Below are 60,948 nucleotides of genomic sequence, written 5' to 3'. Positions count from 1 at the left end.
TGCAATAGTTATGTATAGTTAAACCTTAAACAGATAGACTTGTGTTATGGCTCATGTTTATATAGATAACAAGTTTATTTTTAATTATGCTTTTCCGCTATGTGCAATGGTATCATGATTTATTCTGCTGTAGATGTAACTATGTATATCAGGTACATGTTATGGGGCATGTGTCTATGTTGGTTGAGCGAAACGTAGTCGTGCCACTGCGATGACTCGTTTCATGTTTTGTATAAAAAAAAAAAAAAAGGGGGTCGTCATACTACTTCCACGACATAGCTTTTCAACATATTTTTCATTGTTTATGTGAACTGCATTTCCACTGACATTAACAATTTCTTTCAGAAGGGACTGAGCTGGTTTCAGTATATATAATTACACTTGCAAGAGTTCTACGGCTACAAATTATGATATCAAAAAAACCAAACAATTGTAAACTACGGAAACAAAGTAAAGAGCTCAAAATACAAACTAGAAATTACAAATTCAAGTACATCATCTACATTCCATTATCTTCCAGAGATTTCATTATATTTGTATTTTCAATTCAATTTCATAAGGCATTTTATCTTGACCTCCATAATTCTTGGCTGCTGCATCATGTTCTTCTGCATCACACTCAACAACAAAAAACCACTAAGTAGTCTTCCAAAAGCATAACCTGTATTCCAAAGCACAGGCAGGTTTCATTAGGAAAAAAAAAACAGATTAAAAATTTGACTGCAGCAAATCAAATTCTTTTGTATGGATTTGTTCAAACTTCAAAAGGGGATGTACATGACATTCAAAATCCAGAAAAACTCGGAGCGGAGACTCGGATAATGGAACTCACCGACTCAAGGGAAGAACTCAGAGACAACCCAAAGCCGAAGCCCGTGGGGCTCAGAATCAATCTCAATGAGATCCCCTCGCCGCTGCTCGTGGAAACCATGCCGGATTTGATGGATGTGGTCCAGACCTATCTCCTGGACGGCGCAACCCAGGGGTCCTAGGAGAGGAAGATGCTAGGGGCTCGTGCCCATGCGGAGCGAGCAAGCTGCCCGAGGTCAGCTTCCACCTGGGTGTGGTGTGGGCTGATGTGGTTCGGTGACTGATTCTCCAGCGGGGAAAGCCCAAGTGTTGGTTAAAGTCTCTGTGCTCCCCACGCTCAGGCGTTGGTTCAGTCGGAGAAACATTTTTTTCCCCAAATGAGAAAACTTTCTCTTATCTTCTTTTGAATCTTTTGTTTTGGATCAGAGGTATGTTTGATATGTTTAGAGGGATGAGTTTAAAATTTGAATTTCAAAACTGTGGCAGATTTTCATCCTTTGGATATAATGGAGGGCCAGGAATAGAATATTTGATAATCTCAAATTCTTTTGGGATCCAAATCCCCCAAGAGAAGGGTGAAGAACAGCATAGGGAACAAGTCCAGAGGTACGTGAGTATTGTTGGGGGATGATATTGAACCTGTTTGGTAACCAAACCCCATTTAAACTCATTGCCTTTTTGCCCATCAACAACAGTAGACATGCGTGACATTTCTGAACCAAACCCTGCCTCTACTGCCACAATCAGTCTTTTTGTTTGAATTTTCTTTCCGTTGAATGCTTGGTCCTCTCGCCCAGCTAAGTTCCCCCCGCCCAGCTAATGTGCGCCTCATGCCCTCAACCCATCTTCTCACGACTTTCCTTTCTTTTTCACTTGTCTCGCGCCATCAATTTTTCCTCTATCCTTCCTCACCTCTCTCCATTATTACCCCAACCACCAACTTAATTGATGGGGAAACGGTCACAAATCTCTGCCTGTTGTCTAAATTACAGGGCATGGCGCTGAGATGACGTTTGGCTCGAAAATGGGAATCTCACAGGCTTTTCCTTTATTCGATTGTGACTGAGGGGATATGGAGAGAGGAGATCAATTTTCAGAAGCGATTATGAGAGAGAGGAGCTGGAGATGGGAAGGGGACTGAGCGTGTGATGGCGTGATGGTGGTGTCGGTGGGTTGATGGCGCGAGTCAAGCGAGAAAGAAAGGAAAGTTGTGAGAAGAGGGGATGAGGGCATGAGGCGCACATTAGCTAGGCGGGAGGAACTTAACTGGGCGAGAGGACCAAGCATTCAACGGAAATAAAATTCAAACAAAAAGACTGACTTTGGCAACAGAGGCAGGGTTTGGTTCAAAAATGTCACGCATGTCTACTGTTGATGATGGGCAAAAAGGCAATGAGTTTAAATGGGGTTTGGTTACCAAACATGTTCATTGTACTTCGTGGGTTCACCTGTTCCTTTGCAGCCACGTGAATAACATTATTGGGCTGATTTGGGCCTGGGCTTGTTAGCCCCGTTCAACAGGCTAACCAGCCCAAGCCCTCATAGGTGGATTTTTGGTGTATCAATCTACATATTCATTCCTAATTTTTATCAAATCCACAAATGTTAGTATTCTAATTTATTGAATGGATCATGTCATGTGGACCGATAAATGTGTAATTAGAATGTCCGGTTAAACTGCCAAACTAAATATTACCATCGTTACAAAATTTAGCGACCATTATCATAGATAATAGTGAAGATTTCAAATTCTGGGATTCTAAATTTATTTGATGGCTTCATTTGTGTAATTGCCATGAAAATAGAGCTGTTGGTACTTGATACAATATTGCTAATACCATATCGAAGCAGTTTTGCTTGTAATCAAACAGACGCACAATACCATGGACAACATAAGTGTAAAATGTTTTGTCTTTCCAGCTCGATCCTCAATTTTGATTGGTATTCCATGTATGGTATGCAGATTTTTCTTGTCGTCAAATTTTCATCTTGGTATGCAGAGAGCGCCATTCAAATCCTATGCATACAATTATTCTTGTCGTCTTCCTTTTTGCAGCCTCCAAATTGCAGCATTCTCGGCGCCCACAATTCAAACAGCACATTAGACTGCTGACCGCTCGAACACAATCAGCCAATCAGGATAAAGAAGAAGTCGGCGTGAAAGCTCCGGAGTGGCCATTGGCCCGGCCAGGCCATTCCCTTTGGCCGACACTTTTTTCCTTGTCTGAAAATATCCTTATAGGCATCATAGGATAAGATTGGCGCTATCTCATGTTAATTTGGTCTGCTTAATAGTATAAGCTGCTTCCTTCGGTACAGCAATTTGTGGGAGTTGCTTTATGGGTATGGTAAGCTAGAGTCTAGAGTTATGGGAACTTATCTATCTACATGCAAATAAACAAACAACATTACTCTCGGCTTGGGGATTATCTTCATCAATTGGGGAGATGGAAATGCTTCCTATATCTGTAAAAAGCAGCCACAAACTTGAGTTCCTCTCTTTCCAATTCCAAAAATACAAGCAAAATTGCATAAAATATGGCGCTGTGAGCTTTTGATTCCTGAATCTTGTTAGTATATTATAAGAAAGGTTTGGAGCCCAAAAATCCAGCTTATTAGTCAAATATTCCATCCAGCTAGCGTTCCATGCAGCATTAATGAGACTTTTAAGGAACAACAGCTGAACTCTATCAATGTGTTCATGCTGCAATTTCATAAAATGAACATGAATATGATGCAAACCACTGACCAAAGCCTGTCCTTTTCCATTAAATCAATTGCAAAGGTCATAAATTGTGGACCAAATCTAAAGAGATTTGGTAATTGCCTTTCATATAAATTTCTCATCTTTATAAGAGCACTAACCAACATACTTTCCGAATCTCATTCCCTTCCCTTTCATAAATGTAGGAAAACTCTCAAAAACTCCCTCCAATAGACTCTCTTGGTGTTCCCCAAACCAAGAAAAACCCAAAGGAACCAATAGCGCAACCCTAAATCTAAGGTAGCATTTTCGCTCCACTTACCATCATTTTATTAAAAAATATATATATTTCCTCGCTTTTTTCCTAGAAAAATGATAAGAAGCTATTGTGGAGTTTATTTGAATAGAGAAGTAAAAAGTAACTTAGTTCCTTGATCTAAAGAAAATCTAAAGGAAGGTTATGTGACCCTTCAATCTCTCCCCCCTTTGTACCAAAACCCAAAAGCAGTTCATGATGCCTGAACTTTTTCATGCCTCAAAGTCTTAAGGCTATCAAACTGTCCCTTCAAAGCCAGAAGCAGCAGTACAATGCACCAGCAACCAGTGAAAAGGCATTTGCCCTAATTACATCCAAGATGATAGCATGAAACAGATCCAAGACACCCAACAAAAAGGAAACAAGTAAAATGCACTACTTGTAACTAGTATATGATACTGATGGTCACGATCAAAATTGAAGGTAATAAGAATTGCTGTGATTTCTTCCAAAAATCAATATAATTTCAAGTGATTAGGATAATACAATACTTAGAATAACATACAACATTAACATTGACTCGTATCGATAACTTACCAAAATGTGAAACAGAGAAAGAGTAACGTGGAGTTGCAAACAGGACTCAAGAAACCGTCGAAGATATCTTGACAGCCTTGAAAGCTGGGTGGAGCAACCCGAGCTCGTCCTTCACATCGAGCGGATTGCTTGTTTCGTTCCTGACCCGCTTCACTCTCCGGCTGGCCAGCGACTTGTGCGTGAACCCATAGATCTGCAGGATCTGATTGTCCCCGAAGTTGTACGCCCGGTCCATCTGCCTCAGGCACCGCTCCACCGGGTAGTCCCCGAACTTCCCACACGGCTTGCACCCGACGAAGTGAGTCACGAGCGGCCAGCGGTGGTCGCCCAGACCCGGATGGTAATTCTCCATCATCTCCTCGTACCTGTCCACCAAAATCCCCCAATAACCGTGAAGATAATACGCGCTTTCTAGATACACTTTATTTCCCCATTGGTCTCTTCCCTTCATTAACAAATACACCATAGCCGACTGGTCGTCCGCCTCGAAGACCGGCCTGCCCTTGAGCTCTCGCGTGAGGATCTTCCCGGCATCGTCTCGGATCTTTCCCTTGGGACCCATCGGAGCCCACGCGTCGAGAATGTCCAGCGACCACTGGCAATTCCGTAATAGAAAGCTACCGGTGTTCAACCCGATCCAGTTCTTGTCGTCGTAGACCATCTCGTTCCAACCGTGCATCACGAAGTTGTGGTCCTTGTAGCGCTCCCAGGGGACCTCGAACGCCATGTCGGTGAACATCGCATCGCTGTCCATCCACCAGAGGAACTCGATTTCGGGGTGCGAGAGGAGGAGTTTCCGAATTAGTGGGAGTTTCGCCCAGAAACCGGCCATCTCGGCGTCCAGGAGCGCCATGTTGTAGAAGATCTCGATCCCGTGGAGCCTACAGTAGTCGATCTTGTTCTTGATGGACTTCAACAGGTAGTGATCGCCGACAGGGTTTTCGCAGGGTTTCGGGGACGAACCGGTCACCAGAAGGACCCGGGGCTTATTCGGTCTGATAAAGTTCGGGAATTCCGGGTTGTTCTTCAGCCACTCAGCTCGCTGCTGGTCCCAGTCCGAGATTTTCGGGCCGAGACTGTATGGTTTGTTCGGGTCAGGTTTTTCCTCCGGTTCGTCGTCCACGAGGATCTTCGAAATATCGAAGTTGGCGTAGTTGTTGGATTGGTCGGAGTCTGATTCGGGCTCGGGCTGGACCTCCTCGAGGACGCGGCGGGGTTCCACGCGCCTGCCGCGCGAGTGAATGAGGTGCTCGCGGATCTCGTTGAAGTCCTGCTCGGGGGTCCCGAACTTCCCGGCGCCAATGGTTCCTCGTAGCACGACGAACGTTAGGAGGAGGGATAGGAACCACAATGTGCCGCGGCAAGCCGTCCGCTGGACTTGGCGGACTCGGCGGGCTCCCAGGCACCACTCAAGCATTTTCCTTATCCCACTCGCCGAGTGGACCCGGAGGATTCAGACAAACAAAGAGAACAGAGACAAAAAGGTGAGGAATTGAAGAGAAGAAGGGTTCAGGAAGTTCTCATTGAAAACAAGCCCTAATTTGATGGGTTAGGGTCGTAAATATGGAGAAAAGTGGGGTTCTTTCGGGAAATGAGAAGTCGGTGGAGCTGCAGAAGGAAGGGAAGATTGAAGATTCACAGAGACGAGGCAAGAGTGTTCAGACATAATTTCCTCTGTTGTTATTAGTGTAATTATTACAATTATTAATTATTTTTTTAGTATAAAAATTGCGTTATTCCTGCACGTAACCACGGTGACAGGCATAACGAGCTGTCTATACTCTACAGTGCGTCCTTTGATGGGTCCCAGATGTGCCCCTGGGGCCTGGGCCCTCGGGACGCGATTACTTGAATTTTTTATATTTTATTTTTTTTTATCAATAATTGTGTGAAATAATTTTTATAGCTAATATTTTCGTGTGACGAGGTAGTGTTAGAATTATTTTTTTATTCTAGTAAAATTTATATTATTTTTAAGATTATTATTGCATATGTAATTCATAACTATTAAATTTTAATTCAATAATAATTTTAAAAATTAAATCAATTTTAAAAAAATAAAAATATAATTTCTAATATTACTTTTTGATAATCAACTACTTTAGTGCTATGACTTATTGTTAATTTGCCAAATTTTCACTTTGATACAATGATTGATAAAAATTAAGGGCCGATGACACTGAATTCTGAAGAAAAGAAAAATTATATCTCAGATGGATTAAGAATAAATAAAGAAATCATATAAAATTGTAGAAATGGACAATTGGTATTAAATGGGAAGATAATGAGTTGCTGCAAGAAAGAGTGACATTGGGATCCAGAGCATGTGTTGCTTGGCGCCGGCTGAGGGTTGTTTTAATACACGGCATTTATTCAAATCACATGGCTTGGGACCTTGGGTTGGTAGGAGGCGTCTTTTGCGAATCTGCGATGTCAACAACTAATAATATTCTCTCTTTTTTTTCTTTTTCTTTTTTTTTTTATTCTTTTTTTGCAATTAGGACTAATAATATCCTTTTCGACGTTTCCGTGGGAACGGATGGCCAACATTACATTGCGATTGGCGATTGGCGATTGGCGATTGGCGATTGCGATGATGCCAACATTAGTGTGTTGACCCTGTAAATTACAGTCACGCGTTGCACACCGTGCACGGCAAGCTGGCATTCATCATCGGTCGAGAAAGTTCATTTTGTCACATTTGATTTACAAATCTTCACATTAATTATATATATGTATATGTGTGTATTTTTTACGTCATTATTTAAATGTGATAATATATGCACTAATAAATCTATAAAATATTTTTTACTTGAAATGAAAAATATTCCGATTGACCAACAAATCAACAAAATCAAGTAGGGGATAAAATTAAAAAAATAATAATACTTATGGGGGTAAAAAATGTATTTCAAAAAGAATTATAGGGGTATTTTAATAAAATTATGGGGAACATTTTGAGGTTTGGTGGGACTGAAGCCCCCCAAGCTTGTTACTAGTTCTGTCCCTATACTCTCTATTATCAAATTGCGTTCAAATTTTGATAGATTTCATTAGTATGTCACGCTATATTTAATTATATAACTACGTGTGTCTAATTTAATTACTAACTTAAAAAAAAAACATCAGTTTGTGGCTCCTTGATGAAATAAAAACGGTCGTCTTTGTGGTCCACCAAAAAAAATCTACTTTCAACCATTTGCTCTGCATGTATGACCTCATTGTTCTAGCCACCAAAACTTGGAGTCTTTATATCATTAACTGTAATTTTGATTCTCCCACTGTCGAGCATATTAACAGTAGTTATGATTCTATTTTTTCCCTCTCTCTTGGTGGTGCTTTTACCCCTGAAAATTGGATTAAGCTTTGAAGTATTAAAGGCTTTGTTGGGTATTGGGTTGACATAAGATAATGCCCAAGAAGCCCGATATGAAAAAACAATTAAAAATAAAATAAAAAAGCTTATGCTGCGTAGGAGTTATTTTTCCAAGAGGGAGCGAGGAGGAAAAAAGCTTTTTTTTTTGTTAAGGATGCTTCCCTCCTCCCAAGGTGTTTTGGGTTTTTGTTTTTAGTAGTTGGTAGGGTGTTTTCTCTCTTTAGGGTGATGTTGTCACAAGGAAAGGAGAAGGTAGTTTTTGTAACGACCCAAGGAAAAGTGTTGGCCACATCTGTACTATCACCCCAAAAGGATTAGTAATTTAGAGCTTTCTTAGAATCTCTTATAAAGCTCAGTTTCACCTAGTAACTAGGCAATGTGGGACTTAGCACTCATGAGTATCTTTATAAACCACTTACTCTATGTGAGTTATTCATCTCTTCTCGATATAAGATCGGGGTGTTACAAACTCCCCCCTTAAACCTCTGACATCTTCGTCAAAGCCACGTCATGCAGTGCTCCAGTACCACATGACTTAGCGTTACTAAGTGGCTCTGATACCATTTGTAATGACCCAAAAAAAAAAACACTAGCCACATCTGCACTATCACCCCAAAAGGACTAGTAATTTAGAGCTTTCTTAGAATTCCTTATAAAGCTCAGTTTCACCTAGTAACTAGGTAATGTGGAACTTAGCACTCATGAGTATCTTTATAAACCACTTACTCTATGTGAGCTATTCATCTCTTCCCAATATGAGATCGGGGTGTTACAAACTCCCCCCTTAAACCTCTGACATCTTCGTCAAGGCCACGTCATGCAGTGCTCCAGTACCACATGACTTGGCGTTATTAAGTGGCTCTGATACCATTTGTAATGACCCAAAAAAAAGCACTAGCCACATCTGCACTATCACCCCAAAAGGACTAGTAATTTAGAGCTTTCTTATAATTCCTTATAAAGCTCAGTTTCACCTAGTAACTAGGCAATGTGGGACTTAGCACTCATGAGTATCTTTATAAACCACTTAGGCCTCGTTTGGTTTGCGGATTAGACCCATAGAAAGGAATAACTATTCCTTCTGAATAGCTATTCCTTTGTTTGGTTGTATATTATTTAAGGGAATAGTTATTCCCATGGAATAGCTATTCCCTTACGAAGAGGAATAGGTATTCCACTCAAAAGGAGTGGAATACCTATTCCTTTCCTGTGGGAATAAATAAAATTCGTCTTTTGCCCAAAAACCCCAACCCTCTCAACATCCAAGTCTCTTATCCCTCTCTCTCTCTCTGTTTCTCAACTCATGGTGTATTTGGATACAAAATTTTGAAAATAAAATATAATTCTGATTCTACTTTTTTCAAAAATAAATCATATTTATTCAACTTTTTCAAAAACAAATCATATTTTATTCAACTTTTTATAAACAAATCATATTTTATTCAATTTTTTTTTTTCTTCTAAAAAGTCAAATCTCAAAATTCGCAAACAGAATAAGAATTTAATTCTGATTTCAAAAATTCATTACTCAAATGCACCATCAGTATCTCTCTCCATCTCTGCAATTATATTCTCATCCCCCTTTCTCTGTTTCTCAACCCAACTTAATTTGTTGCGGGTTAGTCTTTTTTTTTTTTTTTTCTCCTATGATTTAGCCTACAGAATGCACTTAGACGTAGCAAAACGAGTACCTCTTAATATCGGGAGGACTCCAATTGCCTGGCGGAGGTTTGAGAAAAACTTTGTAAGCAAAGAGCGAATGTTTGTTGCTGAAAAACAAATAAAAAATAATAAAATAAAAAGGGCTTTGCAGATGATTTATTTTTTATGATGATTATGTTTTTTTTTTTTCTTATAAATCATTTTACTTTATAAGCAAAGAATGAATGTTTGTTGCTGGAAAACAAATAAAAAAGAATAAAATAAAAAGGGCTTTGCAGATGATCTATTTTTTTTCTTTTTATTTTTTTATGATGGTGATATGATGATTATATGTGTGTGTGTGTGTGTGTGTGTTTTTTTTTTCCTTACAAATCATTTTGTAGCGTAATTGTATATGGAAAAAAAAAAAAAAAAAGCCATGAACTCTATGAAATTAAAAAAAAAAAAAAAAAAAAAAAAAAAAAAAAGTCATAGTATGATTGTTTATGTTTCTAAAATAAAGAAAAAAAAATGTCCTTAAGAATATAAATTATATTTTTATTATAAGGGTGTTTTAGGAAATTTGATTATAATATGATTCCATTCACCAATGTATTGCACTATACCAAACAAAGGAATACATATGCAATGTTCTATTCCACTGTTACAACCAAACAAAAGAATAGGAATAGTTATTTCATTCCACCTTCATCTATTCTCAGGAATAGTTATTCCTTTTCCTAATGAAATAGACATTCCACAAACCAAACGAGGCCTTACTCTATGTGAGCTATTCATCTCTTCCCAATATGAGATCGGGGTGTTACAAACTCCCCCCTTAAACCTCTGACATCCTCGTCAAGGCCACGTCATGCAGTGCTCCAGTACCACATGACATTGCGTTACTAAGTGGCTCTGATACCATTTGTAATGACCCAAGAAAAAGCGCTAGCCACATCTGCGCTATCACTCTAAAAGGACTAGTCAATTTGGAGCTTTCCTAGAATCCCTTATAAAGCCCAGTTTCACCTAATAACTAGGCAATGTGGGACTTAGCACCCATGAGTATCTTTATAAACCACCCACTCTATGTGAGCTATTTATTTCTTCTCAATATGGGACCGAAGTGTTACAGTTTTTGTCTCACCCTTTTTGGGATTGAGATGTAGTTTTATGCATTTGTTGTGGTTTTTTTCGCTCTTTGAAGTTTTACTCTTTCGTTGCTTTGGAACCCATTCTGGGATGATTGTTTTTCACGGTCTTGGGTGAAAATCCTTTTGTTCCAGTGTCGTGATCATCATGGGAAGGGTTTGTAGCAATCGATGCAAAAATCTTATTCTGGGAGCTTTTGAGGGGGTTGTCTACTACAACTGTTGTTGCGGGTCCTGTATTTGTTGAACTTCACGATGGGAGCGCTGCTAATGGCGGTATGGAGTGAGGTGGCGTGGGGAGTTTCTTTATTTTCGAAGTATCTCTCTCTCACCGAAACTAGAGACCCGAGCACTCCTTCATTCTACTGAGTTTCGTGTTGTGGGTGAGGGAGTGTTGCAGTTAGGTAGGCCACCAATCTGTCGGCGGTTCCTGCCAAAAGCAGTTTTGCCACGGTGGTTCGTGATGTTGCAGTTGCACTTGCGGGATTTTTGGCTGAGCGGTTGGGCATTATGTATTGTATGTGCAGTTATTCCCGCTTATAGGGGATAAAACTGACTATTTTTTTTATTCATGGGGATCCTCTGGCTGCAACATGGACGTCCACGTGGGATGGTGGATGGTTTTAGTGGGGCATTTTTTTATGGCAACGAAGCAGTTTGTTTTTTCTGTGTATTTGTTTTCTTTTTAAGTTTTCAGTTTGTCTTCTCTTGCAGTCTGGTCTGTAAAAACTATTTTATAGCTCAAAATGTGTGTCCTCTCCTAGATCAAGCAAAGGCTCATGTCACGTAGACACTCCATTCTGTTGTCTAGGTAGAATTTGTAGCAACTGTGGTTTGTAATGGTCTAAGTCTAACTTTGCCTTGGTGGAAGAAACTCTTCTCCTATGCCTCTGACTTGGTTTATTAGGGAATCTTTGTAACCCTAGACATTTGATCGTTTGGTCTCCTTTATATATATTGGAAGGAACTTTGAATAAAAGAAGCCTAATATGAACAAAGCTTGAAAGTGACTGATTATGTTCAACAAGGCCCACTATTTGGCCCAGGATGCCAATCAAGTAATGCCGCTTAAAACAAGGAATAAACTCCACCAAGTTCTATTTACGCAAGAGATCCAATATCCTAAGTGAAAATTATTGGACTTCTAATTTATCAAGTGTGTGCAATAGTGTGCAACAAAATATCACGATGCGGAAAATAAAGAGACAGATATTTTGTTGACGAAGTGGAAACTCAATTAAGAGAAAAACCACTCTAGAGCAGTCAAACCTAGAATATCCACTATTCAGAAGACAAAGTTAGTTACAAAGCAGTAGCACTCACATACCCTTATGCAGTGGTCATACCTTGAACTCTAACGTATAACCCAACACAAACGCCTCCCAACCAAGTCACCTACTTGAAGGGGTCTTCAATGGAATCATTTATCTTAGGGCCAACCCCTAAGATAGACTTCAGTTTCAGCACAACAACAGCACTTGGCAACAGCTTGAGAGTGAGCAGATCAGCACAGTAACTCTAAAATATAACACTCTAAGCATTACAGAATTCACAACCGAATTCTTACAATTCTCAAGCCTAGGGACCTCTATTTATAGGATACAGGTTCAAATGAGCGTTTGGCTTGAAATACTTAGGCGCCGTCCGGACAGTAGACATAAGGTGTCCAGACAGACAATTGTGCGATCGGCTTTCCAAAATTCGCTGAAATTCTTTCCTGAATTGAGATGCATCCCGATAGGGTTGCCCTATCGTCGGGACGGTCGCATTTTAGCTACACGCAATTTCCATATCAAGGCTTAGCGCATCCGGACCATAACATCTGTCGTCCAGACAGTTGATCTGATGCACGCAATTTTCATATATGAAGCTCGAGCGTCTGAACTATGAAGACTGTTGTCCGGACGTTTGAAATTTGAATGCTCGACTTGCCTTATGAATGAGGGCTTCCGGACGGGAATCCACATATTCCGGACGGTTGCAGCTATCTTCCCAAATCTGTGTTGTGAAAAGAAATCCCATAACTGATCGAACACTAAGTGGCATCCAGACGTGCTGCTGAGATGTCCGGACGGATGCAAGTTGGAATGGTTTGAAGCTTCTCGACACAGAGGACGGTTCGGGCAGAAAGTTCTCGTCGTCCGAGTGGATGATGCTTGTACAGTTGAGCGTCTGAACGGATGCAAGGGATCCGATTTCTTTGACTTGGAATCTGTGCAAAATCATCTATGAACATATCTCTAAAGAAGACTTCTGAAAACTGACTGAACCACTGATTAAAAGCATCATTGTTTATGTTACTGACTGATGAGTGTCCAGGCGTTTCACTAGGCCGTTCGAACGATAAACTCGAGATCCGACTTTTGTTGAGCTGTAGACTTTGCAGAGTCTTCATGGAGTCCGAAAATTCCTTTTTGACGCTTGTGACACTGATCTTGTTATAATAAGGCCTTTTCTATATCAGAGAAATAAACTCTGAATATTTGAAGACTCTGAACTGATACGGTATCCCTGTGAAATCAGCAACAGTACATGATAGTAATTTTGTCCAACAGAATGCAGCCAACACAAAAACCAACAAACTCCCTCTTTGGTCATTCTGAGACAAAAATCACTTAACCGGTTAAAAATACAATCCCAGTCCAAATCAAACATATACTCCCCATTTTTGTCTCAAAGGGACAAAGGGTAAATAGAGTATAGAAAGACCACAGTAATAAAATACTCCCCCTTGATGTCTCAACAGGACAAGGGTAAACAGAGTATATAAAATCCATAGATAAAAACGTTCTATAATCCAAAACAAAAGGAAAATAGAGAAGAGTCTACAAGTGGCCCAAAAGAGAGGGAAAAAAAAATCCTCCTAGTACCGAAACCCGCTGTTCCATTGAAATCAAGTAGCGAAGAGAAAGCCGTACAAAAGGCTGGATTTGTACTATTTCGGCTTCTAGATCTGGAAGCCGGGAACCATGGACTGGAAAACCTCCAGTCACTTGATTTTGCAAAGGCTGAACCTGGTTATCCGCAGATTGACATCCTCTAAGCAGCTGGTCTACAAGATAAAAGAGGAGATTCACCACCGAACTTCTAACTGATACAAATCTGAGGAGGATGCTACGGAAGGCTATGCATGAGCTGGGGGAAAAGCTCATCTCAAACCCTGAGACCTTTGGAAATTTTGAACATATGACCTCAAAATTAATTTTCCAAAGGATCCATCTGTCGAACATTGTGCTGGAAGGCTGGATGTCATATTCCTAAACTAAAACCAACCAGAAATATCTCCAAAAATACCATTACTAAGAAAAAGCAGATCATGTTAGTTGGTAGCACGCCAAGCGGCTACGTGGATTTTAAATTTATAAGTTTACCACTCGCAATAGTACGTATCGATTGTACTATAGTAAGGGTGATCGAACCACAGAGATTATTAGTTGTTTTGCGTAACGGAATATTAAAGAGCGTATCTAACTTAACTTAAAGATAAAAATAAAAGTAAAGGTTGTAGAATTGAAGCTACAACAATAAAGTGAAGGAATGAAAGCAGAAAATGAAAACAAACTAAGAGAAAACTTAGAGTATTGATCTTGTCCAATCCTCAACCAATGAAATGCTTAAAGTCTATATGGATCTTCCTAACATACCTGATATGAGCGCGTAATGGGCGTCAACCATTACGACGACCTCGACATGAAAACGCTTTTGTTAAGACGTAGTTATAAAGCACCTAGTTTTACATTAATCAACTCCACGTAAAGATTAGTCTATAATTGAAAAACGTTTACACTACGAAAGGTGTGGAGTGACTAATGCTCCCTAGCTTACTACTCTATAACACATCCTAATAAGCATACACAACACATGAATACCCTTTTTAGGCCACAATGATAAGGTATCTTAGTTTCACACCGGTCTATTCCATGTAAAGATTAAACTACAATGGAAAGACATTCTACACTACCAAAGGTATGAAATGACCGGTGCTCCCTAGCATACCCTATAAAGTAACTCTAATAAGTAAACACATATCATGTCAAATAGAACCATTGCAAAAGACATCGTTCTATTTCAAGAACGTTGATTTTACTCATGAATCTAAGAAAACTCATAGACAAGCATAACTCTTTTTCATGAATAAATGGATTGAAATATTGAAAACAAAACCTTTTAGCATGGGTTTTGCAATCCTCTAGCCTTACACAATCATCAAACATATTAAGAAAATCTCAAGAACATCAAGAACACTTCATGGTTTTTGGAGAGGATTTTGATCAAACCCTAAGAACTAATTTAGCTAGACATGAAGTAAACTAATTTAAGCATAAAAATAATAAAGAAACACGATCAAAATAAACTAAAAACAATATATTGAAAGTATGGAATTCGGATTACATAAAAGAAATGAAAAACATTAAAATTAACTAAGAAGATACACCTGAGAAAATGGAAGTCCCAAGAAGATGCATGCCTATTACTCTCACCCATGCCTCATATATATAGAGGAGGAGATTTACAAAATAATATCTAAAGAAGATATAAGATAAGAGATAGGATAAGATAAGATAGGATAAGATAAGATAGGATAGGATAGGATAGGATAAGATAAGATAGGATAGGATAGGATAGTATAGGATAAGATAGGATAAGATATTTTGAAATATTTAAGATATTTTGGAAATATCTAAGATATTTTGGAAATATCTAATAATATCTAAGAAATATCTAGAAAATATCTAAGAAATATCTAGGAAATATCTAAAAATATCTAAAAATATCTAAGAGAGTGATATGTCAACATTGTTCCAGATTATTCCGAAAATATCCAAATTCGATCGATCGATTATAAAGTCGATCGATCGCACTTCGCTTGATCGCATTCGTGGTTGCCCTATCTCGATCGATCGCATGTCGCACGATCGATTTTTCTTCGACTGATGATTCGATCGATCGATTATAAAGTAGATCGATCGATTTGCCTTAGCCGATTCTTCACTTGGCAGGAGCAATTTTGAACTCTGGAAATGACCAAATCGCCCTTGATGTATTTTCAGGTCTAATTCAGGTGTGTTGAACTTGATTTCAATTAAGACCTGAAAATAAGACAAAACACAAAAACTACAACAACACTTTATATATACAACAAGAACTAGGTCTAACAAGTGCAAATTAAGGGGTCTTGAATCGAATAATTCAAGACTTATCATTAGTTCCAAAAAAAATGTGGTATTTAAGACGGCTGTTAAATGGATGCCAAAGAAAAATATAAGCAATGCAGCTATTCATAAGGCATAAATATATCAAGATTAGCCCAGCACACAGACATAAAATGATTTTCATGCACAATATCTCAAGAGAATATTTCAATCAACAAATATTCTAAAAAGCACAAAAACTTTAAAAGAACAAAGGAATACACAACAAACACTATGGAATGAGAAGAGATGTGCAGAGGATGCCAAAATCTCGGAGAAATTCGCAAGAATTACACACAACATGACATGATAAATCAATAAAAATACAGAGATGTGTGCATGACAGAAAAAGAGATGCAAGTCTTAAACCTGTAGAGATCCTGTCCGGACCTGTCACTTAACCGTCCAGACGACTACTGCTAGGGCAGCGTACGGCAAGACTGCTCTTGTCCGGACATAAGAATAGGTCCGTCTGGACACTTCACACTGAAAATCTGAAACTGGAGAAAAATTTGCAGAAAAATATTTTTTCCTAAACTTAGCTTCAAAACACGCATATATAATCAACTGATAAGGTAGTCAAATAGCATTGCAAAAATATGCAAAGATATAAATGAGAGTTAAGCATTCAATAAGCACAAATTTTCCTGCAAATAGAAATTTTAAATAGATTACTTAACTCATGCAATGCGTATGTGTGTGAAAGCTTTCTCGATAAGGTATGAAGTTCACTAATATGACTTAAAGCAACTAGATTTTCTAAACAAGAGAGAAAATCAATGTTAGATCAATTAAAAGTCAAACCTTATCTTACTAGGGCCTAGCCACCCTCATCTGATACACTCTTCCTAAGATGCAGCACCTAATTGTTTTACTTGTACCATGAAGAACAATATAAAATTTTACTTGTACCATGAAGAACAAGATATAAAGCTAATTCAGCACAGAAGCAGTGAATATAAACATATAACACAGAAATCAGAAGAAATACTGCTTGTTCCTTGTTGGTGCTGAAACCTAGAGAGAATGCTAGAATTTTTAGGCTTTAGGTTCAACTATCATATTGGTCAATTTGACCATCTTATAAAAAACATCTCTCTTATTTAGAATTTTCAAAAGCAAGAAGTCAGAGAGGAAAATATGTACCTTAGGAGAGCCTTGGATAGTGCACATCGCATAAGAAAAATAACTTTCCAACTTTTACATGCACAAGAAGAACTTGGCAGATATATAGTCATAAACTCTCAATCATATCTAAGCATAGTCAATTAATGCACAATGAACTGAGATATCAAGCAAAAATAGAAGCAATATCTGACATGCTAAGAAAAAAAATTCCTGCAATTTCTCTCCTAAATATATATATATATATATATAATGTTGAAAACACTAAAACAAAAAATCAACAAGGACATGCTTATGGAAAATGAAATAACATCTAGTCCCAGTATGTAAGGTAAAATCAAACCTATCCTCAGGGAGAGAGGTTTAAAAATACCGAGACAGAAAAGCAGCCGCCCGATGTGCTTTTAACTGTCATCAAAAAAAAAAAAAAACAATATCTACAGAAGTTTTTCAAGATAACAAGAGAAAATATGGAGATAGAATAAATGGTTCCTCAAACAGAATGCAAGGCATGAATAAGATATGACATGATAAACAATTCAATGCAAATATACCTGACATGCACTAGGATTTAGGAACCAAAATCCTACGCATGGGAGACTTCACCTACTAGGTGAGTCCACTCCCCCTCAAGGGGTGAATGGTCTCATCCTTCCTTACCCATACATCATCTACCTGTGTGGCAAGGGTGTGAACCATGTCCCAATTGATCAGACTGACTAGGACATTCTTCATCATGTTGACAAGCCCTTCATTGGTCTGATTCTTCTTGGGCTTGTGAGGCTTCACTTTGAAGCATTCGGCTTTGATGTGGCCATACTTACCACAATGATGGCATGAGGGACAATTCCTTTGAGGATAATGTCGTTGTTGCCGAAAAGCATGATGAGGCTTGGAAGGTTTAGAGCTAGACTTATCTGTCTTTTCCTGATCCGAGGCTGTTGATGTCAGATATAAGGACAGTGTGGCCTGATGTGTCTAGAGACACCACAATGATAGCATATAGGCTGACTTTGTTTGCTGAAATGCTTCTTGAAGGGCTCTACAAATTTACGATTAGCATTTTCACAAATAACAAAGTCCTTACCTCTTTGAGATATATGCCTCCCATGGAGCGGAACATATTTATCTGAAGAGGTTTTCTCAATAAAGCCCTTTTTGGAATCCTCATGCTTCTTCCAAGGTCTGTGAGATTTTAACAGATAACACTTTGGTCTAATATGACCAACATTCTCACAATGATGACAAATAAGAACAAACTTTTCTTGTGCTCCCGAATCCTTGGAGTTAGGCTTCACACAGTTATTTAAGCAAGCATTTTCAGAACAAGCTGCATCTACTATCACATGCTTAATATCAACAGAATATAATTCAGAATCAGAAGCATATGAAGTAGAAGTACTTAAATCAACAGTTAAACCAGGCTTATTAGAAATATTTGAATGCATACACAACATGCTTTTCAAATTATCACTTGAGAATTTTTTCAAGAGATTTTCATATTCCTTTAATTTATTCTCAAGTGTATCAATAATGTCGAATAGCATGGTATTCTCAGATTTCAAAGAGTCAATCAACACATGTAATTCATACAATTGTATAATCAATGACTCTTTTTCTTTCTTCATCTTGTTGAGCTCTTTTGGTGAAATAATTTTATCGAATTTTGCAAAAACTTTAGAGAGCTCAATATCATAATTTTCTTCAGATAACTGAGAGAAATCCATGATAAAAGGTATAATAAAAAAATAGAAGTCACAAAGAGATAAGGATCACACTCATGAATTAAATCCTTTAAACGGAGTGTACCCGCTCTGATACCAATTGAAAATTATTGGACTTCTAATTTATCAAGTGTGTGCAATAGTGTGCAACAAAATATCACAATGCGAAAAATAAAGAGACATATACTTTGTTGACGAAGTGGAAGCTCAATTAAGAGAAAAACCACTCCGAGGCAGCCAAACTCAGGATATCCACTATTCAGAGGACAAAGCTAGTTACAAAGCAGTAGCACTCACATACCCTTTTGCAGTAGTCGTACCTTGAACTCTAACCTGTAACCCAACACGAACGCTCCCTAACCAAGTCACCTACTTGAAGGGGTCTTCAATGGAATCCTTTACCTTAGGGTCAACCCTTAAGATAGACTTCAGTTTCAGTACAGCAACAACACTTGGCAACGGCTTGAGAGTGAGCAAATCAGCACGTAACTCTAAAATATAACTCTCTAAGCACTACAGAATTCACAACCGAATTCTTACAATTCTCAAGTCTAGGAGCCTATATTTATAAGCTACAGGTACAAATGAGCGTCTGGCTTGAAATACCTATATATATGGAATTAGGATTTAGGTTTAGTTTATGCATCTTTTGGGGGTTTCGGATTTTCTCAGGTGTATCATTTAATTTCGTTGTGTTTTTCCATTCCTTAGATGCCACTCTTTGGACCGAAATCCATAGAGCTTGTTTCCTTTGCTTTTTCTTCTTTGTTCTTTAAGTTCTAGTTTAGTTTTTTAATTCCTTGTGTAATCTGAATTTTCTTAGTTTAATATAGTTGTTCTTCATTTTCTTGTTGATTCTTTACTGTTTTAATTACATTTGATGCTTAGATTAGTTTATTTCATGTCTAGCTAAAGCCATTCCTTAGGATTTTGATCCAAATCTCTTCCGAAACCATGGAGTGTTCTTGATATTCTTAGGATTTTCTAGATGTCTTTGATGATTGTGAAGGGATAGAGGATTGCAAAACCCATGCTAAAAGGTTTTGTCTTCAATTTTCCAATCCATTTATTCATGAAAAGAGTTAACTGGTCTATGAGTTTTCTTAGATTTCTTGAGTAAAATCGACGTTCTTGAAAGAGAACGATGTCTTTTGCAATGGTTCTATTTGACATGATGTGTGTTTAACTATTAGAGTCATCTTATAGGGTATGCTAGAGAACACCGGTCGTTTCACACCTTTGGTGGTCTAAAATGTTTTTCAATTGTAGTGTAACTTTTATGTGGAATAGATCGGTGTGAAACAAGATACCTTATCATTGTGGCCTAATTAGGGTTTTCATGTATTGTATATGCTTATTATGATGTTTTATAGAGTAGTAAGCTACGGAGCATTAATCACTCCACACATTTCGTAGTGTAAACGTTTTTCAATTATAGATTAATCTTTACGTGAAGTTGTTTAATGTAAAACTATGTGCTTTATTATTACATCTTAACGAAAGTATTTTCATGTCGAGGTCGTCGTAATGGTTGACGCCCATTACGCGCTCATATCATACATGTTAGGAAGATCCACATAGACTTTAAGCATTTCATTGGTTGAGGATTTGATACGATCATTACCCTAAGTTTCTTTTAAGTTAGTTTCTATTTTCTTTATTTTCATTACTTGATTCGTTGTAGCTTCAATTATACAACCTTACTTTTGTTTTTCTTGTTAATTAAATACGTTCCCTTGAATATCCCATTACTCAAAACAACCCCCCAATCCTTGTGGTTCGATAACCCTTACTATTGTACAATTGATTCGTACTATTGCGAGTGGTAAAACTTATAAATTTAAAATCCACGTACGGAGTCGTCTAGACTCGAGCGTACCAGTGGCTTTAATATGGAAACACGTGAAGCGCGTTATGGAAAGCTGGTTGCACATAAGACCGTCCGGACGCCGCCTAGAGAAATTAGAGACAAACTCGATTTAGGTTTTCTTAGCCTATAAATAGAGGCCTCTAGGCATGTATTCTTTACAAAATTTGGTATTGAATTCTTTATAGCTTAGAGAGAGTGTTTATGGAGATATTGTGAAGATCTACTAGCCCTCTAGTTGTTGTCGGTGTGCTATTGCTGTGCTCGTGTTTGAATTCAATCGTAGGGAGGAGCCATAAGGTAAATGCATCCATTGAAGACTCATTCAAGTAAATGACTTGGTTGAGAGGCGTTCGCATTGGGTTACGTGTTAGAGTGCAAGATACGATCGATACATATGGGCATGTGAGTGTTATTGTCTTTGTACTAGTTTTGTCTTCTGAATAGTAGATTTTCTGGGTTTGGCTGCCCCGGAGTGGTTTTTCTCTTAATTGAGTTTCCACTTTGTTAACAAAATATCTGTCTCATTTAATTCTTCACTTTTGATATTTTGTTACACGTTGCACACACACACACGGTTAAATTAGAAGTCAATTTATTTTTCACAACGTAATGTTTCTAAAGCTGGTATAGAAAAGCAGGAAAAGTGGATTGCAAAATTTGGGTCAGCGTGAGAATCATCGTCTTTGGAAGTAGACGTTAACACTGCTGCATTGTCATGGTCCATCTTGCTAGCGCCACCAACCTCGTTGCACCTCCTTTACAAATACGATCCAGATGTTCAGAAACAAGCTTCACAGCTCGATTCCTGAGATCATTAGAAACTTGCCGGATCTTGAGGTCTTGCAGCTATGGGAGAACAACTTCATCGGAAGCATTCCTTAAGGGCTTGAAAAGAATGAGAAGCTGGGAGGGTGTTGGCGGTCTTGGTTTTTGTCTAGGTGGGAGGGGCAAAATGGGAAAGGCGCAACTAGATTAGGTGGGTCATTTACCAATTTTTTTACATTAGGTGCCAGATTGCCATATGGTGGATATTTCAATGGGGTAAAGTTTAATTTCTCCTATATATAGATTCTCCTCGCATTGGAAAGCGTTTTTTTTTCTTTCTATAAAACGATAAAAATGCTTACTTTTTTAATATGTGTGGTAAATATCCACAACTATCTTGCAATGTTAACGTGACAGTCCCAACCAACTTAGATCAGTCATTTTTTTAAAAAAAATAAAAAATAAAAATTAAGGATTGTTTGAACCTGTCACGTTAGCATTGTAAAATAGTTGTGAGTTAAAAATGTGGTATACAACAACATTACTCAACTTTTAGATACATTTTGTATCAAACATCTTTATATACTTGAAGATTGGAATCTAAGGATATTTTGAAACAGACAAATAATTCCTACAAGATGTCAAGAATTAACCTAACATAAAAATTTAAGGGTTAAATACAAAATTGCCCATTGTGGTTTAAAAATTTTATTTTTTACCCCTTGAGTTTTCATTTTTATCATAGGTAGTACCTGTAGTATGGAAAAAGATGGAAATGGTATCTCTGTCCATTTTTCCTTCTAAAACTGATAGAAATCCACATCAGCGCCACGTAATACCATTTAAAATTCGACATGTGATTACACTATTTTTTTAAAAAAAATTTAAGGCTTTTTTTTTTTAAAAAAAATAATAATAATAATAATCAAAATTGTAGGGGTGGTTGAGCCACCCCTTTTGGCCCACATGGGGTGGCCAGCCACCCCCATTTGGCCTGGGAGTGGTTCGACCACCCCCAAACTGGCCGATCTAGGGGTGGCCAAACTACCCCCGTGGCCTATAGGGGTGGTTCGGCCACCCCCAAGGACAAAACAAGAAAGAAAAAAAAATTGATTTTTGCCTTGGGGGTGGCCGAACCACCCCCCATAGGTCACGAGTAGGCATGTATACGAGCCGAGCTTGGGCGAGTAGTGGTTGCTCAAGCTCGGCTCGTTCAGAATTTCCATGAGCTCGAGCTCGGCTCGAGCTCGTGACGGGTATTGAAAACTGAGCTCGGCTCGGCTCACCAAGAGTAAATTCTTGTCCGAGCTCGAGCTCGAGCTCGATTTTTTGACGAGCCGAGTGCCTTATCGGGCACTCGGCTCGCCCGGCTCGTGAGAAAAAACTTCGTTGTAACCTAAACCAAGCTAAGCGAACAAAAGCCTCAAAATCTCAACATAAATCAAGCCTGAGAAAATCCTACGGAATTAAGATTCTTGAGAAATGGGTTTGTTTATTTTCCCAAATGGAAATTTACAGAACCAAAAACAAAAACAAAAAGAAAATCCAAAACCAGCAACGTCTTGGCCATCATAGATGCCACAGTCAACGGTGCAGAAAGTGCCACAGGCTATGACGCTCTTGATGATGAGCTTGGAGGGGTCAATCTCCCACTCGTGCCCGATGACAGTGGGCGTTGCTTCTTCTTCTTGTTCTCTGTTCTTGTTCTTCTCCATAGTCCATGCCCTGCTCAGATGCCTCTGAAGCTGCTCGTCCCCTCTTCAGATCTATCTGATCCGGGCAGCGGGCAAAAGAGGAATGAAAATGAGCAAGAAGAAAAGAAATGGGAGAGAAGAGAGAGTGAGAGAAATAAGAGCACAGGATTTCAAAAAATAAAAAGAAAAAGAAGGAAAGAAAGAGATAAGGGCAAAGGTGCGTACTGCGTTCAAGTTTCAACTTGGAAAAAAGGAAAAGCTGAAAACTAAAAGGCCATGATGCTGTGACTCTGCCAGAGTGCCAGTGATGCACGTCACGCACGCAATTCCCCAAACAGGAAATAATCTTGTACACGCAACTTCTGTTTGATCAGTTACAGTAGCGCAAATCAGACAAATCCTGGGTGTTTATGTAAAATAGCTATTGGATGATTCAATAACAGTCGTTGAATTTGATGAATAAACGTGCGTGCAAAACATTGAATAAATTTCATTATTAGTTGTGCTCAACAGCTAGAATGCATTAACCATATCCAACGGCTGAAATTGATTAACCAATAAATCTAACGGTCATTTTTAATTAATTGATATAATAACCCAAAGTTTCAAAAACAATTAAAAAAATGGGGAATAGTATAGATATCTCTCAAATTACTACCTAATGGTCAATGTACCTCCAAATTACTAATTGTGTCAATATTTTCCCTTCAAATTATCAAAAAAAAAATGTCAATGTGTCTCCTAATACCAACAAAAAGTTCTTGGGAGGTCCTTGTGGTATGTCATAATTACATTTTACTCCCTGGCGTCAAATTCTGTTAAAATTTTTAACAGATTCTGTCAAATGCCACATCAGCGACACGTGTTACCATCTTATTGGTGACACGTGTCCATCTTAATAAAAAAATAAAAATTTATTAAAAAATAAATAAAAATACTTATTTTTAAAAAACAAATTAAAATTCAAAAAAAAAAAAAAAAACAAAAAATGGAAAGGGGGTGGCCCAGCCACCCCCAGAGGCCGCCGGGGGTGGCGCGCGGCCACCCCCAGGCCATTGGGGGTGGCCTTCGGGCCACCCCTAGATCTTCTAGGGGTGGCCCGATGGCCACCCCCGGCCACTGGGGTGGCCGCGCGCCACCCCAGGCAGCCTCTGGGGGTGGTGCGCGGCCACCCCCAGTGGCCAGGGTGGCCCGAAGGCCACTCCCAATGGCTTGGGGGTGGCCGCGCGCCACCCCCGGCCACTGCCTGGGGTGGCGCGCGGCCACCCCAGTGGCCGGGGGTGGCCATCGGGCCACCCCTAGAAGATCTAGGGGTGGCCCGAAGGCCACCCCCAATGGCCTGGGGGTGGCCGCGCGCCACCCCCTTTCCATTTTTTGTTTTTTGTTTTTTTTTTGTTTTTTTTTTTTGAATTTGAATTTTTTTTTTAAAAATAAGTATTTTTATTTATTTTTTAATAATTTTTTTTTTTTATTAAGATGGACACGTGTCACCAATAAGATAGCGAAACGTGTCGCTGACGTGGCATTTGACGGAATCTGTTAAAAATTTTAACAGAATTTGACGCCAGGGAGTAAAATGTAATTATGACATACCACAAGGACCTTCCAGGAACTTTTTCAACTATAGGGAGTAAAAAATAATTATGGCATACCACAGGGACCAGCGGTGCATTTTTCCCAATTGAAAAAACGAAAAAAGAACATTGTCTTTTAAAAAAAATACAAACGAAAAATTAACTGAAAATTATTTTTTTTAAAAAAAAATAAGCAAAAAAAAAAAAAAAAAAGAAACAAGAAAAAAGAAGAAGAAGAAGAAGAAGAAGAGGAGGAAAACAGTTTTTAATTTTTTTATTATAAATTTTTGTTATTTTATTTTATTTTTTAATTTTTTTTAGGTTCTTATTTTATTTTAATAATTTTATGAATGATATTTTTGTCATTAGGGAGCATTAACATTTCTTGGTAGTTTATGGGAGAACATTGACACAATTAGTAGTTTGGGGGGTACATTGACAATGAGATGGTAGTTTGAGAAGGTTATGTGTATTTTTCTCAAAAAAGTATTCTACATTTCTACTGACTCTCTCGCGCACGTTTTCTCATTCATGCAGTAATGTCAATAACTTATAACTTTATAAATTATAAGCCTATATTTATAAGCTAATTAAAAATTTAAGAAATTATTATTTATACTTTAAATAATTAATTCTAACTTATAAGTTACATATCGATATAATTATACATTTATACTTAATTAGTTAATCTGTTAAATGTTAATTATAAATACATAATTAGTAATTACACATTTACACAAATTACACTTAATCATAATTCATTAATTTATAAGCTAAGAGCAAAAGCCTACAAATTATTAATTATATTTAGACTAGTGCATTAATAATAATAATAATCATACTTAATCATTATTTTATACTTAAGCTAAAAGTATCAAGTATGTATCAAAATTATCTAAGTAATTACCTAAATAACTAAATACTTAATCCGTTAATCATTAATCATTATAATGTATATTAATTACTTTGTGTGAATTGTATACTCAAGGGCGGAGCCACACTTTGGCCAGGCCCAAAAATAAAATAAAATAAAATAAAAGATACAATTTTTACCCCTATTTTTTTAAAAAAAATATTGTAGTTTTGGCCCCCCCAAATTATTTTTTTTCAATTAGGCCCCCCCAAAGCCAAAGAGCTGGCTCCGCCCCTATGTATACTTATGAGTTATGACTTATGTAGTTATGTGACTATGTCATTATATGGCTATAATAATTTATTGTTATATCTTAATTTTTAATTATATATAGTTATGAATTATGGTTCATATGATATGATATTATTTATTATGATATGGAAATTATGAATCATACTTAATTACTTATCATAACTTCCTTAGTATCTAATAATAACATTTATATGATATAATGTAACTAGATAAGTATTATCATTATAATTAAGATACATAGGAGATAGGACCATAAGATTATTAGATTCTATAATAAATATACATCGTGCCATATGACATGAGATTTAATATCATATAAATTGTTAGATTATACTTAAATTAAATCAAATGAATTGTTAGATCATATCACATAACTATTGTTGTTAGATCATAGTACATTGTTATAACTTGGATCACACTTAATTATACAATGATACAAAAAGTATTGTTGATATGATTATTATATTATACATTGTGCCATATGACATGAGAATTAATATCATATAAATTGTTAGATCATACTTAAATTAAATTAAATGAATTGTTAGATCATATCACTTAACTACTGTTGTTAGATCATAGTACATTGTTAAAACTTGGATCACACTTAATTATACAATGATACAAAATAAGTATTGTTGATACGATTATTACATTATACATTATGCCATATGACATGAGATTTAATATCATATAAATTGTTAGATCATACTTAAATTAAATCAAATGAATTGTTAGATCATATCACTTAACTACTGTTGTTAGATCATAGTACATTGTTAAAACTTGGATCACACTTAATTATACAATGATGCAAAATAAGTATTGTTGATACGATTATTACATTATACATTGTGCCATATGACATGAGATTTAATATTATATAAATTGTTAGATCATACTTAAATTTAATCAAATAATTTGTTAAATCACATCACCTATTGTTATTAGATCATAGTACATTGTTAGAACTTAGATCACATTTAATTATACAATAATACAAAATAAGTATTGTTGTTATGATTATTACATTGTATAATAAAGATATAATGCGTCATATCACATACTGGTCCGTTTGAGTGTTAAATCCGAATATTATTCGAATTCACTACGCAAATTACGAGGTTTGACTTTGTGAGATAAAATTTTCAAAATTTAAAAATTATTGAAAAAATTGAATAAAATATGATTTATTTTTGAAAAAAAAATAGAATATTATTCGAAACAAACACACCATTTTAAACTGTTAGATCACATGCATTTCATGTAAATTATAGTGATGATACATATGATCGTATAATCTAATAATATGAATTATAATGATTATACTTAATTTGTAATTATAAGAAACACGTTGATTTTAATGTTAATCACTTGAGTTGGGATTATACCAATTACATTGTCATTGTTTATTAATTATTTGAATAATGTGATTAAGTATCAAGATTTTCATTAAATCATATCATTAACAATTTATTGTTAATTCAACAATCATTAGATACTTAATTATTAGACTTAGAGTCTTAGTCTCTTAGATCATATAAGATATAAACATCTTAATTATCTTTTATCATTAAATTATATATTATATAGATACTTATAGATATAATTAATAATTATATATTGTATAGCTTAATTAATATTTTTACTTATATAAAAAAAAAAGGTGATATACTAAATAAGTTATTTTTTTTATCAATATATATATGCATATATTTATTAATAAATATGTATATCAATAAATATATACGAGTCGAGCTAATAAGCGAGCCGAGCCTTTTTACGAGTATGTTCGCGAACTTTAAACGAGCGAGCCGGGTTTTATACGGGTATGTATCGTTTAATAATCGAGTATAGTTTCGTGTCCACGAGTAGCTCATTTAATAACCGAGTCGCGTACGAGCCGAGCCTTATCGAGCCGAGCTCGAGCGAGCTCACGGGTAGCTTTGCTTCGTTTACATCCCTAGTCACGAGGGTGGTTTGGCCACCCCCAGACCGAAGCCACCCCTACAATTTTTTTAAATATTTTTTTTTAAAAAAAAGCCCTAATTTGTTTTTAAAAAAAAGTGTGGCCATGTGTCGCATTTTGAATGGTGCCACATGGCGTTTACGTGAATTCTCGTCAGTTTTGGATGGAAAAATAGACAGAGGTACCATTTTCATTTTTTTCCATACCATAAGTATCACCTATGATAAAAGCTAAAACTCAGGGAGTAAAAAATAAAGTTTGCAAACCACAATGAGGAAGTAGGTATTTAACGCAAAATTTAATAAAAAATAGTAGAAGGGGAGACATAACTAAAATAAAATAAAAATTTTGAAAGTAAAAATTAATTTTGGGATCCATTTCATAAAAATAAATAAAATTTAGGAAAAAAAAACTTTCAAATTTTTGTGGAGGCCTAAGACCCTCCAAAGGCAGGGGGCTGCCCCTTACAGAAATCTTTTCAGATTCTTAATTATTTTCAAACGTTGGTTTAGTCACATTTTTAGGAATCTATATTTTTAGGCATCAAATTCAGAATGTTATATTGATGGAATATTAGGGATCGTTTGAATGTGTGATTTTTTTGTATTGTATTATACTATTCTTTACTATATTTAAAATTGTGAATACTGAAAAAAATTTAATTTTTAAAATTAAGTTTGGATGGTTTTTAGAGAACCTAAGACAAAATTAGAAAAAGTTAGTTAAACTTGAATAGAATTTGAATTTCAAAAATCAACCCAAATATATTTTTTATTTTTTAAAAATAATAAAATATAATAAAAAAAACATGAGTTACCCGAACATGCCTCTAGATTCTCCAAACGAAACGCCGCATAAGTATTTCTCAATATATGTTCAAGAATTAGAAGAAGATGAAGGAGAAGAAGAAAAAAAGAAAAAGGGTTTTTGTTTCAATTTGTGAACATTAACGGTTGTTAGTTAATCCCTCAGCAGAAAGAAAATAAAATAAAATGACAAAAAGACTAAACGAGCATCGTCGAACGAGAAATTTTAGACTTATTAAAATATTGTTCCCAAATGATGTATCACAATTTCTGAGATTGTTGACACATTTTTAAAAATGATACTTCATATAAAATTGTAACACATCATTTTAAGAATCAAATTTTAGAATTTTTTTTTTAAAGATGTGTAGCATTTCTCTTATCGAACTATATATATATATATATATATATATATATACATTTTTTTTTTTTTTTTTTTTGAAAGGGAAGCATTATCGAAGTACTTGGCATGAACATTTGGATGCTACAAATTGAATTGTTGTGGGGGCAAATTAAAACTAATTACAAAAACGGACCTAATTAAGAAAAAGTTAGGCAAAAACCAAAATCAAAGAGAAATAAGCTTAAAAGTAAGGATCGTTAGATACGCTGCCCACGCCACGCAAGGCTTAACAAGATCTTTCGCAAACGGATTCACGTTCATGCCTCGGAAGACCTTGTAACACGCAAAGAGAGCTCCGAAGTTGGCGGCGCAGAACACAAACGCCAGCCACCTTGCGCCGATCACGAGCACAAGAGGGTCCCACACTATGCTCAGCGAAACCTGAGCGACGTAGAGGAGCAACGCATCGGGGTGGGCATGGAATCCTCCGTCGGCCCACACGAGCCAAGCCGCGAAGCCCATGAGGAAAGACGACCCCAGGGACGCCAGGTGTATGAACCAAAGAGGCGGGAACCAGAGGGGCTTGGCTAGCGCCCGGTACTTGCGGCCGGAGCCGAACATGAAAACGATGAACATGGTTAGGGAGACGGGGACGGTAACGGCGATGGCTAGGGACCGTAGGGCCCGCTTGGCGTTGGTATTCTTGGGGTACTGCTCCCGGTGTTGAAGGGTTTTTTGAGAAGGCATGGCAAATTGGCAATGGAATTGTTGGGCAGAGGGAAAGAAGAGACAAAAGGAGATTTGTTTATTTAGTGGGAGACATTAATTGGAGGGCAGAAAAAAATGAGCGTTACGGAGCAAATTTAGGGGTTTCTTAACAAGAATGAGAGGAGTAAATAGGGCATTTAATTAAAGGAATGGAGTATCAAATTATTAGCATGAGTTTTTTTTTTTTTCGAAAATTAAGATTTTGTTTTATTAATATTTATCATTTTATTTTAAATAAAAATATAATAAATATTATTGAATTGTCACTTGCATGCAGTGATTAAAGATATTAAATTAAGAAATATTCTTATCAATTCTAAATCTCAAATTTTATTCCCTCAAAAAAAAAAAAAAATCTCAAATTTTATTGATGTTGGTACGATCAAATTCACTACTTTAATTTGAAAATGAATTAAACAAACCTACATTAATTCCGACGGATTTTGATCTGATATTTGATTCTTTGCTATTTAAATGAATGATGCAAAATTTGATGATTTTCATTTGAGAAATGTCATTTAGACTGCGTAAAATTGAAAAGATGTGATAATAAAAATTAATAATTAAAAAAGAGTCAAACAACAAAGCGGATTCGAATCTTAAGGAATTTTCTTTCTAAATTACTAGTAATTTAAACAGCATATCATGAGAAAGCCTATATAAAATTGATGCGTTTAAATATGTTTGACCCCATGTGATTTAAAGATTTTATTTTTTTGTCCCCTGTGGTTCATTTCGTATAGTAGATGGTACCTTATTTATTGCTAAAGACAGAGATTGTACCTCCGTCTAAAAATTGATGGAAGTTCACGTCAAAACCTCTAAGAAGCTGACACGTGTCCTATGTCTAATTAAAAATTAAAAAATTTTAAAACTAAAAAAATAATAAAAACTTAATAAATTTAAAAAAATTGAAAAAAATGAGGGGTGCCTCAAGCCACCATCATAGCCGGTCTGAGGGTGGTTCAGGTTCGGCCACCTCCATAGACCAAACCCTAAACTTTTTTTTTTTTGTTTTTTTTTTTTGGGCATTGTGGTAGTGGCCAAACCCCACCCCCCATTGGGCCATGGCCACCCCCATTTTGCTCTTTGGGGATGGCTCAAAAAAAAAAACTCCTTTTATTTTTATTTTATTTTTAATTTTTTAAAGCTTTTATTTTAATTTAAGTTTTTATTATTTTTAATTATTTTTAAATTTTAATTAGGCATATAACACATGTCACTTTCTTATAGATGTTGACGTGAACTTCTGTCAATTTTTAAATAAGATATTGAATAGAAATACCATATCAATCTTTAGCTATAAACAATTACGGTCCACCGTAGGCAAAAAAATATAATCTATAAACTACCGAGAAAAACTTATTTAACTTTCAATTTAATCAAAAAAAAAAAAAATTGCTGAGATCCTTAGAAGGGACAAACCCGTAATTTCGCTGCATCACCCCTAGACACTTTTGCCCACTCCTTCCCAGAGTTAACCACACCAGTGACCACGACGCCTTTCTCTGCTCAGCACTGCCATTAAGCGAAGCCTACCCAGCAGAAAAGACGCCGGAAATGGTAGCTTTTTAAACATTTTCCACAGAGTAACACATATAATCCTTTAAATTCTCACATATTATTATGCATTTTTACTATAATTTTGAATGAAGGTTTGTCAAGATTGAATTTAGGGTTTTTTTTCCTCTCAGTGTGATAGAAAAATGCTTCGTTAGTAACTGTAGATCTGTTCAATAAACTTCACTGCCCTTGAATCATCGGTTTATTTAACGTTTTGCTACCATTTTTCTTTGGTTGTATTCTGTTTGGTTGCTTAGAAATGTGAGAAAGTGAGAGAAAATTAAATATTGTGATTTGCTTTTTATTATTTGCAACCCTATAAATTAAATCTCGAGTAAATTTAGGTTGTATTTTCTTCTTCTCATGTTTCGAAGACCAAATAAATAGAAAGCATGAGATTATAATTTGATTTCCTGACTGTTTCCCCCCGTTTTCTTGGAAACCAAACAGTGGGCCATGGAGTCTGAGTTTTTGATTTTTGTAGAGCCGTGGTGCTTGATACATACAAATAAGTGTACCTTAGTGATCTACCTGAAGTGATGAAGGAACTGGGAGTGTTTTGAGCTACTTTCAGTTGATCTGTTGAAGTATAGAAGAGAAAATTGTATGCATTTCTGAGTTGGGATAATTATGGCTTATGGCTGTACGTTTATTTAGAAAGGGTGTGAAATTACACTGTGGTGCAATTAAAATATCATAAATATGCTTCGTTGTAGAAACCTTTATGACTGTAGATTTTGTTTAGAAAGTGTGTGAAATTACAATGTGGCACCGACATCATTGTTTATGTTGCTTAGTTGTGGTCCTTGTGGAAACCTTTTGTACTAGGTTGTGTTCCAGCTTGAGTATATGGTGTATGTGTTACTTATCAAAAAAAAAGAAAAGTATATGGTGTATGTGTCCAACTTGCACTGTGTAAGGTACATATTTCCCGCTACTTTTCAAAAAAAAAAAAAAGGTACATATTTCCCGCTTGAGTATATGGGTTATAGGTACCAAACACTCTCATCCGGCTAGCTAAAATGTTAAAATAGGTCTATAATGCTCTGCATCTGGCTCAGTAAATATTTTGAGTGTTAACAGTGGTAATTTGGTGAGCACTGTTTACTTACCCAATCTTGTTTTTGCTTGCTTTTTTTTTTTAAAGGAATGAATAAAGAAATCATTTAAAAAGAATATTTAAATGGAATAGTAAAAGTGGATGGCTAAAATGTTGAGTTGGATGTAGGTGCTTTGAAAAAGTGGATAGTTAAAATAGAAAACTGTGATATTTTAGCTAAAATGGAGAGTAAATCTGGTGAGCCGGATGTGAATGTTAGGTTACACATACTGATTGATGCTTCGGTTTCATGTATCACTTAGATATAGTTTTGCACTAGTATGGGTATGATCTGGTTCAAGTCGGAGGCCATGCACTGACATGGGCTAAAATGAGATTATGATGTATTGGAACCGCTTCAAATGGAAATATAGCAATAAGTTTTTCTTTCCTTAAAATACCACTCTTGGTTTAAAGTTCATCACGCCCATGAGATTTCCTTTATTAGCAGCATTTGATTATGTAGCTTTTTGAAGAAAATAATTTGAGACCACCCCTTATGGGCAAATTGTTTTTGTAATACCATTTAAATACATTTAGGAAGCAAAAACTTCTTGAAAGTTGCATGAATGCTGGGTGATGGTAGGATTGACGTTATTGTGTTACTGGGTACAAAATAGTGATGATCTTCACCCAGAAGGCCAATTTTATAGTTTCCATGGACCTTGTTCCCTAATTTCAATCATTTGTTTTGCCCAACTATATTCTAAGCTCCTTCTCTGCTAAGCCCCTAAAAGCTCATTTCTTGACCCGAGCTTGTTATGAGTTTTGGAGCATCTAAAAGACATGATACTGATTTGCTGATAGTAAACTATCATGTCTATACGTTTGAGGCTTTGCTAAAACATGTGGTGATTGGGAAAACAGTGGTGCAAGTGCTTCTAAAGAATCAGTGCAATGTTTAAAACATTTGCATACCAGGAGAAATGTCTATTTAAGTTGTCTACATATAGTATAATGAACACTGTATAGTTGTCTACGTCACCTCCACCAGCTGAAAATGAGTTCTTTCAATCATCAATTTTTTGCCCACCAGCTGCGTGTTCCATCTTAATAATTGATGTAGTATGTTTTGGTGCTTTGGCAAACATTTTATGTGGGAGTGTCTCTTTCAATTCTTTTCTGCAGGATGGGCATGACACAGATGACCCTAAGCAGAGCACTGCTGATATGACAGTTTTTGTGAGTTCCTCTTAACTTTCAGAAATTATTTTATTTATTTTGGATAAATTTAGACTAACTTTCCACGGCCATAAGGATGGTTACTGAGCAGATTAAGGTGTCGGAATTACTCTTCTAATAGTTGCCTGGGGAAAGCAGTTATTTGACTCTAAATGTTGAGGGCATAGTTGAAAAATGTGATTATGGCCTAGTCCAATAATGATCAGGAAACTTGCACAAGTTATTGTATACCAGACTGCCCTGCCATGGTGTGCATCATTCTTTGGGGCTTCCCCTTTACTTTCCGTCATGGGATAGTGTTTGGTGCTTGTTAGGTAAAGCACGGCATTTTGCAGTCCTGATGCTCATATATGAACGAAGAAGAAACAAGATCCATATTTTTATATTAGTAAAAAACACCTGCTTATTGCAATAATAGGTTCATTGCTTGATTTGATTTGGAAAACAGTCTTTGCTGAATGTTTGTACTGATTTTTGCAGGTGCAAAATCTTCTTCAGCAGATGGTGAGTTTGATGTCTCTGTATTTTTGAGATTTAGTAGTTGAAATTTTGGATCCATGATCAGTGGGTCTAGATACGGTGCTTATTTTTTTGCAAATTTGCAGCAATCCAGATTCCAGACAATGTCTGAGTCCATCATCACAAAGAATATCCTTTTCTTATTCTACATATTGCAACTATTATTAATCTGACATCTTACGGAAATGAAACCATTCAATACGATTTAACATCCCTTGTTAATCAGACATCTTAGTGAAATAATCATGCCATTTGTTCTTCGTAGCATTTGAATGGAGTCCATTTTGTTTCTGTATGCTTTTGCTTAAATCTAATTGGATCATGTGTGAGATTCTTTCAGCATCTTCCGTAAGGACATTATTAAGATGGACAGTTTTTTTCTTTCTTCATGATTGGGTTGGGGTGGTTGGTGTTGTAAAGACTCCATTAATAAGCTTAGGGTTCTGCCTTCAACTGATTTGAAGAGCAGAGCGAAAGTTTTAGATCACCTTTTATTATTGTTTGTTTATATCATTTTTTTTTTTTGGGGGTGGGGGATAAGTACACTATCGATTTGGTTTTTTAGTGTGTGTCCATTTATTGAATGTGGGGTTGTAGTTTCCATCCCAAATAATAAACTTGTGCCATCAAATGCTGTGGAATACAAATCTGGAACAATTTCACTTAAATATACTGCTGCAAGTGTTGCTTAGACTTGAAATATGTAACATGCCACCTTGCCCTACATGGGGACTGATATGATGTGCCACAGTGGTTTCTTTAACTGTGACATACTTGATGAGATGGGCGGCAGGATAGATGAGTTAGAGCAGAGCATCAACGAGCTCAGAGCCGAGATGGGGGTGGAGGGCTCACCTTCTCCTTCGGTCCCTTCCAAGCCAAATCCAGAATCCAAGTCACCCGAGGATTCAGCATAATGCTGAGCTGTTTGTTTTTGCTTTACTGATTTGGAGGGGGAACCTGATTTTACCGTGTTTCGGAGTAGATTTAATGTTCAATGGATTTGAAACTCTCTTTTGATTTGTCCTTTAAGTCTCTGATTTTGTCGTTTAACAGAATGCTTATGGCTGGTTGAGAGCATTAAAACCTTGCTATGCTTTTTCCATTACAATTTTCAAAATGTGATTGTTTTTGTTGGTTGGTGTAATGTAATGAACTGGGCCATTGACAAACTGGCACCACTTGCTGAAAGTTTTCCTGGAAAGGTATTTTATTGTATAACATATTAGATTGACCCCCATGGAATCCCATTTAGGTTGATCCACTAGGATTGGTATTTTTATTAATTTATTGCTCAAATTGCTAACGATTGAGACAGCACATTAGGAGAGAACCCATATTATATCTACACGCCTACATAAAAGTTTGAGTTGTTAAGCCATCTATTGAGACATGTGGGTCTCATCAGTCATCACTCGTGAACTCTCACATAGCAGTCGGATTGAGATATGCAGCAAATTGCTAGTAATTGTAGCCTGTATGAAACTTATGTCTAAATAAATTTTAGATCGTCCAGTTTCTCTCACACGTGTTATCTAAATTGCTATTCAAATTGTTAGTAATTTTAATGTGAACAGAAAATTACTGCAAGTCTTTGTCCCGATCCACCATGCTTTGGCACTAAAGAAGTTTTGCACTAGGCCACGAACAAATGAAAGGCACTGCATTTTATTAGAAAGGAAAAGGATGTATCTGTGGGCCTCGTACGTTAGTCCTAGTGGGTGGTGACGTAGAATTTTATGGTTAATTTATGCCAACAGGACAACGACATATGAGGCGTGTCACGGAAAGCTTTAGATGCCATATAGTGGTATCACAGTCATCGATTTTGATTGATATTGATTGCTTTAAAGGAAAGAAGATGCATGTGATTGTTTGGTAATCAGAACAAGTTTCCTTCCCGAAAGCAATATATCACTTCGATTCAATGGAGCCTCGCTGGGGTTGGGCCAAGAAAAAACTATGCCATTGTTGTGGACTCTATTATTCTTACATATGACCTAGGATAAATGTTGGATTTTTTTTTTTTATAAAGTCTCAATTATTAATTAAAAATAAGGAATAAGAAAAATCATACCCCAGAAAGTCATATGATAATGAACAACAACAATATTGACATTAATAGTAATGTAATGGTGTAGTAAGAGTACATGCAATAGGGTTGGTTATTCAAATCTCCTCCATTATGTATAATAGGCTAATTAGCAACGCGTACAGAGGAAGCCCCAACAAGGCAACAATATAGCCCACATATATAATAGTTAATAAACAAAAGCAAAAAGAAATTATATTATATTGGGAAAATATAATTAAAAACTAAAAATTTTCAGCGCCTACAGCGAGTAATGGCACTGCAGCCGCGAGTGTAGGGATTGGCCGGAGCGCCAGGTCGGCAATTGTAGTAGGACGCGCCACGTCGCGAGCAGGGCACACTGTTCCTCCTCAGCGCACCGTAGCTTATGTACTGCCTGGTGGCCAGGATGCGCCGGGTGCTCTCCGAGTCCATCGCGAACTCCTCCAATTCCAGGTCCAATCCCGCGTCCCCACCAGCGAGCAAGCACTCGCCGATCGAGCCGCGGCACTCCTGCTGAATCGGGACTAAGCCCAGCTGGCGGTGGTCTCCGCCAATGAAATCAAGGGCCGTGGACGAGCAGAGCGCCAAATGGGCGGCCAGGATTGCACATATCACGAGAAAACGGCAGGGATTTGCGGATTCCATTTTTGGGGAGATGGGGCTGTTGGATTCTGTTTGGGGGAGAGATAGAGCTAGCTAGGGGGAAGGGAATGTGGGGAGGTTTGGGATTATAAGTGACGGTGGGAGAAGAAATGCCACTGGGTTTGAGGGTAATTTACGGAAAGGTGCCACTTGACTTTTAATGCGACTCGGTTGCTTGTAATCCAAGACTAATCGTCAAATATGACTTTATTTAGAACTGTCTCTTTTTTAATTATTTCAAAAAGAAAAAGAAAATCATATATGTTAATTATGAGCTGTTTGAACAGTGAGGGCCGACCAGTTAGTGGACAGCCGATGCGTGAGTGTGACAGTTAGATGATTCCATCTGAGAATGAGATATTATTAATTCCTTTTTCACCCAGCATATCCAAAATGGAACGCGTATTATTTTATAATTCAATCCTACTCAAATGGGTCCATTTTGTGCTTTGATGATACAAATATTATAATTTAATTTAATTTAATTTAATTTGTTGAACCAGATATTTTATTATTTTCCTCTGTCAATATTTATATCTCTCTGTCAATAAAGAGCCATTTAGCGTGTTCTGTGCCGTAATTGAGGCTTTAGAGATCAGAGATTTGGACAAATGGCAAAATGAGAAACGGATCCTCTGCATGCAGTACAACCAGCAAATATTACAACCAGCAAATATAGGAGCAATTCTACGTCATAAAGACATCACAATTACAATCTGTTTTTTTTTTTTTAATAAATTATTGTTGTTGTTATTACTATTTTGAAATTTTTATTAAATGAGTAAGTTTGACTCTAACGGAGGCTAGGATTTAAAAGCAATAACCCACATTTAATGAGTAGGGTCACTCGATGTCTGTTGATGGTGTTCTTTCTTTTGGATACTAGAGTGTCACAAAGAGTTTCAATGTTATCCCCAATAATATATATATATATATATATATATATATATATATATATATATATATATATATATTTTTTTTTTTTTTTTTTTTTTGTAGTTGTTTCGTCAAATAATCTAGGATTAAAGAACATTCATAGCGACCTTATCAAAATATCTTAAAAGTTATTTTAGTAAGGTAATTTAGTATAAGTACACAAAAATCACTCACAGTAACCTCACTACTATAATAATAGTAAGTACTATTCATTCACCGAATCATTACAAAACTATAAAAACTTCATCATGTCTTTTACACACAACATTACTTGTATGAAAACCAATTTTTTTGGATTTCTTAAAGAGGTATCCATTACCGCTCCTGAAAGCTACAATTTGTAATTTGCTACATATACGTAGATTAATACATAAATTTTTTTTACACGTCCTAGTTCGACATTCTTCCCATTATGATGGTTATTCAGAATCAAGAGTTGTAATATTATATGATGTGTGTACTTTCCATATTCTTTTCTAGTTTTTCAAGTATGAAACATAGAATAAAGCTCTCCTGCTCTAGTACTGTAATCACCGATTTGAATTGGGAAGAAATGTCGGCCTGATAGAGAAAAGTGAAATTTAAATGGAATAATGATAGTGAATAAAGAAATCTGTAAAAAATATTATTTAAATGAAATAGTGATAATAAATGGTTAAAATAATGAGGCTGGTGGGAGTGATTTAAAAAAATAGCTGACTAAAATAGAGGAAAATAATTTTTAACTATTTGGTGTTACTATTAAGAATGTTCTAAAGCATCGGTTTTTGATTGTGCATCAATTCTCCAATCTTGGCAATTAGTAACCCCACTTTTTTTTTTTTAATTACTATTATTATTTTATTTTAAAAAAAAAACACTCTACATCCTCTCTTTTTTTTCTTCTCTACCACTTCATTTTTTATTCCATTAAAATATTTAAGCTTCTTATTCTATTAAAATATTTAAGCTTTAAAAGCTTTTGGAGATAGATGATAATCATAGGAGGAAGACTTTTCTATTAGGCTTAAAGGGAGAGAAATTAATAAAATAAAATATGAAAGATATATCTATAGTGAACCTTATATGAAAGATCATAGCATTTTCTTCAAAACGAAGGATGAGAAAGAACCGGGTGTAGGGTGAATTTAATTAGGTGTGATTCTTCAAAATTTGAAGAAAAATAGTGTTTAAAGGACCGGACGCGGTGCAGGGCTGGCTCGATAAATTTTGAGGCATAACGAGACAAGTTTAAGTGAAGTCATTTTCTTATATTTAAATATTAATTAAATTAAATTAAATTAAATATTTATATTATATTTTTTTTGTTTAATATGTCAATTAGAGCACTTTCTTCTATTTGTAAAATTTATTTTAAAACTTTTTTTTAATTACTTATTAGATATAGAATGACTTATAATTATCACTTGATTCAAAGACATGAAATAATAAAATTTAAAGAAAAAGAAAAAGAAAAATGGAAATAAGTTATATATATAAAGATTGATGTGTAATAAAACATAATGCGGAAAAATTTGTTGAACATGGAAGACTTACCGATAGTATAATTTTATATATCTATTATATATGTGCAACACAAACAATATATGAGAATTTATGCACTTTGAAGACTTTCCATATTTTCTAAACATTCAATTTAAATAAACGTTGAAGAAAAAATTATGCACATTGGACTAATTTTAGGAATGATGTCCGAATAATAAGACTTTCAAATTGTAATTACTTTTATCATGATTGAGGACCATAGTTAGAAACTATTTCTTAAATTTTTACCATATTAGACTATTAGTCTTAAAATTTGTTTTGAAAATAACCTTAATTGTACAATTATTAAGTGCGGGCCTGAATTAAAAAGTATTTTATTAACTTTTTATAATATTAGAGCTTTAAAATGTTTTTTTGAACTTTAATTTTTTTTAAGAAAAATATAAATTTATTGTATAATTATTAATTAGAAGCCTTAGGCTACGAGCCATCCATGGACGTGGATGCTCTTACAAACCTTACAAGTTGTTTGGCATCTCTCTTTTATCATTCTTGTTGCCATATCTGTATGGAGTAGTTCAATTAGGTCGATCTATGTTAACTTCTACCCTATATATATATATATATATATATATATATATATATATATATATATATATATATATATATGATCAATTTTTAGCACTCAAACCAACTCAACAAAGCACCAAATTATTAGTCGCAGGATTCGAATTGAAGGCTAGCTGCAGCAGAAGCCTGAAGAAGTGACAATTAAAACGATCTCACTATACCTGCACCTCTGGTACTGCTGTTATAAAATTAAGGAATTGCAAGACAGCATAAAAGTACTTATCATGGTTTTAGCTGCACAAGGAAAAGAATTGTAATAAATTAACCATGAAACTTGAAAGTACTTATAAGGTTTTAGTTGCGATGCTAGAGAGGAAGCTAGTTGGTACGTTCCAAGCAATGGAATTATTTCTTCTTCTTCTTCTTCTTCTTCTTCTTTTCTTTTTCACCCACGCATGCATATGGAATATTAATACTTTTTTTTCCTTGATTTCATCATTGATAAAAAAAATAAAAAAAATTCTAAAAAGACTATTTTTATTTATTTATTTATTTCAGTAGTACTCCTCGATCAGAAATAATTTTAACTTTGAACAAGCATCTATATATATATGTTTATTGATGACGCAATCATTGGCCGTTAATTAGTATTACAATAGTGCTTCATTTTCGAAGAGACCAATAGTACTGATGACTTCTGTTGATCGAGAATGCGACTAAGCAATTGATTGAATGTTTGTTACTAGCTTGTTAATTAGTGATAGACACAGTCAACTTAAAAAATTGGAGGCTGAAGAGGAAATCGATAAACAAGAAATAGAAGCATCAGAGGGGAAAAGGCCAGGGAAACAGAATTAATAATATATATATATACCTCAATTAATGTGAGAATAGAATTAAGCATCAAATTAAGTTGTCTCCTTCAAATATTCCATCTCTGCATGCAGTCGTTTCTTATATATATATATATATAAATTAATTTTTAGTTTGAATATATATTAGGATTTGGAAATCTATATACTCGTTGAAATGCAACCCATGCACGTGGTTGGTTGGCTGCGTTCTAGATGTAACAATATAATTAAAACAAAAGGAATATTATATTGTTAGTCATGGTACGTATTAATTGGTGTCTTCGATCGAAAATGAAGGGTCTGTAAACTCCTTTACTCCCTCCACAAACACACTCCTTTAAACCCGTAGAGAGACACCTTAAAAATAGCCAATTAGCCATGCAAGGACTTGGTCTCTCACCATGAATTTCTCTTCTTCCGACCTCATTCTTCCTAAGTTCCATATTTGTTCGATCACCTACCAAAGTTGGTGGTGGAGAAACTTCATTGATGATACAACTTCTTGATTCTCTTGTAATTTGTTTACACACTTGTTCTGCCTAATTCCTCTACCGTACGTTTTCCAATCATTGGACGATTAATGCATGCTTGCAACATTATTTTCTAAGTCACCCGATCGATCAAATCGAAGTTGCCATTGTAATGGAGCTACCTCTTCACAAGTGGTTTACTCGGTAGAAGAGTTTTGAGAATCGAAGCCTCTTTGCATGCATGCAATTCTTCAAGATTTCATTTCTATCAGCGGGGAATGCAATGATCCGTAGGTTTTTGTGTTTTCATGCAGATGTTATAGAAATTTACTATCAATCAGGGAAAAAAGTAAAGAAAGCATTCATAAATAAAAGAATTAAGAAAAAAAGATCATTGATATATTTCATATAGTAGTCGAATATATAATGGCATCCCTATCCCCCACCCAATCATCAAAGAAGAACATGCGCAGCTCTAGAGGTTCTGACGGTTCTCTGCCGGGCAGTCGTAATTCCAGTGGGCAAACTGTTAAATTTGCAAGACGAACTTCAAGCGGACGATATGTTAGTCTGTCGAGAGAAGACCTCGATATGTCGGGAGAATTGTCGGGGGACTATATGAACTACACTGTGCACATGCCTCCCACGCCGGACAATCAGCCCATGGACACATCTGTAGCTGCCAAGGCCGAAGAGCAATACGTTTCAAATTCTCTTTTCACCGGGGGATTCAATAGCGTCACCCGCGCCCACCTCATGGACAAGGTGATCGAGTCGGAGGTGACTCATCCTCAAATGGCTGGAGCCAAGGGCTCGGCATGTTCCATGCCTGCCTGTGATGGCAAGGTCATGAAGGATGAAAGGGGAGCTGATGTCATCCCTTGTGACTGTAGGTATGTCCTGTTAATTCTTTGGTATTTAGTACGTAACCAATCAATCTCAAACTTTTCATGCATACTACGACTTCATTTAGATAATTTTATGTGATTTGAAAATTTTGTAAAACTGCAGTTAAACGTTTAGTAAAATTGTAGTTTCATTTTTAAAATTGTGTTTTTAAAAATACACTCATTACATGCAATTTGAAAGCATAGATTTTTCTATGTTTTCAAATCGTAATTTTTTTAAAACGCATTCCCAAAAGATAAATTATTTGCAATTTGGTTTAAAATTGATTTTAAAATGTGCAATTTAAGTTTTTTGTAAAAATGCACCTCATTAATTGTTTGGGATTTGAAAACACCTCATTGTCTTCAATTATAAATGTGAAACTTTTTAAAATTAATGCACTCTAAAATATGTGATTTGGTTTAAAATCGCATTTCTTATTTCCTAAATCACAGTGCCATAACTAAACAATGCATAATTGATCAAATGTGTTGTCTAGGTTCAAAATTTGTAGAGATTGCTTCATGGATGCCCAAAAAGGAAGTGGTCTATGCCCAGGTTGCAAGGAGCCATACAAAATGGAAGATTATGAGGAAGACCCTCAAGATTTTTCAAGCGGAACGACATTGCAATTGCCAGCCCCAGACGGCTCAAAAAGGGATCCCAAGAACATGTCTATGATGAAGAGGAACCAAACCGGAGAATTTGATCACAACAGGTGGCTATTTGAGACAAAAGGTACATACGGCGTCGGAAATGCCTTTTGGCCCCAAGATGACGTCTTCGATGATGAGGATGATGAGGAGTTCAAGGGGGGCATGATGGACCCAAAGGATAAGCCGTGGAAGCCCCTAAGCCGAAAAATTCCTATTCCAGCCGCCGTCATCAGCCCTTACAGGTTAACACATGCATGCATGCTTGATAAAGTTACACTAAGACTCTTTCTTTAATTACTTGCTTTAGCTATTAGAAAACACTCATTAATTTTTCATGTATGAGATGATCGATATACGTCAGAGTATAAAGAATTGTATCATCAGATGACCAAATGCAACAACTAATTATGATGATTCATGTACTAAACGACAGAGAATTTGATGAGAGAATCAAGTAGTACGAGACATAGAAGAAGATATATATATGGTTACTTTGAATGTGTCACGACCTTCAAAACCCAGTAATCTGTATCAGTAATAATCATGTATATACTACATGCAAATTAATGATCGATCCTACTTACGTAGATAATTGTCATAGACAAATAACTGTTACTAGTAATTCTCAATAGGAGAGTACTTTATTTAAATTGCGACATTATTTATTCTACTACAACTGGATTTATGAATATTACTTAGAATTTGACATTACTTGCCCAGGTTGCTGGTCTTGGTTCGGCTTGTGGTGCTGTGTTTCTTCTTGCAATGGAGACTGACACATCCAAACGAGGAGGCAGTATGGTTGTGGCTCATGTCAGTTGTGTGCGAGACATGGTTTGCCTTCTCTTGGCTTCTCGACCAGATTCCTAAGCTTTGCCCGATCAACCGTTCTACCGACCTTCAGGTCCTTCATGACAAGTTTGATACGCCATCGCCTTCCAATCCCACTGGCCGCTCTGACCTTCCTGGCGTTGACCTATTTGTGTCCACAGCTGATCCTGAGAAAGAACCGCCTCTTGTCACTGCGTGCACCATTCTTTCAATCCTTGCCGTTGATTACCCTGTGGAAAAGATTGCTTGTTACGTTTCTGATGATGGAGGCGCCCTCCTCACCTTTGAGGCAATGGCGGAGGCTGCAAGCTTTGCTGATTTATGGGTTCCATTCTGTCGAAAACATGATATTGAGCCAAGGAATCCTGAGACTTACTTCAGCTTAAAAGTTGACCCAACAAAGAACAAAAGTAGGTTGGATTTTGTGAAGGATAGGAGGAGGGTGAAGAGAGAGTTCGACGAGTTCAAAGTAAGGATCAATGGGCTTCCAGACTCGATTAGGAGGAGATCGGAAGCTTTCAATGCGAGGGAGGAAATGAAGATGTTGAAGCACATCAGGGAGAGCGGAACTGACCTTTCGGAACCGATGAAGGTACAGAAGGCCACGTGGATGGCTGATGGCACCCATTGGCCTGGTACTTGGACTGTCCCTTCTAGTGAACATGCCAAAGGTGACCATGCAGGAATTCTTCAGGTACACCCTTGTTTGCAAAGATGTCTACTTCTTTTTCTTTTTTGTTTTTTTGTGCTATATATTGTGGTATAAAAATGTTTTAAGAGCTCTTTAATTGTGTTGTACAAGAATAATAAATAGGTCTATGTACTTGACCTTCGTCTAATTTTCTTTCGAATAACAAAGGTGTCTTATGGATAACACGTATTATAATTTGATTGGTGTTGACATAATATTTGATGATTTTCGTCAAAAAATTAAACTCAAGTTGGGTGTATATACCTATTTGTTATTTTTGCATACTGCATGGAGCTCTCAAAGTATTTTTATACCACATGATGCTTATTAAAAATTGGTGTAATTATATGAACTGATTTTACGTTTTACCAATTTGTTTCTTACTAATTGTGTATAGGTTTTTGTGTCTGATAAATTATTAATTGTTCGAAAAGTATTAGTTATTGAAAATTGGTGACATTAATTAATCATTTAACTATTCTTTTCTCTGTAAAAAGTTCAAAAAAAAAAGAAGAAATTATTGAAAAATTATAAATCTAACCACTTAATTATATTTTACCGTTTCCATTTCATTTTTTTAAATTTTTTTTTTTTCCTTCTTGGATGAGTGAATTTGGCCAAAAAAGAAAGGTATAAAGAAAGAATAATGTTATTTAGTAGATTGCTATATAACTGTCATACAACTTGATGATGTGACAATAAAACTTAGTCCTTAGATGAAAGTTAATGCTATTTAATGAAATATTTATAGTTAGTTTTCACTATTATATTAGCAGAGTACAATGCTATTTAATGGGATATTTATAGTATCATCTCAAATGTTCATGTATCATAGAGAGATTAGTGATGTGCAAGATTAAACGATTCCCAGGTGATGTTGAAGCCCCCTAGCAATGATCCACTAATGGGAGGGACAGACGAAAAGATCATAGACTTCTCTGACGTGGATATACGGCTCCCCATGTTCGTATATGTATCACGTGAGAAACGGCCAGGCTATGATCATAACAAGAAAGCCGGTGCCATGAATGCACTAGTACGAGCTTCGGCCATCCTTTCCAATGGCCCATTCATTCTCAACCTCGATTGTGACCACTACATCTACAACTGCAAAGCTGTTCGTGAAGGAATGTGCTTCATGATGGACCGTGGAGGCGAGAACATTTGCTACATCCAATTCCCACAGAGATTTGAAGGCATTGATCCCTCTGACCGCTATGCCAACAACAATACCGTGTTCTTCGACGGCAACATGCGTGCCCTTGATGGTGTGCAGGTATGGAAACTTAGGATATTAGAAAGTATAAATTTTTGTAGTTTTGTTAAGAAGATTGAAATTTATGAGTATGAGTATGCAGGGTCCGGTTTATGTTGGAACTGGGTGTATGTTTAGGCGGTTTGCGCTGTATGGTTTTGACCCACCACAGGCGAAAGAAATTCCACTGAAAACCGACTCGGAGATGCAAACGTTGAACGCCAGTGACTTTGATCCTGATCTTGATGTGAATAGACTGCCAAAGCGTTTTGGAAATTCCACAATGCTGTCAGAGTCGATACTGATAGCTGAGTTCCAAGGCCGCCCTCTTGCTGATCATTCTGCCGTCAAATATGGACGACCTCCGGGTATTCTCAGGGTCCCACGTGACCCTCTTGATGCCGCAAGCGTTGCTGAGGCCGTCTCCGTAATTTCTTGCTGGTATGCACTCATCAATTCGATTCATGTATATAAACTTTAGGTAAAAATATGCAATGTCGGTATCTTTTCAACCGTTTTAATTTCACTATTTTTTTTTTTTTTTTTTAAATGCTCAGGTACGAGGATAAGACGGAATGGGGTGATAGGGTGGGATGGATTTACGGTTCAGTGACGGAAGATGTTGTGACAGGCTACCGAATGCACAACCGTGGGTGGCACTCGGTCTATTGCATTACCAAGCGTGATGCATTTCGCGGCTCAGCTCCGATCAACCTCACTGATAGACTCCACCAAGTGCTCCGTTGGGCCACCGGCTCCGTCGAGATTTTCTTCTCTAGGAACAATCCCTTGCTGGGTTCAAGGCGCCTCAAGTTTCTCCAACGTATGGCTTACCTTAACGTTGGCATATATCCCTTCACCTCCATATTCCTTATTGTTTATTGCTTCCTTCCTGCACTCTCACTCATCTCCGGCTTCTTCATCGTGCAAACTCTAAGCGTAGCCTTCTTGATCTACCTGCTAATCATAACAATATGCCTCATCGCACTGGCCATCCTGGAGGTAAAATGGGCTGGTATATCATTGGAGGAGTGGTGGAGAAATGAACAGTTTTGGCTCATTTCTGGAACCAGCGCTCACTTGGCCGCTGTGGTGCAAGGGCTGCTGAAAGTGATTGCAGGGATTGAAATATCCTTCACATTGACTTCAAAGTCAGCGGGAGAGGACGTGGACGACATTTTTGCAGACTTGTACCTTGTGAAGTGGTCGTCGTTGATGATTCCGCCAATTGTTATTGCAATGGTGAATATAATCGCCATTGCCATTGCATTCTCGAGGACGATTTATAGTACGGTCCCTCAGTGGAGTAAGTTCGTTGGTGGAGCATTCTTTAGCTTCTGGGTGTTGGCTCATTTGTATCCTTTCGCCAAAGGTTTGATGGGGAGGAGAGGGAAGACGCCGACAATCGTGTTTGTTTGGTCGGGTCTCATTGCAATCACACTTTCCTTGCTCTGGATCGCCATTAGCCCACCTAAGGCAAGCTCAACAGATGCTCCTGGAGGAGGGTTTCAGTTCCCTTGAAGATCGAGAAAATGGTTATCTTTTTACTCTCCTTTGGACTATAGAGTTAATAGTTAGGGACAAGAAATTGTATGATATAGCGACTGTAAATACTATGCATGCATGCCATCGAGGACAATGCAATCATGGACTTCCTCGACGAATCAATCTGTACACCGTCATCTTGGAAGCATGCATATATTATTTTTTGTAAGTGAAAAAGAAAAGAAAGCAGGAAACGTATTTCTCTGTGATATTATTGATACTTCTAATAGTTACTGAATTTTTTTTTTTTATATCATTATTAATATTAGTAAACAAGATTGCAAGACAGTCCAGATCAAATATATCCTTGATTGATATGTAGATAAGAAAGTCTTCACCATGAGAACAAAAGCAACAGTATTCACAAGCCCTCTGACTTTAGTTTTAAAACTATTCATATATATTTCACATGAATTAAATTTTTTCACAATTTATAAGAAATCTTTTTCGAATCACAGACACATATATATATATATATATATATATATATATATATATTATTTTCAAATTCAATTATTAAAATTTTTTGGGCTTTAAGGATGTATACCTTCATGACCCAATTAAAAACTACGAAAGTGGTTGTTGACATATTTGCATTTGCTAATTAATAGTAAAAATTTTGGCACATCTTGGTCTTCCTACTCCAAAATACAATTCCAACGAAATGGTTTATTTAATATATACATGCTTATGATAGAAGCAGTAACCGATACAACAATCTTAATTATTTGATGAAGAAGACATAACAAAAGAGAAGTCTATTAAGAATTGCTGGCTAGTTGGTTTATGACTGTTATCTCTTATAATTTGGATAATTGGATTAGAGTCCTAATACTTTGCTTATTTAAGGAAGCATTCATCAAGGTAAAAAAAGAAAAGAAACTCCTTATAGAGAAATTTTATCAAACAATTTTGATCTCTCCCAAATTAAAAAGGAGCTCTCTCTATTTTCTAATTGTTGATTTTGGCTCATCAATTGGTATCAATTAATGCAAGTTCGAATCCAACACACCAACCCAACGATCTTTTTCCATCAGCCACGATAAAACCACCCCGTGACCCACAGCAAACAACCAAGCTCAAAACCCAAAAAAATCACCACCAAACCTCAACAATTTTTATTTTTTCTTTCATTCAACTCAAACCCACTGAAAGCTCCATAAGCATAAACCAACCAGCTTTTCTTTTAACCATCGACAGCTCCAGAACCACATGCCACGAACCTACGCAATCCATTGCAAAAACATCAACTAAATCTCCAAACCCACCGATAGCTCTAGACTAAAAATAACATTACACAAAATGTTAGGTTTTTAGTGTTGACAAATACGGTGTGTCAAAATTTATTTGGTGGTGACGAATTTTATCCGAGACATTAGTTGTTTGGAGTCTAATTTATATTTTCATAAAACAAACCGCACAACTCATTCAAAATCGCACAAAACCCATTCTAACAACTTAGCAAACAACCCATTAGTACTTCCCAACGTTTTATGTCAATCCATCCACAACCTAGACCAAAGAAACCACAAAGAGCAAACCTGTAACGCCCCGCCTTTTACAAAAAGGCGTTAGTGAAAATTTTCGATTTCCACGTGACATTACGATATCATCAAAGTTGAGATCTGGTAGCGGGATATATTTTTTTCCTCAAAAAATTAGGAATATAACACACCAGAGCTGACTGAATTACCTCAATTTGTAAATAATATAATTTGCCGTTCTCACATAATAAATATACACAAAGCATTAACATATGTGCCACATGCGGTACTAATAATAGGTAACCGTTTATGAAATCGAACCGACCATATGATGAAATATATGTTTTGGATAATTTGAATAGTTTGATTATGTTCAATTATATCAATGATGTTTAAGAATTGGTGCATGAGTGAAGTGTGTTGAATTGATTTAAAGTGTTTGAGCATGTGCTGCGGTTGTGATTTAAATTATGCAAATTGTTTGAGAACATGTCATGGTGAAACTGTTTATGTTTTATGAAGAAACTATGATTTGAATGATTTCAAAGTGTTTCATGAAATATTGGATTTGTTTAGTTGTAAGAGAACATGATTTAACAACTGCATGATTTTATAGCATGATGTAGTAGTAAAATATATATTGGTCAGGCACAGAGCACAAAGCATATAGTATAGAGCATACATACAACAGTAACAGAACGCAGTAAAACAGCAGTAAACATGTACAGTTAAATAGCATTTATCAGCATCGTGGGGGACCTAAGCCCTGATAGACCCAGTTTCATGCATATTATATATAACATTGTTTTATGAGTGTGATATTTTTATGTTATGAGTATTGGTATGCATAAGTGGCTTAAATGAAAAGAGCTTATGTATATTCCTATCGGATAGTTGCACATGTTTAAGAAACATTGAACTTGAAAGTACATGGATTCATGATTGCCCAGGTGCGAGTAATGACATGTCTATGAGTAAAAAGGTTGACTGTTATTATTCTTCAGAAAAGACGTGTTAGCATAATTGAGTTTAACTCTAGTGCTTACATGATCTACTGACGTTCAAGGCATGAAGCTGAAATACGATTAGAGATGGTGTTGCGAGTATTATGTTGAAGGATGATATCCTAATATGGAAGAGTAAGATGCCATGTTTTATTGCTTAAGACATATGTGTAGGCGTGATATCTGTGATTGAGTGATCGTGTGCACATATGTCTGACCACCATTGAAAAGTATTATTATAGAGGGGTCTATATATAGAAACTTCCAAGCGGTAGATTGGAACGTCCACATATGTTCATAGCTATATAGTATGTTTTAAATGTTTTCTAGATAGTCGATGTTTACTATATTAGCTATTGGTAAATTGTGGCTGATATCGTGCTCGCATGACTAAAATAAAAGAAATGTTGGTTCTTTGTGAAAACTCAGTTAGTTTAATATCACTGAGGTCTTAGTATGTTTTACACTGAGACGGTGGACTCATTCTTTCACCTATGCGGATGTGGATACCACCACAACAGTGTAGATGAGGTTTCTTGGTTGCAGGTACCGCGGATGTAGATGATGACCAGTTTGCTTAGCGTATGGGATGCTATGATTAGAGCATATCGCGACAGTCATATGTCGGACTCATGGGTAGTCTGCATTTTTGGTATTTGGTTATGGCTTATATCCTATGGGGCATGTATTTGCAGAACCTGTATTTTTGTATGTAATTATAGTAATATGTTTTATAAGCTTTAACCAGTTAGATATGTAATTGCTCTTATTGTAATTAATGGTTATGTATTAGATGTATTTCCGTTTATGATATGTATTCCGCTGCACATTGATTATTATATTATGCTATTAAATGTAACTTTGATAATCAGGTGCATGTTATGGGGCATGCACCATATGTTGGCTGAGCGACATGTAGTCGTGCCACTGCGATAACTCGTTTGATGCCTTGGGACTTAAACCCCGGGTCTTTCTTATTAGCAGGTTCATAACTCACAACAGTAAAATATGCAAAGTCAATTTATTAGCAGGCTCATGATTAATGACAGTAAAATATGCAAAGTCCCAAACAAATCACATACTTTTCTCTCTCTCGGCTTCTCTCTCTGTCGGCATCTCTCTCTTTATCTCTCTGAATCTCCCTCTTCGTCTCTTTCTCTCACAATCTCTTCGTTCTCTCTCTCTCTCTCTCAGCATCTCTCTCTCCCATTCTCACTCTCTCGTCTCTCTGTGGGTCTGTGTGCTCAGAAGAAAGAAGAAATAAGAAAAGAAGTAGACAACTTGCTGAGCAAGTTGCTAATTTTTTTTTTCTTTTTTAAAACTTGATGATTAAGTAAACTTAACTTACAAGAATTATTTTTTTCTACAACTTATTGATTAAGTAACTTACTTAATAAGTTTTATTTAATTATAATAAATAATATTATTGACAATTAAAATCTGGGGCATTACACATTAAAACTCAATTAAAATATATTTCATTTCATACTTGTCATTTAAAACACATTAAACTTCATCAAATCATGCTTTCATATTCATTACTCAACATAATTGAAAGTATTTAAAACACTCTGTTTTGCAAATTTATTTAACTCGCAAGTGCATGAATCATTTGTAATATAGCGTTTTGCAAGTGCGAGGTCGATCTCACAGGGAATTGTGTTGCGAAAATTAATCTCTATTCAAACTAATCCTATTTTAACCTAGTTCCAAATTTAGGGTTTTTAAACAAATAAAACTTAAACTTAACAAATCAAAAGATGGGTAACTAAGGTTTTGGAATCCACACCCACCAAATCATAGAAACATATTCTCATGCTCATCAACACATATTTGAAATTCTCACATATAAATCTTAGGTATGCTCTACTTTACTTCAAATATCATTTAAATTATTCAATGAATCCGTTCTTTACACAAATCACAAAAGATACCCGGTATTCCCCAAATCATTCATTGTACCCATTCAAAGAACAAATTACAATGGATACCCGGTTTTTCACCAAATCATCAAATGTACCTATTGAACGAAACACAGCGAATACCCAACGTTTTGATAAATGAAACCCAAGCAATCAATTAAATGAGACAACCTCAAATCATCATTTGTATCCGGAAAATCACAAGAGATACCCAAAAATCATCTCAAAAATCGAATAGAAGTAGAACAATTAGAAATCAAAAGCTCATAAACTCAAACAGTATAAACAAGCATGTAAGCATAGTTTCTCTTCAATGGTGAAACTTCATCCTCAACCCTATATGAGAGTTTAGCTATACATGACTAAGGAAGCAAAAATAAACAACAATTAATCCATTAAAAATCAAAGGAACTTACAAAATATGGAAGTTCTAGGCGAAAATCACCCAAGAACCCTAAAAAATAGAGAAAACAGTGCCTAGGGCGCTCTCCAAGCGGCCTCCCTCGAAAGAATGAGAAAGAAGGGTATTTATAGAGCTAGCTAGGGTTTCTGCATATCCAGGTTAGCATAAGTGCGCTCGATCGCACTTTAGGTGTGCTCGAGCACACTCATGCATTCGTCAGGGTGCTGATAGCTGTTGTGGGCGCGTGTACTCAAGCTCAACAAGGGTGCGCTCGAGCCCACTCGAGTGAAAGGCTGCTGAGGTCTGTTGTGGGCGCGTGCGCTTAAGCTCATTCGGGTGAAAAGCGCTATCGTGGGCACGTGCGCTCGAGGGCAATAGTGTTGTGCTCGAGCCCATTTTCAAAAAATCCAAATTTTCAGCCTTTTTGCCTCAAAACCTCAATTTCTCTCTCAATGATCTACAAAACACTAAAACTAGCCAAAAACATCAGAAAATAACAAAACTAAGGGTTTAACGAATGTAAATTAAGGGGTCCAAATATATAATATTTGTGACTCATCACACTCAACATATTGTCGGTTAGAATCAAATAAGCATATCATTTGCATTTCTCTAAAATACGTAAAACATAGTATCATTTTTCTCATTGAGTAGAATACTCACATTGGTTGTGTGGATATTAGGCTCAACTTATGGATTCCTAGACAATGCATTGCAATGCGCCACTGAAATCAATACATTGCATACATATAAGCATTTTTTAACACAATACTCACATTCAGCTCTTAAATTGCTCAAGAGCTAGACCCATTGAAACCCCATAGAATTTCTAGGGTTCTACTCAACAACCCAAACACAAATATCACTAACCTATAAGATTTACTTAAGGTTAGACATTTGAAATCATAACTTAAACAAATACCCAAAAAGCTAGGATTTTGAAAAACTTACCAAAATTCACTCAAACACAACCCGGAGCTTAGGGAATGTTTAGGAAGTTCCAAAACGTGCAAAACCTAAAGAATATTGGAAGATTATGTCAAATATTTCAAGATTCAACCTAAAATCTCAAAAGACAAGGGTTTACGAAATTACCTCAAACCAATCTATAGAAACGTAGATCAGGCTTCGTGGATCACGTTTCCGAGGTTAGATTTGGGGTTGGAGGCTTGGATCTTTGTGGATCAAGGATTTTAGAAGAAAACCAAAGAGAAAATCGTGTGAGGGGTAGAAGTTTCCAGAAGAAATGAGCTAAAATAAGCTCATTTCGGTTTTATCTTGCATCGTGTCCGGACACAGTAAGTGGCTATCCAGACACGCGGGCGAAAGCCTACTTACTGCCTTGGCAGTCCTGACCCATGTCCGGACACATGTCCAGACACACATGTCAGTATGTCCATTTTTTTCTGCTTCTCCCGTTTGGACCCCGTCCAGACACGACCTCCAGAAACTTGATTTTGAGTGTTTTCTAAGTATTTTCTTGCCATTTTAGTAACTCTAATCATTTCTTTAATCTAATCTATATTTTAAATATTCAAATAATGTCTTGGACATTACATGTAGAATTATTCATTAAAAGAAAAAAGAACTATAGTCTTGTAGGTCTATCATGTGCCTTGACTTTTCTTTGTTGTAAAATCTTTTTGGTTATGTGGAGCAAGCAGCATCGGTTCATTTCAAGATTGGATGGTGCCTCTGTTACAGCTGGTGGTTTTCCTCCAAGGAACAACAATTTACTTATTATTACAACCTCTTCAAATCAAGTCTATGCATTTGATGCGGAGGCCAGGCAATTCAGGGAGTGGTCAATGCAGCATATATATAGTTGGTAAAGTACTTGTATATTTTGTTCCTGTTTTGTAATCTATCCATAGTTAGATGTAACTATGTCTCTATTGGTAATGACAAAGATAGTTTGATTGTATGCTTGTTGGAACTGGTATTTTGGTTTTGAATAGTTTTGATTGTTTATGATCAATGAAAATGTAAATTTTGACGTTGTACATGATGGATTGATAGAAATGTACGTTTGGAAGTAGATATGTAAATTGTCTATCAGATCAACCGTGAAAAATCCAAAAAATATATTTGGGCGAGCAAAAAATAAAAAATCAATTTTTTCCTGATTTAGTAACATGTCAAATTTTGTCACGTCAATAAATTCCTAGTTTTGACACCCTTATTCTTAAGGTTGGACACACGTCATTGTGTCAGTAAAAAACGGTTGGTCAAGATTTAATTGTTTTTTTGTGGTAAATTTTTTATTGCTTAAAACAATGACATGTTGGAGGAGTGTATATATATATATATATATATATGAATATTTGCTTTTTTTTAACACAGAAAACTTCTCATTAAAATAAAAGACGACTGGGTTACAGTCTAGAGGTCATAAGGTCTCTAAAAGAAGCATTAGAAATAAAAAGAGACATCTCCTCAAACCAACAATAAGACAAGCATTTAGTAGAAGCCTCCCTAGCTAATATTGTTGCCCAACAATATTAGCTTCTCTGCAGCAATGGAACCAAGAGCAAGAGACTAAATCAGAAGCTTCCTTTCTAATAGCATCAACAAAGTGCCCAATTTTAACAAAAGAGGAGTTTGGGTCACAAATAGCTTTGACCACTTGAATGGAGTCACCTTCACATATTATGCTAGAGAAACCCATGTTTTTGCAGAAAATCAAAGCTGAATAGGCAGCCATACATTCTGCCAAGAGGGGAGTAGCTTCTGCCTTACAAGCATAACATTTGGCCCCCACTGTCACTCCATCAGAATTTCTAATTACACAACCCAAACCAATAACACATTTTCTAACATTTAAAGAGGCATCCCAATTAACTTTAATACACCCAGGATTTGGACATTTCCAAAATTTGCTACTAATAAGTGAGCTGGGGTGGGACTGCCTTACCAAATCATTCTTCTTTAAGGCTGACCAGTACTCCTCATGGCGCCTAAGAGCTTCCTTGAAGACAGACAGAGGGGAAGAAAATTGGTTTTCAAAAATTAGCTTATTCCTTGTCATCCAAATGCAATGAAAGACAGCTACCATAAGGCTCAAAGAAACATCATCCAGTCTATTAAAAAGAAAAGAAAGAAGCTCACTCATGCCAGGGAAGAAAGAGGGACATTTTTGAAAAGCCAGAGAGCCACTCCCCCAAACATCCTGGGCACCTGGACAGCTCCATAGAGCATGAAGGGTGGATTCCTCCTGAAATTTACAACAAGGGCATAAGTCATCATTCAACACACATTTCTTATTTAGATTTTGTTTGCTTAACCGTAACCCTTGTCCCTCGCGTTTCTATCTGTGCCTTAGATATTGTAGATATTGACCATTTATTTTCCCATATACATAGTATCGATGGGGTTCATTTGCCAACTATCACGATAATTATAGATTAAGGATTGAAACGATAAATATATCATGCCTTCATCCAAAAAATATATACCCTATATGTCAATATAATATGGTTTCCATGACCTCGTACAAAATGGATTAAATATTTAAATCTTCAAATTTATACATCAAAATTAAGTCTTTTTTTTTTTTTTTTTTGCTCTCTCTCTAAAGGCAGTCACGTTAAATGGTTGGGGTTTTTCCAAATCAACATTTATCATATTCTATAAGTAATACACTGAAATTTGATCTGAAAAATTATAATATACCCACATGATAAAATTTCAACAATTTAATTCAAAAACAATGGTTAGATTTAAAAATTTACATGGTAAAATACACTAAAACTTTTAGAGAATCGTGATCTCGTAAATTAATTGTTAAGTCGGTCAACATTAAGTTATTTAGTCTGTATTTTTTCGAAAAGTAATGTTATTTAGTAGATTGCGTTATAACTGTCATACAACTTGATATAACAATGAAAATTAGACATTCACTTCAATCAAAAAGAATGATTTTTATTGGCACGTCATCCCAATTGTATGATATTTGTATAGCATTATATTAAATAACATTAATCTTTTGCAAAAAAGAAAAAAATAAATAAAGAAAAAAGAAAGGAAAAAAATGTGTGAAAAATAAAATAAAGTGAGATATGTTGTTGTAAAATATAGGGCTTGTTTGACAAAGACATGTTCAGAACAGAGTAGTGGGTTGTTAATTTTGAAATTAGTAAAAAGTAATGATGTGATATAAAGTAAAAAGAATTTATATAGAAAAATAAAAAAAATTGTATTGTAGTGAATTTTTTTATTTGAATAGTAATAAAAAATTATTGATGTGATATAAAAAGTGAAAAAAATAAGAATGTTTGGATGTTAATTGATATTAAAAAAATATAAAAATAAAAATGGATGAATAGTAGCCAACAATACTGTATTCCGTACCGTAGCTCGGCAAACAAGGCCATAGGCTTTCGAGCTTACCATAAAGCCCATCATTGTTTCAGTCAGAAAAGCCCATTTGTGTAGGGGTCTTTAAATCTACGGCTTTATAAAGTATAAACCCTAGCTCTCAAGCTTTCGCTCGCCCTCATCGTCGCTGTGTGCTCCTCCTCCTCCTCACAGGTTTTCTCTCAATCCTCTTATCTCTCTTGTTCTTAGATCTATCTGCAATCTGCAATTGCGTTTTTGATCGATGTTTTCATTCTTTGATGATCTGGAAACAAATGTTTGGTTGCTAGAGAAAACCGGAGAGATTATCTTCTATGTTATTTCTCTTAAACGACTATGAAAAGGAGTCGATTGGTGCAAATCGGGGTAGCTTTTTTTTTTTTTTTTTGTCTAAATTGATGGATATTGCCCATTAACAGTTTTTGTTTTTTTTTTTTTGAAGAAAACAGTTTTTGTTTTCTTAACAACCGTGTTGGTCTATTTTTCGTGCGTTCTAGTGTTGATTTGTTCTCATTTTTCATTATTGTTGCTGGCCGAGAAATTAGATTATGCCGTTCACTTGTAGCCTCTTCCCTTTTCCGAGAACCATAAACTCTCTGAGAAATATGAATATTTGGCTTTGCTGGTTCAGATTAGTAAGTGTTTGAACACACAAGCCAAGATGCAGAACGAAGAGGGGGTTATCACCGAGCTTTACATTCCAAGGAAATGGTATTTAGTCTTGTTGCCATTTTTTGTTGTACTTGTTTTGTGTTTACGAATTTGTTTTGTTTTTGGGCTCTGAATAAGTAATGGCTTTGTGAATGCAGTTCAGCGACGAACAGGCTGATTACTGCAAAGGACCATGCCTCCGTTCAGGTTAACGTTGGGCATTTGGATGAGAACGGTGTGTACAATGGCCATTTCTCCACCTTTGCTCTCTGCGGATTCGTCCGTGCTCAGGTCTTTGTTCTCTCCCATGTCTCAGTTTGATGTGGTTTGCATGATTGAGTTTATTCTTAGTGAAGGACCGTTGGAATTGCTTTGATTGTTTTACCATTTTGAATGCTTCTTGAAGTCCTATTACCTTTGTGTTAGTAAGTCGATTAGGCCTTTTTTCTTATAGAAATGAATTGCCCTAGAAGCTAATTATGTGTTTGATGGGAAATTTTTGTTATTGGGATGCCAAGTACACTTCCATTATGTACACCAAGTTCCACAATTTCCGTAGCATTACGGCCATTACCTACATCATTCCAATAACACTACTTCATGTATTTTAATTCTCTGAGTAAGTTAAAGTAAATTAATAATCCTTTATAAAGGAGTATATCAGACAAGTGAATCAAACATTTCATTGCAATTCTTCCAAAGTGGGTTTGAAATCAAGTGAGTAGAGCAGAAAGTTCTGCATGTGTTTAGTATGTTGTTGGTGTTTAGTACATTCACATCCAGATGCTAGGTATCCTGTGAAAATGATATGGATGTGTTGTTGGTGTTTAGTTTGTCATTTAATTTAATCAAATAGCTGTTTTTTATTAACTTATATTTTTGCTCTATCTGCATGAAAATGCATAATCTTTTCTCAAAGGTTCTGTTTGTTTGACCTCTTCGATGGTGTTGCCCATTAGTTGTTGCAGACAGTGTTTGGTGTTCTTTGTCTGTGTATACTCTTCACCTCTTTTGGTGACAGCGGAATTCTGCACAATTGACTGATTATTTACCTTTTTTCTTTTTTTCTTTTTTTTTTGGTGTGGTGTGGTGTGCTTTGTTCTATACATATTTCTAATAGGGGTACAATTTATTCCATGGGACTTGTATTTTTCACTTCTTTCTTGTTTATTTATCCCGGTGCTTTGGTATTTAGTTTAGCATTTACTTGCTTGTCAAAAATTCATGGATTTAACTGTCTTTAGTTTTTCTTCTAATTTATTTTATTTTCTTTTCCAGGGAGATGCTGACAGTGGATTGGACAGACTCTGGCAGAAGAAGAAAGCTGAAATCCGCCAACAGTAGGGCAAAGGAGAAAGAATCTAGTTAATATTTGTTTTTGATATTCTGTTCAAGGATGGTAGAGACTATGTACTCTTTTAAGGATTTTGCCTCCTTTTGACCAGTTCTTAATATTGCAACTACTTTTTACTCTTTCATGTGTTGCTGTTTGAATTGTGGTTATATGACAATTAAAATTTCGTGTTACTGTCTTAAGGTACTTTTCACTATGTATTGCTTTGCTTCTTGAGCAATATCTCGCCTGGTTGAGGCCGAGAAATGCTCCAAGTATTCATATGTATGAACTTGTTAGCTGCATTTATTGAGAGTATGAGAGGTTTACATTGTTATGAATAATTTTGCAGTTAGCAGTACGTCGTGTTTGGTTCCTACTAGATGGTAGACCCTTTCCATGGTAATTTGGTGGCATGGCCTTCAAGCAAGATTTGCCTGTGCATACAAGCACAGGGTGGCTGTTCTTTCTCCACTCGTGAGCCCCGTTGCATTTGGTGGCCACTTGTTTGGTTTTCGTATGCAATCCCCAAATAAGGCTTTTATCCTTTGGGTCGTCATGGAAAATCGTCTCTCTACTAGGAATCGCTTGGCCAAGTGGGGTTACAAGAGTGATATCTTGTGGAGGACGTACGAAGGGAGAGAGAAAAAACCACCAGAGAGAAAACCAAAGAGCCTCCCCGTTTCAGAACCGTTTTGCCGGGGAGGGAGGCCTTCCTCCCGGCTGTTTTTTGTTTCTCTCAGTCTTTAGGACTGTAGAGTTTTGTTTCCCCCGGTCGAACCGGTGGAGGGTGTCTTGTCCCTAGCTCTTTGGGCTATGATGGCTTTGTTTGTTCTTGTTTTTTCTTGTTTTTCTTTCTGTTTCTGGCAGGTTAACTCTTCTTAAGAAGTCTAAGGTGGAGTAAGGCCGGTTTTAGTGTCGTCGACGGCGTGTTTCTGGCCGGATTTTCTTGGTTTTTCTCGAATTTTTTGAAGCTAGATCTACGCATGTCCGTCGACTTCTGGTGGACACACGCTACCCAGCCGAGGTCCCTGCCGTGTTCCGCCTTGGTTGTCGGAAGCTGCGGTCGTGCAGGTCCTCGGAGCTCGGCGCGTGGCCCTCACGCACCAGGGCGTCTTTGTTTTCTGTCTGCGCGTGTAGGCCACGCCCCGCACTTTTTGGCCGTGCTTGGCGGCGTATGGGGTCTCCGGCGACAGATCTTCTGCCGGGTGCGTCCTGATGCGGCGCGTGTCCTACACGCGCCGTCACTCCGGTGAAGCTACCGCCCTACTCCACTGCCGGCGACTTTTTTAGGGTTTTTTGCCTTTGTGTTGTATTTTCTCATGTTTCTATGTACAGTTTGTCTATGTGTGACTCAAGTTTTATTATAATTTTTTTAGTAAGGGGCTTTATTGTAATTCTAGTGAGATTTGAGATTTTGCTAGGCAGCTGTTTTTAAGTCAGATCCTTCTGGCTTAGAGTGTGAGAGGTTTGTTCCTCATTTCTCATCTTGTAAGCCTTGGGCTTTTAATATCTATGATTAGCCCATGCTAATCCGTTAAAAAAAAAAAAAAAAAAAAAAAAAAAGAAGTAGTGTGATATCTTGTGCCTGTTCTGTAGGAGTTGCACAGAAAGCCAAGACCACATTTTTTTTTTAAGTCTGGTTTTAGCTCTCGCATTTGGAAGGCAGGTATGAAACGCTGCAGCGTGGACTCACTTTCCTATTTTTCACTGGGAGTGATTTGATTTGATTTGATTTGTGAGGGTTGCAAGAATTGGAAGTCGAAATCCATGAGAGTGATGTTTTGTGCAGACTAGTGTTGAGCTCTACTGTGTACAACCTCTGGCGTCTTAGAAATGATTTCAAACATAAATGGCCATACCAAAACCTAAAGATTATTTTTGAAAAATAAATGCTAGATATTCACACTTTTTTTTAAAAATTTGGTTCTAATCATATGTGCAACAATTTCATAAGATCTATTATTTTGAGAAGTGTGCTACAATCTTTGATCCAAATTCTGAAAAAAAATAAAAATAAAATAAAAAAAGTGTTGGGACATCTAGCATTTCTCTTTTTGGAATGGTGCTCTAGCCTCTAAGCTATTGGGTAGGGGTAGATTTAAGATAACTCGGGCAATTCTTATCAAAACTGGAAAATTACTGTTGATATACTGGCTTGATGCTAGTGTTGGTTAGGCTCTATGTTTGTGTTTGTGTTTTGTGGTTCCTGTTGTGTTTCAGCTTTAATGCCGTTTTGTTTGTTTGGTTTAGTTTTGTTGAATGAAAGCTTACTTATTCATTAAAAAAAATAATAATAATAAATCATTGTGTTAAAACATATAAATCAAGACAAAACAGAAAAATAACAGTAAAGAAAATTTAAGTTCAAAGAACTAATTATTAATTCATGAAATCTTGAGAGAAAAATAAAGCTAAAGGAACTAATAATTTCATGAAATCTTAAGCAAAATAGATAATTCGCAAAGAAAGTATTCATCTTCACTATTCATGTATTTAAGTTTTCAACTTGTAAGAGCACTAGTAGCAAATACCTTATAAGTAGTTCTATTCTCTAAAATAAGAAAAATTTGAAAAAAGTCACAAAAAAATCAAACCACTATAAACACCATATTTTAGATGATGACCCTTGGGAAGCACTTTAGCTTCCCAACATGTTATTATAATCCAAGAAAAAAGGCAGTCTCTCTCCTCTCACGATTCCCAATCGCCTCCCTTCTTCCTCCTCGCGCATATCTCTCTCTCTCTCTCTCTCTCTCTCTCTCTCTCATGTGCTCTACTCTCATTCTCCGATAGAACCATCAAAGAACAACCAAAAATCAAACAAACAAAATCACTACAATCCAAACAAACAAACTCAGAGCAGATATCCAAGACTCTTTCTTCTTCTTCCCACCACTTCTCTTTCTCTCTCCTCCCTCACGGATACTTGTGCGACTCCTCTTGCCGCCACCTGACAGCTCTGGACCTCTCTGGGTTCAATCTCTCAGGCGCGCTTTCGCCGG

At 36.3% G+C, this 60,948-nt stretch overlaps 6 protein-coding genes across 7 annotated transcripts; 3 read left to right on the top strand and 3 right to left on the bottom strand.

Moving 5' to 3' along the window:
* Positions 1-273: 273 nt before the first annotated feature.
* Positions 274-6,034, bottom strand: LOC133880446 (xyloglucan 6-xylosyltransferase 2-like). 2 transcript variants are annotated; one of them, XM_062319396.1, is made up of 2 exons: positions 4,368-6,034; positions 274-661 (listed from the first exon to the last, which is right to left on the bottom strand). In XM_062319396.1, the coding sequence occupies exon 1, from the start codon at positions 5,782-5,784 to the stop codon at positions 4,414-4,416; it is 1,371 nt and encodes a 456-aa protein (XP_062175380.1). In that variant the 5' UTR covers positions 5,785-6,034; the 3' UTR covers positions 274-661; positions 4,368-4,413. The 2 variants fall into 2 exon arrangements, with proteins under 2 accessions (XP_062175380.1, XP_062175386.1); XM_062319402.1 differs by lacking the exon at positions 274-661 and adding an exon at positions 2,560-3,276.
* Positions 6,035-28,852: 22,818 nt separating this feature from the next.
* On the bottom strand, positions 28,853-29,640 carry LOC133858869 (translocator protein homolog). Its single transcript, XM_062294329.1, has one exon. It carries the CDS (start codon positions 29,507-29,509, stop codon positions 28,988-28,990), a length of 522 nt encoding a protein of 173 aa, XP_062150313.1. The 5' UTR covers positions 29,510-29,640; the 3' UTR covers positions 28,853-28,987.
* Positions 29,641-30,942: 1,302 nt separating this feature from the next.
* Positions 30,943-35,114, top strand: LOC133858868 (heat shock factor-binding protein). Its single transcript, XM_062294328.1, has 5 exons — positions 30,943-31,093; positions 33,321-33,374; positions 33,855-33,878; positions 33,980-34,022; positions 34,668-35,114. The coding sequence occupies exons 1-5, from the start codon at positions 31,091-31,093 to the stop codon at positions 34,808-34,810; spliced, it is 267 nt and encodes an 88-aa protein (XP_062150312.1). The 5' UTR covers positions 30,943-31,090; the 3' UTR covers positions 34,811-35,114.
* Positions 35,115-36,158: 1,044 nt separating this feature from the next.
* LOC133858867 (protein RALF-like 33) lies at positions 36,159-36,662 on the bottom strand. Its single transcript, XM_062294327.1, has one exon. The coding sequence runs from the start codon at positions 36,610-36,612 to the stop codon at positions 36,220-36,222; it is 393 nt and encodes a 130-aa protein (XP_062150311.1). The 5' UTR covers positions 36,613-36,662; the 3' UTR covers positions 36,159-36,219.
* A 4,688-nt stretch (positions 36,663-41,350) lies between these two features.
* LOC133858866 (cellulose synthase-like protein D4) lies at positions 41,351-46,766 on the top strand. Its single transcript, XM_062294326.1, has 6 exons — positions 41,351-41,817; positions 42,312-42,710; positions 43,189-43,993; positions 44,862-45,266; positions 45,349-45,686; positions 45,803-46,766. Exons 1-6 carry the CDS (start codon positions 41,351-41,353, stop codon positions 46,764-46,766), a joined length of 3,378 nt encoding a protein of 1,125 aa, XP_062150310.1.
* Positions 46,767-56,526: 9,760 nt separating this feature from the next.
* LOC133858865 (small ribosomal subunit protein eS21) lies at positions 56,527-58,146 on the top strand. Its single transcript, XM_062294325.1, has 3 exons — positions 56,527-56,670; positions 56,769-56,901; positions 57,889-58,146. Exons 1-3 carry the CDS (start codon positions 56,621-56,623, stop codon positions 57,952-57,954), a joined length of 249 nt encoding a protein of 82 aa, XP_062150309.1. The 5' UTR covers positions 56,527-56,620; the 3' UTR covers positions 57,955-58,146.
* Positions 58,147-60,948: the final 2,802 nt, after the last annotated feature.

Source organism: Alnus glutinosa, chromosome 1 (genome assembly GCF_958979055.1).
Source record: "Alnus glutinosa chromosome 1, dhAlnGlut1.1, whole genome shotgun sequence".
Classification (NCBI taxonomy): domain Eukaryota; kingdom Viridiplantae; phylum Streptophyta; class Magnoliopsida; order Fagales; family Betulaceae; genus Alnus; species Alnus glutinosa.
This window is presented reverse-complemented; position numbering and strand designations above follow the sequence as displayed.

Excerpts from the sequence above, each read along its gene's own strand:
- LOC133858866 (XM_062294326.1), top strand. The coding sequence starts at position 41,351 with ATGGCATCCCTATCCCCCACCCAATCATCAAAGAAGAACATGCGCAGC. Across the intron at positions 45,267-45,348 it reads GTGCCCTTGATGGTGTGCAG|GGTCCGGTTTATGTTGGAAC; the intron begins GTATGGAAACTT and ends ATGAGTATGCAG. Across the intron at positions 45,687-45,802 it reads GTCTCCGTAATTTCTTGCTG|GTACGAGGATAAGACGGAAT; the intron begins GTATGCACTCAT and ends TTAAATGCTCAG.
- LOC133858869 (XM_062294329.1), bottom strand. The coding sequence starts at position 29,509 with ATGCCTTCTCAAAAAACCCTTCAACACCGGGAGCAGTACCCCAAGAAT.
- LOC133858867 (XM_062294327.1), bottom strand. The coding sequence starts at position 36,612 with ATGGAATCCGCAAATCCCTGCCGTTTTCTCGTGATATGTGCAATCCTG.
- LOC133858865 (XM_062294325.1), top strand. The coding sequence starts at position 56,621 with ATGCAGAACGAAGAGGGGGTTATCACCGAGCTTTACATTCCAAGGAAA. Across the intron at positions 56,671-56,768 it reads CTTTACATTCCAAGGAAATG|TTCAGCGACGAACAGGCTGA; the intron begins GTATTTAGTCTT and ends TTGTGAATGCAG. Across the intron at positions 56,902-57,888 it reads GCGGATTCGTCCGTGCTCAG|GGAGATGCTGACAGTGGATT; the intron begins GTCTTTGTTCTC and ends TTTCTTTTCCAG.
- LOC133880446 (XM_062319396.1), bottom strand. The coding sequence starts at position 5,784 with ATGCTTGAGTGGTGCCTGGGAGCCCGCCGAGTCCGCCAAGTCCAGCGG.
- LOC133858868 (XM_062294328.1), top strand. Across the intron at positions 33,375-33,854 it reads CTGCTGATATGACAGTTTTT|GTGCAAAATCTTCTTCAGCA; the intron begins GTGAGTTCCTCT and ends TGATTTTTGCAG. Across the intron at positions 33,879-33,979 it reads AAAATCTTCTTCAGCAGATG|CAATCCAGATTCCAGACAAT; the intron begins GTGAGTTTGATG and ends GCAAATTTGCAG.